Source organism: Aegilops tauschii, chromosome 7, assembly GCF_002575655.3.
Source record: "Aegilops tauschii subsp. strangulata cultivar AL8/78 chromosome 7, Aet v6.0, whole genome shotgun sequence".
In the NCBI taxonomy this organism is placed as follows: Eukaryota; Viridiplantae; Streptophyta; class Magnoliopsida; order Poales; family Poaceae; genus Aegilops; species Aegilops tauschii.
The window spans coordinates 177,332,072-177,403,958 of record NC_053041.3 but is presented as its reverse complement, the minus strand read 5'-3'; the positions used below and the strand labels follow the sequence as shown (position 1 = coordinate 177,403,958).

The 71,887-nt window shown below is 47.7% G+C and overlaps 2 protein-coding genes, 1 non-coding gene and 1 pseudogene across 4 annotated transcripts; 3 read left to right on the top strand and 1 right to left on the bottom strand.

Annotated features, from left to right (window-relative positions):
- The first annotated feature begins 16,039 nt into the window (after nt 1–16,039).
- Nucleotides 16,040–16,520, top strand: LOC141026997 (NAC domain-containing protein 89-like). Its single transcript, XM_073503906.1, has 2 exons — nt 16,040–16,237; nt 16,281–16,520. The coding sequence occupies exons 1-2, from the start codon at nt 16,040–16,042 to the stop codon at nt 16,518–16,520; spliced, it is 438 nt and encodes a 145-aa protein (XP_073360007.1).
- Nucleotides 16,521–31,802: 15,282 nt separating this feature from the next.
- On the top strand, nt 31,803–33,564 carry LOC109744749 (uncharacterized; annotated as a pseudogene).
- A 15,954-nt stretch (nt 33,565–49,518) lies between these two features.
- On the top strand, nt 49,519–51,647 carry LOC109744745 (uncharacterized). Its single transcript, XR_005764032.3, has one exon. It is a non-coding gene; the product is annotated as an uncharacterized protein (transcript).
- A 2,795-nt stretch (nt 51,648–54,442) lies between these two features.
- Nucleotides 54,443–57,988, bottom strand: LOC109744747 (uncharacterized). 2 transcript variants are annotated; one of them, XM_073505795.1, is made up of 7 exons: nt 57,289–57,988; nt 56,461–56,702; nt 56,259–56,381; nt 55,828–55,944; nt 55,544–55,726; nt 55,307–55,448; nt 54,443–54,962 (listed from the first exon to the last, which is right to left on the bottom strand). In XM_073505795.1, exons 1-7 carry the CDS (start codon nt 57,347–57,349, stop codon nt 54,883–54,885), a joined length of 948 nt encoding a protein of 315 aa, XP_073361896.1. In that variant the 5' UTR covers nt 57,350–57,988; the 3' UTR covers nt 54,443–54,882. The 2 variants fall into 2 exon arrangements, with proteins under 2 accessions (XP_073361896.1, XP_020159485.1); XM_020303896.4 differs by having other exon boundaries at nt 57,442–57,975.
- Between the last annotated feature and the right edge of the window lie 13,899 nt (nt 57,989–71,887).

The following is a 71,887-nucleotide window of genomic DNA, read 5'->3' as shown; positions in this document are numbered from 1 at the left end:
TGAACAAGCAACAATCCAGTTACAGCGCTTTCTTTCCCTCATAAACCTTGTGACGACATGGGTGAAGACCCATTACAGATTTCTCATGGAATGAAAAGCTAAATATGATGGTTCGAAAATTGTCGATCAAGAGCCATGAATAGGAGAAAGGCATCACACTCGAGTTCGGAGAAGAAAAAGGATACGAAGACAAAGATAGATCAGTATTCTGCAGACGAATGGCCAGCTGGTTCACGCCTGGGATGGCCAGCTGACAAATAAAACCCACTCCACGGTGCTCATGGCCATTCTATACAAAGACAAAGAAATGACGCAATGCAATGGTATTTCGAGCCGAGCACCAAGGCCTTCACTCCATCGCCGGGGCGGCTGCAGACGACCTCCACCTTTGGGCGCATCGGTGCAAAATAATTCCAAACGGACTCTGCTCAATGCCTGGTCCTCTATGGTGACCCACCTTGCTGAGAGATTATAGTTTTTGTACCTTAACTTGTAATCTTCCCCTTCATTCCACCTCTCCCCTTATGTAATTCTGAACTCTTGTAATGGCTTCTTCAGTTGGTAATAAAGTTCAGGCAGGCGTAAGCCCGCCGTTGATGTGTCAAAAAAAGATCATGCTCTGAAGCTAAAACTTTTTGTGGATCCATTTTACTTGATTTTGTATTATGGACGTATGACTTGGTGATATATATATTTACATTAATGTTGTCAATTTGTGGTTTAGCAATAGGCATAACTAGATCACCGAATGTGCGTGTTGCTGCGCCAATCCATTTTGGCACTATAAATTAGTGATTGATTAAATTATATGCAACAGTAGTATTTTGATTACGTGATATAAATATCACAATAAATTTAACGATAATAGTTTTAATCATGTGATATAATTATCACGCCCATGAATCATGTTATTTGACCTGTGTTTTGTCACCTGAAATCCACCCAATGTTTATATGCTTTTGTGCATGTTTGTTTTGTCGCGAGCATGTTTTCTACTGATGGAAAGAATATATGTTGATTAATATTCTGTATGAACATGTTAGATGGTAAGAAGGTTGGTAAGTTTTGATTTTGTAAAAGGATGGCAAGGGTTCTAAACCATGGGAGGGACAGGAAGCAAGAGAGGCAAGGCAAAAAATGTTGGCACTCAAATACTTTATGGATAACTAAAACAACTGTGCTTTATATCATGATGAGGAGTGAGCTAATAGGAGCTGGGATCCTACCAGGTCTAGCTCGTAGGTTGTAGGGGTGGAAGGGGGCTTGGCGAGGAGGAAGGCGAGGTCGCCGGCGCTGGGGCGCCGTCGTCACGTGTGCGAGAGAAAGGGAGAGCAGGGTGCGGCGGCTAGGGTTAGGTCTCCCGGCTCCCTTCGGGAAGCCGAGCAAATATGATTGCTTCTGCTTAATCTCAAAACGGGTCCTTACATGAGTTGATATAATCTCCAAATAGAATAACTGGGCTAAGCCGCTAATAACGATAAGATAACTGGGCCAGGCCCCTAACTACCTGGGCTATAGTATATGCCGGTCATAACATCTCTCTCCGCCTGCACAAACAGCTCGTTCTCGAGCTGGAAAGCGGGGAAGCACTTGCGGAACTCCTCGAGGTGATCAACGGGCGCCAAACACCTCCGCGGCAGCTGGGGCGGGCATGTCGCCGAGCCCGGCGGCGGCGGTGTCCTCCTCAATGTAATCTGCAGTCTCTAGGTAGAAGAGTCGCGGGCAAACGTGGCTGGGCACGTAGGGCTCATCGCAGTTGAAGCACAACCCTTGGCGGCGACACTCGAGTTGCTCGACCGGGGTGAGCCAGCGGAACGGGCGCGCCGCGGTCACGGCGAGGGGCGCCGCGGAAGCCTGAGCAGGCCGACCCTGCGTGGAACTTCTGGCCAGGGTGGCGGCCCAGTGGCCCGGGACGGTGACGCCTGCTGGAGGGCCACCGCGCGGCGCTCGAACGCACGGGCGTAGTACATGGCCGTCTGGAGGTCCTGCGGCCCGCGCATCTCCACGTCCACACGGATGTGGTCCGGTAGCCGCCGACGAAGATCTCGGCCCGCTGACAAGCTGAAACGCCGGGGGCGTGGCACGCCAGTGCCTGGAAGCGGTCGGCAAAGTCTTGCACTGTGGTGAGGGACGGAAGGCGCCCAAGCTCCGCCAGACGGCTCCCGCGTATAGGCGGACCGAAGCGCAAGAGGCACAGATCGCGGAAACGCTCCCATGGTGGCATGCCGCCCTCGTCCTGCTCGAGGGCGTAATATCACGTATGGGCGGCGCCGCGTAGATGATAGGAGGCGATCCAGGTGCGGTCGGACGCGAGCGTGCGCTGCCCCCTGAAAAATTGGTCGCGTTGGTTGAGCCAATTCAGGGGGTCGACGGTGCTGTCGTAGGTTGCGAACTCCAGCTTAGAGAATCTCGGCGGTGGCTGGGTGTGGACGACGGGCGGGTATGTGTCATTCGCGCCGAACAACGAGGGCGACGGCGCCGAGTGTGCGGGCTGCAGAGTACCGCCATGGAAAAGGGGCCTGTCCATACCATCGTAGGGACCCGCGGCACCCGAGGACCCGCCCAACTGCATGGTCGGGGGCCGCGCCGGCGGTGACAGCACGTGCGGCTGTCCAGAGGCCATCGTGTAGACCGACTCGATGGACCCGGCGAGCCAGGCCGATAGCGGAGATGGCGACGGGGCGAAACGGACCTGGTGGATGGGCACCCCGGGCGCCGTCGATGGAAGGCCCAGCCCCGAGATCGCCGGTGGCGGCTGCGGCTGCTGCTGCTGCGGCAGCGGCATGATGGATGCGACGGAGGTCGCTGGTGGTGGCGGCTGCCACGGGAGCGTCTGCGGCCCCGTGATGGTGGTGACGGGGGCGGACGGTTGCAGCCCATAGTGCCCTGCGAGGAAGGTGCGGATGCCCTGGACCGCCTGAGTCAGGTCTCGGATCGCCACCGTCATCTCCTCCGGGGTGAGAATGGCGGGGGCGGGCGCGGGTGGCGTCCAGGCGGCGGAGGAGACCGGCCCGGTCAGGGACGGTGTGCTGGCCGCGGTGGTCATCGGCGACGAAGAGGCGATCGGCAGCAGGAGGGAGGGGGTGGGTGGTGGCGCGGACATGATCGAGCCTGAGACACCTGATACCAGATTGATAGGAGCAGGGATCCTACCAGGTCTAGCTCGTAGGTTGTAGGGGTGGAAGGGGGCTTGGCGAGAGGAAGGCGAGGTCGCCGGCGCTGGGGCGCCGTCGTCACGTGTGCGAGAGAGAGAGAGAGCAGGGTGCGGTGGCTAGGGTTAGGTCGGGAGAGAGGGAGAGCAGGGTGCGGGGCTAGGGTTAGGTCTCCTGGCTCCCTTCAGGAAGCCGAGCAAATATAATTGCTTCTGCTTAATCTCAAAACGGATCCTTACATGAGTTTATATAATCTTCAAATACGATACCTGGGCTAAGCCCCTAATAGCGATAAGATAACTGGGCCAGACCTCTAACTACCTGGGCTGTAGTATATGCCGATCATAACATCAGCACAAGTAGTATCTAGTACCGCGAATAATTCTGAAAAAGTAATATTGCGTAAACTTATCACCAAGATGTGCTAATACTTAAAGGAGCACTTTAAATTACCAAGTGGGTGGAAGTTTCTCAATATATCAATGTCTCAGTTTTACAAAAGAAGGCAACTGCATATACTAGAAATTTGATCTCTGACCTACGTGTTGTATAGTAGCAACAAGCAATGTACGCCACAAATTAAAAAAAAGTATAATATAGGATAATTCTTGTTAACATACATCAGGTGAACCAATATTATGAAATAGAATATATACTGGCGAAACCTATGCTTCATGAGTGTTCAAAGGTGAATCTGACAAATACATTATCGAGATAGTTATTTTGAAGTATAAAAGGATGAAGTATATGAACATATAGATCAACTCGGATAAGATACCTGCATGGATGGGCCTTGAAAGGGACTTGGGCATTACAGATCGGCCTCCTGGCGAGAGAAAGAGGCAAACACGAAGCAGCGTACGACCACAACAGGATAGGATGGTTTCTTTGTTAGACCCTGCCCACCACAGCGGCACATAGCTTCATCTCCCTTATGGCTGCCACTAGGCGATAAAAGGTGTGAGAAGCAAAAGAACATGAGAAGAACTTTTGGAAAAAAAAACATTTGTTGCTCCTGTTGGTTACTGTATTCTACTAATCGATAAGAATATTGGCCCTACATTAAATGATCTCGTTGGCAATACAAGTTTTAGCAGGATAATAAATATGAAGCAAGCAAGTTGCCATAAACTGTAATCTTGATATAATAAATAATATTTGACAACTATGGAATTTCATACTTAGATTTTCCCAAAAGTGATATAGTACTCGATAGTTCCCGCTGTGAGCCCTTCCCTACAGTCTCATCTCAAGGAAAAAGGATTACCATTAAGGATACATGCAAATATAAAGGAGCAGAAGATATATAACCAATTGGTACTCATGAAAAAAATTATTGGACCAAAAAAACACAATGTTGTCTAGCTTTCTTGAATACATCATTGTTTTTAAGCTTGAAAATTTCTATGTGCAGTGAAATTGTATCTAACACTTATATGTAAAGGATAAATGTAAAACATGTTAGATAAGTCTTGGTTTAAATTGGGACTTTGCATCATTTGGCATCTAAGGGGTTTTTAAAGGGTTTGAATTGATACTTAAGTGGTTCATAAAACCAAATTTTATTGACAAAGGCAAACATTTTCAAACACTTCGGGTTTGAAATATGACTTGTGGCATTTGGCATCCTAAGTGGTTGCAAAAACCTAATTTTATCAACACAAACAAATATTTTCAAAGCACTCATGGTTTTAAATAGGACTCCATCCATTTGGTGCAATGGGCGTTAAATTTGTTATCATATGTGCTTGCCCACAACTAAACCAATTAAACCATGATTTTTTTCAATGTGCATATGGATTCAACAGGTCTTTGCGTCATTTGGCGCAACAGGTCCACTAGTTAAGCAAAAAAATTGGCCGTGCGTCCTCACTTGCGCCTACGGGGTTTCAAGCCCGCACCTATGCAGTGTCTATGGCTCGCTTGGACCAACTCAGCTAAGACAGTGTGTTCAACATGGGTGTAGTGTGCCGCATTAAGTGTTGAACCGACACTAGGGCAGCCCAAAGCCAGAGCCTGACGCGCTTAAGGGGCCGACCCAGCGCGCCGAACGCGCGTCATCTACGTCTCCCATCCCCCAACCCTGTGTGAAAGGCCCAGTACTTGTCATCTACGTCTCCCATCCCCAAACCCTATGTGAAAGGGCCAGTACTTTAAGACCACCTCGCCGTGCGAGGGGTCTGTCAACCGGCTTAAATAGCCGGGCGAGACCCAAAAAGCCGAGCTCCTTAAAAAACGTGATGTCCTACCGACGCCTCGTATGGGCATGTCTCCGCCGTTGCCTCACCCGTTTAGGAATGATTCGCGACGGGCCTAGTAGGGCCCAGCGGCTCGAGCAAGCTTTTTTACACGAATTATAACCTTCAGTTGGCTCGGCGGGCATTTTTTTCATATATAGGTTTCAAACGAAAATTGGATGGTACGGGCGGCCATTTTCTAAAAAAATTCCAAAAAATTTCATACGGACAAATTTGGACATAATTTGAACATGATTCTTATTTTAGGATTTTTTTACAAAGATTGGAATGAAATTCGAACTAACTTTTTTTAAATAACTAATCTACTCGTCGTCACTTGGGCCGTCCAGCATGACAAAGTCGAGCTCTCCGACATCGTCGTCGCCCGGGCCGTCGTCGTCATCGTTGTCGCTGCCGCCCGCGCCGAGGAAGTCAAGGTTGTTGTCTTCCTCGCTGCCACCATCGCCTTCATGGACAGGCGGAAGGCCTTGTTCCACCCCGGCATGTCATCTGGGTCGCCAGGTGCGTGAGGCAGAAACCACCCCTGAGCCGTCGCGGATCGCAGATCGCCCAGAAGAGGTCGGAAATGTCGTCGGGGTCGCTTGCCTCTCTGAGCGCTGCCAGCTTGGGTTCGCAACAACCGCGGGCGCAGCCGAAGGCTGGGGCGACCACATGAGGCGGGGCAGGGGAGGATGGACATATCGCGCCACGCAAGCCCGGCGGTGGGCAAGTTCCCGTCGACGAGCCTCCACGACGACCTCGTCAAAGTTCTTCCCCACCCAGAATTCGTGATGGCCATGTGCGTTGCACCGGCCATCGTGACGCTACTGCTGCTCGTCGCGGGGGACGACGGGGCCCTCGACCGCGTAGCCGCCGCTGTTAATCTGCCAGCCCGACGGCATGCGGGCGGCATGAGGACGTTGTACCGCGCCAGATATTCTGCCTGGTCCAGCGTCAGCGACAAGGGGCGGGACCTCGCCTGAGCCACCCCACGTCAACGGCTGTTGCCGACCTCACCGCTGCTCGACATCTTCACCAGGTTTTGGGTAGCGCGGAGTTGTGATGGATCTGATGAGGGAGGGCTTGTGCGTCGCCAACGCGACGTACTGGGGCTATTTATAGCCGGGCCAGGTCAGGGTGAGGCCGGTGACCGAAGTAAAGGAGGCCTCGGGAGACAGCGAAACCCGGCATCAATGGCGGCCCTGGGAGCCGGCGAGACGTATCACATCGCCCAAACCGCCATCCACACGGCACGGCACGGGTGAAGCGGCGGGTCAAACTTACTGCCCGTCAGCCACGCGACACGACACACGTCCGGTTCGACCACGTGCCACAGCGTAACCCGCACGTCTGTTGCATGCCTGACGCGCATACGGCTGGTTAGGTGTGCTTAATCGTACATACACGGCGGGTGTTATCTCACGGCATCGTTTATGAGTAAGACCATCATGTCAATTTTTATGAAGGGGTAAGTGATAACTTCAGCAGTTGTTTTTTTAGAACGAAGACTCTGGAGGCGTCCGGCTTTAAACTAATAGAGCCTATAACTGAACAAGCAGAGTATCGATAGGATAGACGTTACACAAACATACCAAAAGCCCACGGCAAATCTAGAGACTTAAGTTAGGAAAGGGTTCAAGCCGAGCAGCGAGCATATTACAAGGCAGAAAGCCCATGACAGGGGCGCGCAGGCTCGCAAACAAAATAACACGCCCACCATTAGGTAGGCAACACCGGCTCCCTAGCCGCAATGTAGACTTGGTGCACTCGTTCTTGCGCCTGCTTCATGATCTCAGAGTCCTTCTTCTTCGCCAACGGACTCCACTGCTACAAGAGGATAGAGCATTTGCATATGATATTAGCCGGGTGCGACGGGAACGATCCTTCTATGGTAAATTTGTTGCGGGTGAGCCATAAGGACCATAACATCGCCCCTATACTAGTCCAAAGCACACGCTTGTGCTGACCCTGAACCGAACCCAGGAGTTCCACTAGTTCGGAAGAGGAGCGCGGGTCCCAGAGGACACCGGCAGCCTCGCGCATTGCGCTCCACACAAACCTCGCGAGGGGGCATGTGAAAAATGCATGATTAGTGTTCTCAGGGTCCCCACACAGAGCGCATGGACCCGCAGCCGGGCCATTCTGTTTTGCTATGTTGATGGACGTGGGGAGACGGTCCCGAAACAATTGCCAGAGGAAAACTTTGATTTTCAGCGGCACGCGCGCTTGCCAAAGTCCTTTCACCTCTCTCTGTACCATCCCTTGGCATAGTTTGTGGTATAAGGATTTGACAGTGAACTTCCCGAAAGCGTTAAGATGCCACGACACCCTGTCGGGCTCATCTATTAGAGTCATGGGGGTCACCCAATCCAACAACGCTCCCCACCTTGCTGTTTCCCGATCATTTAGGTTACGACAGAAGGCGATGGTCTGGGGGGAAGCCAACGCCTCTGCCACCCTTTGATTTGGATACACCGTAGAGCATACAGCTCAGGGAAATCTTCCCAAAGGGGGAGAGTGACCACCCAAAAATCTAGCCAGAAACGGGTGGATCGTCCGTTGCCGACGTTGAATTTGGCCCCTTGGTCAAAGGCGGGTCTGATAGCCTGCAGGTCTTGCCAAAAGGTGGAGCCCCTTGCATCCCCTTCAAAGAAATTCCCATTAGGGAAATACTTGTCCCTTAGGATATCAGCCCATAGGCCAGTCGCCCCTTGCGAAAGTTTCCAGATCCATTTGCACATGAGCGCAATGTTCTGAAGTCTGTTGTTGGTGACTCCTAGACCTCCCAAGGATTTGGGCCTACACACCGTAGCCCATTTGACCATATGGAATTTGCATTTAAGGCCCGTCCCTTCCCAAAAGAAACGGGCGCGCGGCGTGTCCAATTTGGCATGAACCCCCTCAGCCAACAGGAACAGGCCCATTGCGAACATATGAAGCGAGGAAAGGCTGGAGTTGGTCAGGCCAAGTCTTGCCGCAGAGGACATGAACTTGCCCCGCCAAGGACTCACTTTCTTCCCCACTTTTCCTGTTAGAGGTGCCCATTCATCTATTGTCACGCGGCGAGGCGCTAGAGGTAGGCCTAAGTACATAAAGGGGAATTTTCCCACTTTACAGTTGAGTAGGTCTGCGATACGGCACCCCTCCTCGCTATCTATCCCGTAGACAGCATTTCGCACTTGTGAAAATTGATTTTGAGACCGGACATCAGTTCAAAACTCAACAGCAGTGCTTTCACCGTTGCTATACTGTGGGTATCTGGCTGGAACAGTAGCATGGTGTCGTCTGCGTACTGCAAGTGCAAGATCCCCCCTGGGATAAGGTGGCCAACCACTCCCTTGATGTGGCCAGCCGTGGTCGCCCTCCGTAGCATAGCCGCGAGAGCATCTACCACAAAATTGAACAAAAGCGGAGACATCGGGTCGCCCTAACGCAATCCCCGCTTGTTCCGGAAGAAGTTCCCTACTTCCCCATTTACCAAGATCGCAGTCTGGCCACCCGAGACCAGCTGCATGACCCGATGGACCCACATGGCCGAGAAACCCCGACTTAGCAGAACCTGACGCAGAAAGTCCCAATTCACTCGATCGTACGCTTTTTTGAAATCTAATTTAAGGAGGATGGCCGGTTCCCTAGTTCGTTTGAGTTCGTGAATGATCTCCTGGAGCACGAGAGATCCCTCCAAAATGTTACGGCCGCGTATGAAAGCAGTTTGGGTGTGGCTAATGGTGCAGTGCGCAATCAAGACAAGACGGTTGGTGGTTGCTTTGGAGCAGATCTTGAAAGGCACGTTAATAAGCGCGATAGGCCGAAATTGACGGATGTTATCCGCTCCTGCCACCTTTGGGATGAGCGAAAGGATCCTGAAGTTAAGCCAGGATATATCTACCGTCCCTCGCATAAAACCGTTGCACACCTCAAACACAGGCCCCTGCAGGATTGGCCAGAAGTGTTTGAGCCACGGGCCACTCGTACGGGCCTGGCGCTGTGTCGATTTTCATGCTCCTAAGGGCCACCTCGATTTCCTCGGGCAAAAAGGCGAGCCCCAGCTCCTCATTTTCCCGGTCGGTGACGAGCTGGGAAGGGTCCCACAGGTCAGCGTGCACCCCTGCTCGCTGCTCCTCACTTGTCCCCATCAGTTGGACGTAGAAGTCGTAGACATGACTCACTATGTCCTTCTGAGCCAGCAGTAGCCCCTGATCAGACTGCAGGCGAAGGATCGAGCATCTACGCCGTCTCCCATTAGCGTAGGCGTGAAAGTATTTTGTGTTAGCGTCCCCTTTGAGCAGCCACTTAAGGCCACCCCGACGCCTCTAGTACTCCTCTTCCGCACGAAGCAATGACTGCACTTGGTTCTCCAACGCGTAGCGACGAGCCCATTTTTGTTCAGAAAAAGGTCGCGTATCCGCCTGTTGGTCGAGGCGTGCGATCTCTGCCAGGATGCCCTCCCTGAGCACCCTATCCTGACGTCCCAAGTTGGCCCCCCAGCCCTTAAGACTGGCCCGAAGGAGGCTCCCTACCGCGATCCAGAAATCCATCGGGCCCCGCTGGTTACCCACCTGGCTAACACAGGCGTTCCACTACACCCTGAAAATGGAGTCAAAGTCTGGGTTTTCGAACCAAGCCGTCTCGAAGAAAAACCTAGGGTTTCGACGCACCCTTTCCTCCCCTGAGGAAAGGATGAGCGGTACGTGATCCGACCCAATCCTGGCCTCAGCGACAAGCGAGCACAAAGGATATATCAACTCCCAATCGGGAGAGATGAACACCCTGTCCAGCACCGATCGCATCGGGGCCAGTTGCTTGTTTGTCCACGTGTAGCGAGCCCAGACCTGGCCACCTCCCTAAGAGCCATGGAGGCGATGGCATTATTAAACATGGACACCCTTGGCCAGTTAATATTGCAGTTGTTTTTGTCCGCTCCCGGGCTTATCAGATTAAAGTCCCCCCCAACTACTAGAGGAATAAGTGAAGAGCTCACCGAGAGCACCTTCGATTGCAATTCGCCCAAAAACTCGGTCGATCGCGAGTGATCAGCCGGCCCGTAAACCTGAATCACCACCAGCTCCTGCTGAGACTGACGGTGGCGAATGTGGCCAGCGAGAAAAAAGGCGCCCGCATCCCATGCTAGCACCTCATAGACTTCTTGATCGAAACCAAGTAGCATGCCCCCTGAGTGCCCAGACGCAGCTAGGTGGTTCCAAGTGAACCTCTCCAGGGGGTCAATGGCAAGCAACTCATGATGACGAAAGTCTATCTTAATGGTCGCCTGCAAAGCCACAATATCTATACCCTCCTTCCGCATATGCTCCTTAAGCCGGGTGCGACGACCCACGTGGCCGAACCCACGGATGTTCCAAAAGAAAGCCCACATCTAAATAATTCTATTACGAAGGCGGATGCCTCTCGAGGACACCGCTTTGGCCACACGCCTCACCTTGGCCCTGCAAGGTGAGGGAGGGGGTGCAACCCCTGTTGCCAACACCCCCTCTTCGGGCCGGACCACAAGTGCTCGCGAGGCCCCTGCCTCCTGCACTAGCTGGTCCGCGCGCCGCAGCCGCAGCTGCGAGCACCGCTTGCGCTTGCTCTGTCGCACGCAACAGAGGCAGCAGCTCGCGCATGCCCCTGAGACACGACACGTCCACCCCACTCTCCTCTAAAACCTCACTAAGATGATCATCAGAAAACGCGTTCAGCACCGTAAAGCGCGGGGGAGGGTTACCTGAGAGTTCGAGGTTCTTCTGGGCATGAATGAGTTGAGCCCGCTGCAGCGCCAACAGGCTCGCCTTTGCACCCCTGGAGCGCGAGCTGGAGCGAACCGGAGCCGCGGCCACCGCCTTGGACCGCTTGGCCTGCACGATCCGACCCAAGGTTGGAGCCATACAGGTTCGCCACCTCCACCTCCATCGCCACCACCGAAGCCGAGGTGAGAGCTTGAGGAGCGGGAGCCGCCGGAGAGCATGCGCCCCGGATGTCGAGCTTCTCCCAGGCCGCAGTGTTGATGGAGTCGTCGCCCATGCTCGCGTCGAGGTCCTTGTCGTGTCCCTTGTCCTGAGGCTTGTCCTTGTCGCCGTTGTCCGGGCCCTTGTCGCTGCTCGGAGAGGGGGGAGGAGGCAGCGCCGGAGCCCCACGGCGGGGTGGGTCGAGCTCCGGCTCGAGCTTGATGAGGAAACCCTCCCCATTGAACCAGATCTGGACCGATCCCCGCATCTTCTCGGGCTTGCGGCAGGCGAAGCGCATCCGCACCGGGCCGGAACGGATCAGAGTCAGCTCATCCACCACCAGTGGCCTGCCCAGCATCGTCAGCCCCGCCATCAGCCTGTCCACCTTGCGGTGCTTGGGAGGGATGCCTCATAGCTTAACCCACACCTCAGGCATGGTTTCCCCTTTGGGCGCATCGGTCACGGCATCACGGATGAGCGCAGTGATGTTGTTGATGGAGAGGAATAGCTTGCCACTGCGAGTAGCCATGCGCAGCATCGCCGAATTTGGGAAGACCACCGAGAAGCTGTCGGTGTCGATTTGAGCCACCTGCCAGTCCCACACGCCCTCAAACAGGTGAGGCAACTCAATCTCCAGAATCTCCTTCGATAGCAAGCCCGGGGACGCTGAGAGAATGGCAGCGTTGACCCCAAACCCGCTCTGCTCATCTTCGGCATCTTCAGGAAACTGCAGGCAGAAGAACCCCCCTCCCGGAATGGCGTGCCCCATAGTCTGAAGCAAGAGGGGCTTGCCACGAGAGGGGCAGTAGGCCGAGACGTGGCCCTCCTGGGAGCAGAGGATGCAGAGAGGCTGAAACTTGCAGTTGCTCTGGAAGTGATCTGCACGGCCGCACTTGAAGCACTCCCTGTCATTGGCCTCCTCCACCGGAATGGGCTCAGCGGCCGTGCCCTTGGAGGACCCCACAGGCAGCGAGGTCGGCGTCTTGGAGCTCGACTTCCCCACCGACTTGAACTTCTTCTTCTTTGCGGCGTAGGGGTCGCCGGTCCGGTCGCCTTGGAACTGCGGCATCTCCTCGAGACGCTTGAGCTCGAGCCCCTTCTTCTTGTATTCTTCCTTCTTCCGCTTCTTGCGCTCCTGCTCCTTCAGCCACCACGATGGCGGCGGCCCCCAGCCACCAGCCTCACCGTCGTGCGCCGCGCCTTGCGCCTTGGCCTGTGCGCGAAGCTCGCGCTCGCGGGAACGCACCGCTGCAGGGTCGAGGGGCGGCAGGGGACGCTTGTCCGCCCGCCGGTCAGCCTTGGAGGCCATGGCTACCACCTCGGCGAAGGAGCGCTCGAGGGACGGCGGGGGGGGGGGGGGGGGATGGGGAGAAGGGAGCGAGCGGAGCGGCCGAAACGACGCGCCTTCGATCTGGTGGCTGGAAACCCTAGCGATGGATCTAGGGTTCCTTTGGGCAGCCAGAGCCACTTAAGTACCCTCTCCTCTGGGCCTGGGCCAGGCGGGCCGAGCTTCCTGCTTACAGACACTGGGCTCCCCTGGCGCAGCCGACCCGGGCTGGCCACCACCACTTGGGCCGGACCCGAGCCAGAAGTGGGTCGCGAGTCCAAGACGGCCCCAAGGCCCATCTGACCCCCTGCTCCGGGACCCCAACCCTAGAGCAGGGCGACCCCGACGCCGCCGGCGCCTCCCGCACCGCCGCCGCCGGCACAGCAGACTTCCCTGAGCCCTGTGAGCCAGCCCGAAGCAGGAGGCCCTCCTCTGCATCCGGGACCGCGAGAACAGCGAGCCCCTGCCGCGGGGTCGCCGCCCGGGCGGCACTGCGCACGGCCCCAGCCTGAGATCCACGTCAACAAGGGCCACGACCTCCAGGCGCAAATGCCCGCCGCCGGCCAGCGAGGAACGAGCCCTCGAGCTCCTCCGCCCTGGCCACGAAATCTCCCACCGAGCACTGGGACGGACCGCCCTCCGCCCCCGCTCCATCATCCTCGTCTTCCACTTTGTCTTCGGAGTCCACCCCCGCCAGGCCTAGAAGCGGCTGTCGGACCAGCCTCCGCCCCCACCGGGGCGCACCGCGGCCCCGCCCTGGGCGCTGGGCACGCCGGCACCGCGCCCGCCTGGACCAGCGTCCACTCCGACGCGCCCCGCCGGTCCTGGTCCGCCGCGCCCGCATCGCGCGCGCCATCGCCATCCTGGTCGCCGCTCCGTACAGGAGCCGTTGGAGTCATTTTTTCCCAGTCCCGGCCCTTTTGTCCACCTGGCCCTCATTTCAGCAGTTGTTGTGTTTAGGGGGTTGTACCGAAGCAGAAGTGTAGTAGTCTCATGTCTTACTTAGATTGCGCAATGGGAATTTTAGGGTTTTGGTAGTGTACCTTGATGAATGATGATCATAGTTTTCTGGCCTTCTTTTTGTATGTATAGCGCTCTAGTCTCAGCTGCTTTGGTCATGAGCTGCACTGGTCTTGGTGATGCATTCCTAGCATGGCTGGGTGACTACAAGTTCCAGGCCACTTGACTCCATTCTAACTAGAAGACACGAATAAGTAAATTTACCGGTTCCGGGAGGTACCGGTTTTTAATTGACAGTCCATCAGTTTTATCTAGATTGGTGAGACCAGCTGCGTATAAACATGCAAAGCATTTCGCATAACTATACTGAGCAATACGGGCTGACACACCTACCGCCTTTTCGGAGGAAAAAGAGTATGAGACTGGATGACCACACACATGTAATATTCTCTCTCTCCCACATAAAGACTTGGGTTTTAATTTCAAGACCACAGTTTAAATCACTGATAACTTCTGAACCATATTTCCGTTTTTGTAAATTTTTATATATTTGAATCCAGGACAATAAGACCTTTCAAACAAGACCAATCTTGGATACATTTTGACTAGTTTGAATTTTATGTATCATATTTCAATTTTAGTTTATTTCGACTATTTCATTCATCTGAAACGACTAATTTCATTCATTTCAATTGAAAAACATGTTCCAATTATTTTCCAAAACGGATTTCAATTGAAAAACTATTTCACTAATTTCAATAAACAAAATTTACTCACTCCAAACAAATTATTTCACTAATTTGAAAATATATATTTCACTCATTTACAGAACATATTAGATTCACCCATAGAGAACTGATTTCACTCATAAAAAATATATAGATTTTAAAACAATATTTCATTCATTTCAAGAAACTAATTTCAGAAAACATATTACACTCAATCAATTGAAATACCATATTTCAATTGTTTCAAAAAAAAGTGATTTCACTCATTACGAAAGATAGATTTCGGTCATCTCACTAGTTTTGAAAACACATAACACTCACAATATACACATTGAAATAAGGAGTTTTAAAAAATAATTTAAAAACAATTTCGTTCATTTAAAAAATATCATTCAAATAAAAATTATTTTACTCATTTTAGAAAGGTCATTTTACTCATTTGAAATACTAATTTCGCTCACTCCATTTGAAAAGACATGCTCGAATTATTTCACTCATTTTAGAAAACTGATTTCACTCATTTTAAAACAAAATTTCACTAATTTTAAAAATAATTTGAAATAATCATCTTCACATTTCAGCCAGTTTCACATTTCACTAGATTTAGAAAACACATTACACCCGTTTACACAAGCTAGATTTCACTCATTTTAGAAATCACATTTCGCTATATTTAACGTATTTCACACCGAAATATGTGTCATGTGTATGGAAAACAAATTTCACTCATCTAAAGAAAATAATTTCACATGGTTGAGAAAACGTACCTCACTCAGTAGAGAAACTAATTTCAATTATTTCAAAAAACATATTTCGCTTGTTTCAGAAACCTAATTTCAGTCATTTGAAATGTTGAAATTAAATGTTTGAAATGCATCCAAATTTGGTCTTATTCTAAAGCTCTTGGCTTCAGGAATTCAAATATATAAAATATTTCAAAAATAACAGTATGGTTTAAGAGATAGAAATGATTGAAAATCCTAAAGAGAAAATAAAAGAAAAGGATTTGTACCACGGCACCACATGCAACTCAGGATAGACTCTCTCTCTCTCAGCTGACATGGGTCCCATTAATCTGACATTGATTTGACTTAAAACAGAAATACAAGAAATTATTTACGTCAATACTTTGATATACACATGTATGTGTATGGCAGCAAGGCATTGGTGAGAGAATCACCCGTAGCTCCCAGCACCGGTAAAAAACACTTTGCGCTAGAAGACATGACGTGAATCATGCATTAGTGAGGACAGGGGCCAAGAATTTCTCTCTGGGCTGAATCAGTTTGCCGCTGTTAACAATGTCTCTGAAGGTAAATAATACAGTATTATCACGCAACACATGTTGCCATGGATGAAAAGAAATGGATCAAAATCAAGAATCACAAGCAGCACGGAATCTGTCCTCTACGTCTTCAGCACCACATCATGATCGGATTGACGGAAATTTTAAGAAAATTAAAGGCAAACGGGAGGGGCAAGTTTCAGAAAACTGACGCGAAACTGAACTGGGGACATATTCGGATTCAGAAAAAGGAAATCTGACGCGTTCTCCATCGTCTGTCCAGCGTCTTTAAATATCAGCACAGAGCACGTTCGCGTCCCGCAGACAAACCTCGCCAAAATCCCAATCGCCCGCCCTTTCCTAGCTGCAGTAGAACCCTAGCAGCAGATCGGGCAGCCGCCGGCCGGGATGGAGGGGCTCGACGTCGACGACGTCTTCCACCACTACCGGCTGAGCCCTACGGAAGTGGAGGTCGTCACCTACTACCTGCCACGCCTCCTCTCCGGCGAGACGCTGCACGGCGCCGACAAGCTCATCCACCGCGTCGAAATCTCCGGCTGCGAGCCCAAGGATCTGGCCGCCCGATACGCGCCCGCGCCGCAGGCCGTGAGCAGCGGCGATCGGTTCTTCTTCACCGTGCAAGAGCAAGAACGGGAGCAAGCTCCAGAGCGTGCGCGGCGCCGGCGCCGGCACCTGGAGCATCCAGAAGACCACGGAGATTTGCCACGCGGGATGCAAGGTCGGCGAGGTCAAGAACCTCTCCTTCAAGAAGAAGGGCAAGTCGACAGGCTGGGTCATGGAGGAATACCGGTGCCTGCTGCCGGAGGCCACCGTCTCCGACGGGGTGAAGGTGTTCCTGCAAGATGCACTTGGCTCAGCATGCCCCTGACGCGGCCCGACAGGAATCGGAGGCGTACAAGCTTCAAGAAGCGCAACCAGAGGCCGTGACCCGGAGCACGCACGCGCAGAAGAGGCCAGCGCCCGCCGCCGCCGCCGATCCTCATCCGCCAAACCACAAGAAGAGGATGCGCGATGCCGTCCCCGTTTGAGGCTTGGGGCAGTTGGGGCAGTTGTAACGTATCAGTACCACTATTCAGATTTTTTACAAGTCAGTACCACGTTTGAGGCTGGTCGTTGCAATACAGGCTAAACTGCGTATAACTCTGTATTGACGCGGTATCTGACAACCCGGCCCCACCAGTCAGTTCACAAGCCGCCGAACCGGCTCGTCCGGTCTACCTGGTCGAACCCAACTCCCTCGAACCCAACTCACTCACTCCCCACGAACCCTAGCCCTCGCCCCGCTCGAGCTCTCGCTCGCCGATTCGCCGTCGACCGCCGCGCATTCCCCTGCCGCCACCGCGCCATGGTTCACGAGGATGAGAGCAGCGACGACTACCCCAGCCTGCAGTACATGAACTCCTCCGATGACGACAGCATGTTGTACCGGGTGAGTGGTGTAGCTAGGGTTAGGGTTAGGGTTCCTGCTTTGGGGATTTGACTTTGATTTGGGGGGTTTTGGTTCATTTTGCTCCCGCAGATCCCTGCCAGCATTGAAGACCAAGACTACATGGGCATTGAGACTGGAACCATTGTTCCCTGCGAGGAGCATGGGCTGCCATGTGAGAGGCGTGTAGCCTTTGAGGGATTTGAGACGGGCAGGAGGTTTTTAGCCTGTCCTCTTAAAGTAAAATTCTACACTTTCTATGTCTTTGTATTAAAATGAGTTAGTAGTAGCCCCACAGTTAGTAGTAGCCCCCCATGTAAGATTCTGTTCTTGTGATTGCCATTCTTTATCCAATTAGTAGTACTTATGCACTGATGCTGATCATTGGAGTAGGCATCTGTTAATTTTTTATGTGGCCAGGAGCTTAGTTTCCAGTGCACAACATTGTTTAAGCTTTGATCCTGTTAGTTTAGTGCTTTATGAGTGCTTTATAGTTGATTATTGTAGGTCATTGATTATTGCAGTGCACATGTTGTGTTGTTCTTTAGGTCATTGATTATTGTAGTATATTATTGAAATACAGTTAGTTAGCTCTGTTGTTCTTTAGTTCTTTATTTAAGATCATATTACTCTATTCTTTAACAAACATAGGTGCTGGATATATTGCAGGAAGGTCAGAACTGTGGTTCTGTTCAATGGGTTGACCCAGAGTGGCCTCCTACAATGCAAAATGCACTGTTGAAGCTATGGGAAATGTATCAAGACAGCAAGAGTGATAGGAGGAAGGATAACCTGGAGAGTTCACTCACTATTCATCATTTGACAGAAGAAAAAAATAAACTGGAGGCCAACTATGACAAATTAGTTGAAAATGTTCATGAACTTTTGAATGCCCAAGAGGATAGGGTGCTGGATTTCAGATATTTGCAGTCTAAGAGTGCAGAGGAGAGGAATGCTGAGGTGACCAACTCAGTTGTCTCAGATATGAAGACAGAGATGGAGAAGAAAGAGGCAGAGATCTTCAAGCTGCAAGGGAAGTATGAAGTCCTTATGAACCTGACAAAAGCCCAAGGCACTGTCATCAGGAACCTGAAGTTTAACCATTTGAAAGAGAAGGAAGTGCTTACTGCAGACATGAGGAACTTGCAGTTCCAGGTTGCTGAACTAACTAAGTCTGTGGAGAAGCTAACCCAAGAAAATCTCAAGTTGAAGCAGGATGCTGAACTCACCCAGTCTCAGGAAAAGCTTACCCAAGAGAGTCTCCAGCTGAAGGATCACATTGGTGATATGAAAAAGGGACATGATAAGCTCATCCAAGAGAATCTCCAGCTGAAGGATCACATGGGTGATCTGAAAAAGGGCCATGACAAGCTAACTAAAGATAGGGCTCAACTCAAGCTTCAGATTGCTAATCTGTTGAAGGCAGAGGAGAAGAACAAGCAGAAGATGAAGGGGATCCAGGCCATCTTGGATGAATGAACAAGATGAAGAGGCTGCTAAGCTAACCTTTTGGGAAGTAGTATCAATGGATCTATTCTGTATGTCTATATGGATCTGTTAGTTTGAATTATGGTTCTGTAAGAATCTATTAAGTATGTTGCTTTAAGTTATGAACTATGTTGTACTCCAGTATGTTGCTGTAAGAATCTATTATGGCTATGTTATGTATGGATCTTTTAGTGGAATTATCTTGCTTGCATAGATGCTTCATAGATGGATGTAGTTAGATAGATGTTGGGTTCCGTCGACGTCGACAACCCATAAAGACCAAAATAACAGAAAGAGTACACATATAACCCCCTCATCTCTTGGGGCATAATTGACATAGTTTAGATTCATGACTAATAACAGAAAGAGTACTCTAACAGATAGCATGTCAAACCAAAATAATAATTGTTTTGAAACAGACTTAACTTGCCCCTCATCTCTTGGGGCAGCACTGACATAGTTTAGAAACATGACTCATACATAGTAGAAAGAGTACTCCACCAGATAGCATGTCAACCCAAAATGATAACTGGTTTCAAACATACATAACTTGCCCCCTCATCTCTTGGGCATAACTGCCATAGTTTAGAAACATGACACATGACACTCAGGTATTTCCACTTGCAGTTAAATAGGACATCCATCCAGTATGAGTTGTAGGGCCAGCAGAAGTGGAAGCCCCAGCAACAACTCTTGGTGCAGAGAAAGGCCTTGAATGCCTTGCAGCACCATGCCTTGCACCAGCTCTTGGTGCAGCCTGTGCTCTTGGTGCAGCTTGTGCTCTTGCTGGTGCAGCCTCTCCTCTTGCTGGTGCAGCCTGTGCCCTTGCTGGTGTAGCCTCTGCCCTTGCTTCATCAACATTCCTTGGTCTTCTAGATGCCTTGCAAAAATGAAGGAAACATGAAGAGAAGGAAACATACAATAAATACAAAACATAGTACTAGTTAACAAGGTGCTTACCACATGCTTATTTTTTCTCGAAGTCAACTCTGGTTTCAATTGTTTGTTGCAGCTGGTGTATCTATGGCCTTGCAGCCCACAGTTGCTGCATGTTATAGTGGCCATTCTTGAACTCTCCTTTGGCTTTGGAACCTCAAATCTGCCCTTTATCCTCTTTTCTCTCTTTCTTCCCTTCTTCACATGAAATTTAGGTGGCTCTATGTCTGGTCCTGTTGTCTTTGTCCAATCATGTTCACCAGGAACAGGATATATCATTGGTTCATAAGCTGCTAGGTAAAATGGTTTTTTGAAGAATTTACAGACATAGTCCTCTGGAAACCTTTTTGCCTTGTTAATTGCTGATATTGCATGGTTGCATGGTGTCCCACTCAGGTCCCACTTTCTGCAACCACATGTAGGAAGTGCCAAGTTGACAGCATGTGTTTGCTGCCCACTGGTTACTAGCCATAGATTAACACCAGCTTGAATGGGTTTACAGAATCTGGCCCTTTCCTTTTCCACCTCTAACTTCTCAGCATAATGGGGTGTGATCTCCCACAGAGCTGCCTTTCCACTCTCTCTATTCCTATGCCACCTCACCATCTGCTTATTCTTAATACCATCAATCATAGTCCTAATAGGTTTTTTCCTAAAATCAAGGATGTACTTGTTGAACACCTCAGATAGGTTGTTAACAACCAAGTCTGTCTTACAGTTTGTGTCAAAAGCATGCCTAGCCCAGAATCTTGCAGGTATTCCACTCAGCCACTTCCAAGCTTCCTCACTCTCATTTTTTAGATCATTCATTGCAATGTCAAACTTGTATTGGTTATAAGCATAACTAGCATTATCCATGCATTTCTTAAGATCTTCTCCCCTAAACCCAACATTCTGGAAGTTTGCATACAAGTGCCTAAGGAAAAATCTTTGGTGGCAGTTGGGAAATACTTGAGAAATTGCATTTAGTAGGCCCTGTTGACATAGCATATCATACTAAGCTATTGACATCATAGTATAAAGACCAAATTTGCATTAAGATAAACAAGAGGATGCATTCATACCTTCTGTCTATCAGACATGATAGTATAAGGACCAAATTGTCCAACTTCTCCTCCTAGACATATCTTCAGTTGGTGCAGAAACCAACACCAATTTGCTGTATCCTCTTGTCCAACAATACCAAATGCCAGTGGGAAAATGTTGTTGTTGCCATCTCTGCCAGTGGCAGCAAGTATTTGAGCTCCAGTGGTGAGCTTAATAAAGCAGCCATCAACACCTATATTGCATTTGTAAGACCAAATTCAGTAACTAACTATTCTATATATGTCATCTACAAAAATTTATACACAATTCTATATATGTCATATAAAAGCAAGGACCTATTTTACTCACTATATAACACTACTAACCTACTAAATAAAGCACTAAAATAAAGCATATACATCATATAAAATAGGTCACTAACCTATGAATGGTCTGCATGCACTGAGAAAGCCCTCCCTTGCTCCATTGATGCAGAAGAACATAGCATGAAACCTTGGTCCTGGATGTGGTATTTTTGTAGTAGGTTTTGGGGTTACACTTGTAACTATAACTCTACTCCCAAGGTTTGTATCCATGATTGTTTGAGCATAGTCCCTCAGCCTGGGATACTGTTTCTTGTTCTCTCCTAAAACAGCCTCTACAGCAAGGTTTTTGGCCCTATAGGCCATGTGCTTGGGCACATCAACACCATACTTCTCATTGCAGTTGTCAATCAGAGTCAAAATAGTTGTGTTTGGATCAGACCTGAACAGGGACTCATATGTCTATGCAAGCCACTTTGCACTAACCCTTGATGTCTCTGTAGTGCTAGGGCAAGTGTGCTGCAGCCTCATTTTTTATTGCAAATGTCTTCTCCCCTTTGATAACTGCTGCAACTATGAAGAACTGACAATGCTCTTGTTTGCAGCAAACAATTATCCTTTTGTCTGAGTTTCTATGATACCTGAAATTTCTTGCCTGTGTAATGTGCAAGCTCAACAGAGCATCTCTGAATTGTTGCTAATTTTTGAAACACATGTGCATACATAACTGTTGATGTGGTTGCTCCAGTTTTTCATTATACCATATCCTTGCTGGCCTTTTCATGGCCCTACTCTTCCTTCCTTTTGGTAGGACAAATGCTAGTGGCTCAAATTCATCATCTTCACTATCCAATAGCAACCCAGTATCTTCTTCATCTGATGATGGTCTGAAATCTGGTTTCAAGTCCTCTAACACATTAGAATGTGTCCTAGTGGTGGGCCCTCTCCTAACTGGCAGCTTTTGCCACTTTTTAACAGCTGCTTTCATGGGTGGTTCCTTCTCATTCTCAGAATCTTCCTCCTCATCCTCCTCAATATCAAACAACTCCTCAACCTCAGTGTCACCCTCATAGTGTAGCTGTTCCTTATCTGAATCTTCATCTGAATCTGCATCCTCTTCTAGTTCTGCATCTGCTAGCCTCTTTCCCTCTATTATCTCTGTGTCTTCAGCAATCATGTACTTCTTCATGCAGAAAGGGTTGTTGTCACTGTCATATGCCCCTTGAGAGTCATCAGTACTCTTATATCCCTCCTCTTCCTCTTCTTCCATCACAGATTTGAGCTTCCTCTTGCTGACATTTCTGCTCTCTTGTGTGCACATACCAGCAGGTTGTACTACTGCACTACTGTTGCTGCTTTGACTCTCATAAACAACACCATGATCATTAACAGCAAGCACAGGAGGATCTCTCAGATCATACACAACAGGTTCTTCATATAAAACCGTGGCTAATTTTTCCTCACTAACATGATATGCAGTACTGACAAATGATGTGGCCCTGACTAACAAGTTCAGAACTAAACTGTCCTCATTCTGCTTCTTAATTTGCTGCAACTTGATGTTTGTGTCTATCAAATCTAGGGCATGCTCTCTCTGCACTCCTATGCATGTATTCCCCATGTGGTACAATTCATCACTGAAGTTAAATCCTTGTGTTCGCATTAGTGCATACAAATTCAAATATGTGACATCTGAGTTGCATATCTTCCTATCCAAATTATGGTGAGCATCGAAGTGAATCCTAACATCCCAAACAGCATCATCCAAACTACAATGGACAGCAAAATTTTAGTAAACCTAACCCTGGCCCGAATCATGGCACAAATGAGAGAGTAGAGAGGGAGAGGACAGAGCACTTACAGTACGCCACCCAATCCATGGCTCCAGTGATGGCTCGTGGTAGGGTTGGCCACCCAGATCTCAGCCAGCCGCAGCCGCTGCTCCATGGACAGCGGCGCCTCCATGCCCTCGTCGTCGTCGCTGTAGTAAGCAGACGAACTGGACTCCTCGCCGTCGACTTCGATTCCTCTGTGCGCATCGCTCCCGAGTCCGGGGAGGTCTCCGTACCCGCCCACAATGCCACCGCTGCTCCGGCCACCGCGACCGCCGCCGCCGCCCGGACTAGCCATCGCGAGGAGAGGGAGAGGGAGAGGGAGAGGAGAGAACTGCTAGGGTTAGACCGAGCCAAGACCGACCGAGCCGTAGACCGGCCGAGCCACCCGAGCGACGCACCGGTTCGGCGGCTTGTGAACTGACTGGTGGGGCCGGGTTGTCAGATACAACGTCAATACAGAGTTATACGCAGTTTAGCCCGTATTGCAACGACCAGCCTCAAACGTGGTACTGACTTGTAAAAAACTTGAATAGTGGTACTGATATGTTACAACTGCCTCAAGTGTGGTACTTCCCTGCAATTAACTCTGACCCGGAGCACGCACGCGCAGAAGAGACCAGCGCCCGCTGCCGCCGCCGATCCTCATCCGCCCAACCACAAGAAGAGGATGCGCGGTGCCGTCCCCGTCCCGGCACCTGCCACATCGTCGTTCACCGCTGCAGCACCGGTTTTCTTGCCGGATGAGTCCGTACCTGAAGCTGACGACGACACGGTCCGGTTCTGTTGCACAATGGATGAGCTTCTCGGGTCACAAGTGGAGGAAAATCTCCCGGTCGGAGCTACTGACAACATCGAACAGAATTTCTACTTGGAACCAGAGGGGCTTTTCGCTGATGCTGCAGAAGAAATCGTCCCGCTCAAAGATGACGAGCTGGAGTTCCTTAGAGCTATACTCGATGAAGGAGCAGAAGCGCAGGAGCAGGAGGCTGTCTCGACGAACGAAAAGTCATCCATTGTCCAAGACGTGGGGACTTCCAAGCCGCCGCCGATCATCTTCCATGATCCATTTGAAGCAGCGTGGAAGGCCGAAGAGGCGCTCGAGAAGGAGAAGAGGTGCAATGCCGCGGCCAATCTTCACGCTGGAGGGCACAGCAACTTCTTCTCGCCTGCAAGTGTCTACTAAGTCCGATGTTGAAATTGTTTTCAAAGTGTATACGAGGATACTCACTGGCTGATTTCGTCCATGTACGATCGCCACGGATGTACCTCTGAGCAATTTGCTCCACTTGTTCATGCAAGCTACTAAAACTGTTGTTGTACTTCTTCTGCTCTGTTTCCTGTGATGGACGATGTTAAAACTGCTCTTATCTTTTTGTAGTAGGCTTAGATAAGCAAGCGTGATGCAGTTATGATCTGGGCAACCAAAGATAAGAAGTAGGAGTAACTATGTTTGTAAATCAAAACTGTTTCACCCGCTCTTGATAATCTGCAGAACAACTACAAGTTCATAAGTTGCAGAGCAGATTCAAGTTCTGGCAAAAAAAATGTTCTGCCTATTTACAGTGTGGAGTAAACAGTTATTACAGTTTCAATGTGGATGATTTGTAGTGTGGAGTAGTCATATCTTTCCTTGAGATCTAAGTGCAATCTGTCTGTCTTGTTGCTAACTGAATTTACAGTATGCAAGTTTTTTTTGTGATTGGAAAGAGAGCTTTATTAATTAAGGAATAGTTGTACAATCGTCTGCTAGATAGCACAAAAGAGCATCAGGAGGCCCCTGCAACCACAATTCGGTGCGGTGCTCCACTCTTGACAGATAAGCAAGGTGATCTGCAGTCCTATTCTGCAGACGACCAATGTGCCGACACACAAGCTCCCTTTCTCTCATCAACTCCTTGGTCTCATTTACAAGATGACCTACTATCGATCTATCCGTCCCCGGACACTCCAAGCACTTAATCAAGGATGAACAGTCCGTCTGAGTCACCATAGGCAATGTTGAATGCTGGACTGCCAGGGAGACTCCTTCTCGGGCTGCCATACACTCTGCTTCAAAAGCACTTGAGCAGTGTGGTATAAACCAGCACGCCGACAAAATGTGCTATGCTATTCCTCGCCACCATAGCCGCTCCCGCCGTATGTGATTCCGCATCAAAAGAGCCATCAAGGGATAGAGCAATCCAGCCCTCCGGAGGTGGCGGCCATGGTGCAGGCTCCTGAGATCTCTTTTCTTGCTATAGCTGAGCTCCTCCTCCCACTGGATTCAAGTCTCTTTTCCCCTTCAGCATATCGTAGCCCTTATCATGTTTTATCTGATCTAGAGAGATCATGTAGCTTTGTAAAAAACCACTAGTGACCGCGACCGGAGGCACAGCTTAATCATGCATGGCATCATTACGTAGCTGCCAGTTCCTCCATATTATCATCAGAACTTTTGCACGATCCTCTTAAGCTAGCGTCACTAACAAATCAAATAGCCACTCGTCACCTGTGTTCACTATTGTCTCCTTTGCTGGTATCTCCATATTTCCCCCATAGCATCCCATACAACACTAGAGGTTGGGCATGCTACAACAGCATGAAAGCTGTCCCCTATCTCCCGGCTACATCTCGAACATTCTTCCGCCACCTCCATATGTTTAGACTTCATTACCTGACGTGTGGGTAGTCCTTTCTTTAGCAGTTTCCGTGCACAAATCTTCACTTTTTGTGGAACTTGAATCTTCCAAAACATTCTCCAAACAGGCCGGTCCCCATCGGGTCTTGTACTTGTCGAGATCCCACCCTGGCTCTGAACAAACTCATTGACCGCAAGGTGGTATGCACTCCTGACAGTAAACCTCCCATCCTTCTCCATATTCCAAGCAAGAAAATCCTCCTCCGCTCTACGAGATATCTTGATCTTCACAATCTCCTGTATACCAGCTGGTATCATGTATTGGCTCAGCCGTTCTTCATTCCACGATCCGTCCGGTAGTATGAAATCAGCCACCCGGCTGTACCTACATGTTCCATGCTCTCCCAGTACTTTGCAGGAGCCCCCACACGGTATCCAGGGATCCCTCCAAACTCTGACTTTTTGGCCATTGCCAATTCTCCATATCATGCCTTTCTTTAGCAGCTCTAGTCCATGCTCGATACCTCTCCAAACAGGGGACGTGTTACCTGTGAAAACAGTGTCAATTAGATTGCCATGTCTGTAATATCTCGCCTTAAGTAGCCTCGCACATAGGCTCTCAGGTCTATCAAGTAATCGCCAAGCTTGATGAGCTAATAGAGCTTGGTTAAACAACCTCATATCACGGAAACCTAGGCCACCTTGATTCTTTGGGCGTAGTAAATTTTCCCATGCAATCCAGTGTGTCCTCCGTTTCCCTTTCTCTGAACCCCATCAGTAGGTCCGTCTGAGTCAGCTCATCACAAGTTGACCACTTGAAGCTTGCTTCTCACCAAAGTCGAAAAAATCTCCTGCTCAAACACGATCCTCAAAGTGTTCACTTAGCACTCCAAGGCGGGTTTTGGTGCTACATCTAGTGCTCTGCGGGCACACATCCGCAAACATCATACTGCACTTTGAGTGGTTTATCAACTGTCCTGTTCCTGCAGTATAACTATCCAAAATGCTCTTTACAATCACCGGCTGCTCCTCGGATGACTGAAAAAATAGGAGTGTGTCGTCCGCGAATAGAAGGTGTGATATCGAGGGCGCTGTTCGGCAGATGACCACTGGCCTTAACCCTTTGTTCATGACAGCATCCTGTATCAAACTCGACAACGAGTCGGCAACAGACTAAAACTAAAACGGTGACAAGGGATCACCTTGCCTTAATCCTCGAGACGGTTCAAATTGGTCCAGTAGCTTTCCGTTGAAGTTGACTCTGAACCGGACTGTAGTCACACATTGCATTACCCACTGGATCCATATCTCTGCGAAGCCAATCTTTCTCATTGCATTCTCCAAAAAGTTCCAATCTACCCGGTCATAGGCCTTCGAAAGATCTAGTTTATAAGCACAATTTGTCACCTCCGGGTTACGTTCTTGCTGGATATAGTGCAGCACTTTAAAGGCCACAATTGCATTATGCGAGATCAAACGCCCGGGCACGAAGGCACCTTGACTCTCCGAGATTATTTCATCAAGTATATTCCTCAACCTATTCACCATACACTTTGACACTATTTTATACTCCCTCCGTTCCAAAATAGATGACTCAACTTTGTACTAACTTTAATACAAAGTTGAGTCATCTATTTTGGAACGGAGGGAGTATATCACATTGCATAGCGAAATTGGCCTAAAATCCTTCAGACTTCCAGGTTCACTATTCTTTGGAATTAGAACTATACTTGTTTCATTTACTCCGTTCGGCATCACCCCATCTCTGAAGAAAATTTGTACTGCTGCAACTATTTCAGTCTTTACAGTGGCCCAATTCCTTTGATAAAATCGTGCCGGAAGACCGTCTGGTCCCGGTGCTTTTAAAGGGCCTATCTGAAACAAAGCATCTCCAATTTCCTTCTCTGAAAATTCCTTAGTCAGCATCTCATTCATTGCATCAGTGACTCGACCAGTTAAAAGGTCCAGGATTGGCCCCGGCACCAAGGTCGGATCCTTGGTATAAATCTCCTTGAAATATGACGAAGCCATACATTCCATATCAGTAGGCGCTGTGCACCATACCCCATCGTCTCTCTTAAGTTTCCTTATGAGATTCTTTCTTGCATGCCAAACAGCCCTTCTCTAAAAATACCGGGTATTCCTATCTCCCTCTCGGAGCCAATCAACTCGAGATCTTTGAAGCCACATCATTTCTTCACGATACAGCAGCTCATCCATCCTTTCCATCTTCTGCTTGATTGTTGTCCTATCCACTTCCATATGATTTAGCTCTGCTAGTTCCTCTCTCAGCTTCTCCAGTTCACGCCTGACGTGGCCGAACTTTTGTTTACTCCACTCGTGCAGGTCAGTAATCACTTGCCCAAGGGACTTTGCCACCACACCCAAATCACCCCCTTCCTTTACGTTCTCCCAAGAATTATGGATGATCTCCGGTAGAGCCGCTTCTCTTTCCCACATTATCTCATACCTTCTAACTCGACTTCTCGGCCGTGGTCTGGCTGTTGTAACTGTAACAACAATGGACAGTGGTCCGATCTTGACGACGTAAGGTGTCGTAGTTCTGCATTCGGAAACCTCGCTATCCATTCATCATCTGCACAAGCCCGATCCAGCCTAACACGGACGTTTCGGTTCCCCTGCTGATGATTGTCAAAAGTGTATGGGAAGCCCGTGAAACCAATATCCTGCAGCTCACACACTGCCAGAGCATCCCTAAAGGCCGCCATTTGTGGCTCCGGCCTATCCCTCATCGAACAGTCATACTGCCATAAAGCCTCATTATAATCTCCAATGACCACCCATGGCAATGTAGAGCTAGCCTTAAGAGTAGCTAGCTGAGTCCACATCAGGTGGCAGTTCTCGACCCGTGGTTCCCCGTACACAAAGGTAACTCGCCAAGGCGGGTCATTCTGTTGTTCTCTAATACATACATCAATGTATCTGTTGCTCTTGCCTAGGATCCCTACATGAATGTTTTCATGCCAGTAGAGAGCTAGACCCCCACTTCTCCCATCACTTCCCACTCCTTCAAAACCTTTCAGGCCCAATCTCCATCTCAGTTTCTCCATTTTCTCCTCCGTTTGCCTAGTTTCACAAAGGAAAACAAGGCTGGGGTTATGTGACTGACACTTACAGTATGCAAGTTGTCTCTAAATTCAGCAGTATTTATGTTCATGACTTTACTGAACTATGTTATGTTTTTTAACAGTGCCTTGATCTAAATAGTTGTATTTTAGCTCCATAGTTCTGTGTAATTTGTGCCTTGATTTTCTTTCATCTCTGAATGTTGTTGTTCCTGTGCTTGCTACTCCTTAATTCACACATGTACATGAGGTACAAGATGTTAAATTGAATCTAACCCTCCAATGTTATATGTTTTGAACTCCTTTCTGAAACCCCTTTTGTTAATTTTATCTCAAACAAGTACCCAGGTTTATGTCACTGATCGTCATTAACTTTTGTCTCCAACCTTTTTTACAGTACAAATCATAATGACTTACAGGCCCTGAAGCAAACCCGGAAGGGAACCCAGTGACCTAGCTCCCGCGACTCCGCAGCCGCCGCCGCCGCCGCGGCTGCGGCTTAGCTCGCCTCCCGTCCTCCACCCCTAACCATGGCCTCCTCTCCCACCACCAACCACACCCCCTCTGATCCCTCCCCAGCCACCAACCCCCCACCCCTCCCCACCGTCCTAGCTCCCCTGCCGATCCAGATCGAGAGCTGCTGACTGCCGGTGCTGAGGATGAAGACGGGGACTCTCGCGCGCACTCCGAGGGTTGCCCTGGGATCCTCCCTCCGCTCAAGCTGCCACCACCTCCAGATCGGCTCCCCCCGAACTTCACGCCGCTGGTGGTGACCGACGCATCGCAGGCATCTACGGAGAAGGGGTGGGTGGAGGTCGGGGGCCAGCATCGCCGGAGGTTGGAGAGGCTATCTGCCCCGCCCCGCAAGAAGGAGACCGACCGCGCCCTCGCTTTCAAGCGGAGAGCTTATGGGCTCTGCTTCCGTTGCTTGGCAGAGGACCACTTCGTCGCCGACTGTCGTGGGCCTGTCACCTGCCTGGGCTGTGGCCGCTCTGGGCATCGTGAGCGTGGCTGTCCGGACCACCTCCCTGCCAGCCATGGTCATCTCCGCAGAGCCCTGTTGCCGCCGGTTGCTCCTCACCTCCCCAAACACCCGCCCCAAGCTCCTTCACTGCGGTTGCAGAAGCGTTCGTGGGCCTCTGTTGTTGCTGCTCCGACTGGGCTCGTTCAAGGGGTCCCTTGTAGCAATTCCGGCGCCCCTTGTTCAGGTCTGTCCGACCCCGACGAGTCGACCTTGGCTACTGATTTGGGGCTGCTGAAACCCCTCTTTGCAGCTCAGACAGAGGCGCTACGCGCCGAGTTGCAGGCTTTGGTTACCGCTCGTGCGGAGGAGGTCGTTCAACCCCTCCGCGACATGGCCGTTGCTTTGCAGGGTTGGGCGGCCCAGGTCTCGGGCCTCTTGGAGCGGCTGGAGGCTATCAGTGGCAAATTTGTTGATTTGCCGGCCTTCAATCAGTCTCTTGAGGTGCGAGAGTGAGGGAATATGGGGAACGGTGGGGGATCTTCTTCCTTGGCGCCTTTGGATTTGCCTCCTCCCTGGTGCGAGCATGATGAGACGGCGCCCTTTGTTGTTGCCGATGGTAAGGATGTTAGTGACGCGGGAGTGGCCGGGTGCTCGTCTGAGGTTCTGGCAACTATGGCGCTACCTGCAGATGTTCTTCCTGTGGTGGATGTAGTTCTACACGAGATTGTAATTCAAGGTGAGGAGGAGCAAGCTAAGGTTACTGAGATAGTCACATCGAGCAATGATATGGAGCATATTGAGCTGGCCTTGCCTGATGGTTTGGTTGGCGAGGTGCCTCCCTTTGTCTCCTCTTCGGTGACGTTTGCTTCAGGGGGCACTACCAATATGTTGTCTTCTGGGTCCGAGGAGCCACTTGGTGATATTGGTGCGCCATCTACCACCCTGTTGGATGAGTTCCTAAGCAGTTTCAGTTGCGCGGCGCCGGGGTCCTTGCTCGAAGAACCGATTCATGTGCAGATTGACGGTGCATCTACTTGTTCCGAGAGGCGTAGTGGACGTTTGGATAAGAAGAACAGAAACTGCAACATTCCTACTGCCAAGCGCGCTGAATATAGGTTGGCGGAGGCTTATGGGGAACTGCCGAAGGGGATGACATCTAAGAAAGGCTCCGAGGAGGATGTGCAAGAGAAGATGAACTCTTATCTTCGGATGTACAAGAAACCGCTTACGCCGACGTCGATCCAGGCAATTCGTGCATTGGTGGAGGCCAATGGTTGATCTCATTTTTCAAAAGGTTAGGTGCGAGTTCACTTCTTGTCGCAGGCATGTTCTTGAGGTTGCAGTGGTTGTCTTGGTCGGCTATGTTGTGTTGACGATGGTCTTGGGCCTTGGCACCCTTGTATCTGGCTCGGACGACGTCCCTTGAGTGCTAGTCCGGTGTGTGGGGTCTTCGCCGGTTTCTCTTAATTAACCGATGCCATGTATGGTTTTTGGGTCCAGTTTCCCTTATTAACCGGACCAACTCTTTTCTTCTATATGCAATGCGGGAGCTCCCCGCCCTCTGACGAGGTTTCGACAAAAAAAATAACGACTTACAGATTATAGTACTAGTTGTCTTTTTAGTGCAAACTCTGTACTCGTTGACCATTTAACTCTGAACTTTTCTGACAGTTTCGGACTTTCTTTTGTAGTTTCATTGACTATCCATGAATCCCATCATTTGGTTGTATTTTTTACTGGTATATACGTGAAGGCGATACGAGTTGCTTGACTTTGATACAAAAGCTACGCACGAAGATCTTCGATAACCGCAATGGCAATGCCGATTTATAACCTGAAGTTTTACTTGGCCTGCGTGAAGTGGCAAGTGGAGCAAGTTTTCCATGCAGGGATTCAGAAGTTGACTTGGAAGGACTACAAGGAGAAGGGATCGTTCGGGTGACAGCAGGTCGATGGTGTCTCGGTCTCGTCTTGAGTCTTAGCCCGCACGTCAAGATCGATTATCCTGCCTCGTATTGGCAACAGTGACAAGCAGATCGATGGGGCATTTCCCATATGGGGCTTCAGCGTCTGTTTTTTTTTTCTTGGCGCCGCTACACGTCGGCCGCCGGGATCTTTTCAAAAGATCCGCCGCCTCATGAGTCGCACAATCTAGTGGCTCACGTCCCCCACTACTTTGCAACAAAGGTCTTGTTGCAGAAACATTTGCAACAAAGATAATGTTGTAGAATATATTTTTTGCAACTTGGGTTGTGTTGCGGATTATTATTTTTTGCAACAGAGTTCATGTCGTAGATTTTTTTCGCAACAGAGATTTTGTTGTAGTTTTTTTTTGGAACAGAGCTGATGTTGCATAGCTTGTCTAAGTTGCAGTTGTCGTCCGCCGCTATGATTTGCAACACCGCTGCTGTTGCAAGAAAAGGTAAAGGGCGCATGGCAGGCAAGGAAAAATAACGGACTATGTGCTAGCGTGCGTGACAACGCATGGATCAAAGCGTGCGTGCGTGTCCCGCAGACAAACCTCGCCCAAATCCCAGTCGCCCGCCCGCCCTTTCGTAGCTAGAAGCCCTAGCAGCAGATCGGGCAGCCGCCGGCCGGGATGGAGGGGCTCGACGTCGACGACGTCTTCCACCACTACCGGCTGAGCCCTACGGAAGTGGAGGCCGTCACCTACTACCTGCCACGCCTCCTCTCCGGCCAGACGCTGCACGGCGCCGACAAGCTCATCCACCGCGTCGAAATCTCCGGCTGCGAGCCCAAGGATCTGGACGCCCCATACGCGCCCGCGCCGCAGGCCGTGAGCAGCGGCGACCGGTTCTTCTTCACCACGTGCAAGAGCAAGAACGGGAGCAAGCTCCAGAGCGTGCGCGGCGCCGGCGGCGGCACCTGGACCATCCAGAAGACCACGGAGATTAGCCACGCGGGAGTCAAGGTCGGCGAGGTCAAGAACCTGTCCTTCAAGAAGAAGGGCAAGTCCACCGGCTGGGTCATGGAGGAGTACCGGTGCCTGCTGCCGGAGGCCAATGTCAGCGACGGGGTGAAGGTGTTCTGCAGAATGCACTTGGCTCAGCATGCCCCTGACGCGGCCCGCCAGGAATCGGAGGCCTACAAGCTTCAGCAACAGCAACCAGAGGCCGTGACCCCGAGCACGCACGCGCAGAAGAGGCCAGCGCCCGCTGCCGCCGCCGATCCTCATCCGCCGCGCCCCAAGAAGAGGATGCGCGGTGCCGTCCCCGTCCCGGCACCTGCCACACCGTCGTTCTTGATGTATGATGATGCAGCCAGAGTATCATCCGAGTCCACTACAGCATCCAACCACACCGACGTTGCTTCTTCTTCACATAATAAGCAGCTACAAGCTCAAGCTCCGGAGATTTCCTCCCAGTCAGATGTGCTGGAGTCCACCCAATCAGTTTTGCTGGAGTCTGTCAAGCATTACAGCCAATAACAGATTGTTCCTGAGGCTGGCTCAAGCATTGCAAGGAGCTCATCTGAAGAGGATGTCTTTGAGCCATTGGAGCCTATTTCCAGTTTGCCGGATGGGGAGGCAGATGGTTTTGATATCGAGGCAGATGGTTTTGATATCGAAGAACTAATGAGAATGATGGAAGACGACCCAATTGAAGTTCAGCCGGCCACTGGAGCCAACACTGGCGTGGAGATGGGCCAACAGGAACCTCTGTACCTGGATGCCTTAGACCAAGGCGTGCTGGAGGGCATGCTGCTGTCCGATGACCCTTACCCAGTGTGTAGATCAGAGGATCGGGTCATGCACAACCCTGCCTTCCATGATGCTGACGAGGGGAAGAGGTACAATGCCGCGTCGGATCTTGACGCTCCATCGCTTCAGAGACAGGACCACTTGTGGAAACCGCGGCCGTGCTCCTTCGATCCATTTGAAGAAGCGTGGAAGGCCGAAGAGGCGCACGAGAACGAGAAGAGGTACAATGCCGCGGCCAATCTTCATGCTGGAGGGCACATCAACTTCTTCTCGCCTGCAAGTGTCTATTAAATCCGATGTTGAAATTGTTTTCAAAGTGTATACGAGGATACTCACTGGCTGATGTATTAGTTCGTCCATGTATGATCGCCACGGATGTACCTCTGAGCAATTTGCTCCACTTGTTCATGCAAGCTAGTAAAACTGTTGTTCATCTTCTTGCTCCTGTGATTAATTTTCTGAACCTTGCATTCGCTCCTGCACCAGTACTTCTTCTGCTCTGTTTCCTGTGATGGACCATGTTAAAACTGCTCTATCTTTTTGTATTAGTTTCAGATAAGCAAGCATGGTGCAGCTATGATCTGGGCAACCGCAGATAAGTAGTAGGACTAACTATGTTTGTAAATCAAAACTGTTTCGCTGCTCTTGATAATCTGCAGAACAACTACAAGTTCATAAGTTGCAGAGCAGATTCAAGTTGTGGCAAAAAAAAATTTGTTCTGTCTATTTACAGTGTGGAGCAGTGTCAATGTTCATGATTTACAGTGTGGAGTAGTCATATTTTTCCTTGAAATCTAAGTGCAATTTGTCTGTCTTGTTGCTAACTGAATTTACAGTATCTAAGTGGTCTCTGAATTCTGCAGTATTTATGCTCATGACTTACTGAACTATGTTATCTTTCTTAACAGTGCTTGATCTAAAATAGTTGTATTTTAGCTCCATAGTCTGTGTAATTTGTGCCTTGATTTTCTGGCATCTCTGAATTTTGTTGTTCCTGTGCCTGCTACTCCTTAATTCACACATGTACAGGAAGAACATGAGACTAAATTGAACCTAACCCTCCAATGTTATATGTTTTGAACTCCTTTCTGAATTCCCTTTTGTTATTTTTATCTCAAACAAGTACCCAGGTTTATAAAATGTCTAGTGAGCATTGCCAATGTTGAAGAGGGAGTGATCTGAACAGGTTTATGTGACTCATCTTTATTAACTTTTCTCTCTAACCTTTTTTACAGTACAAATGATAATAGTTTACATTGCCAATGTAGTAGTTGTCTTTTTAGTGCAAACTCTGTACTTGTCGATCATTTAAGTCTGAACTTTTCTGACAGTTCCGGACTTTCTTTTGTAGTTTCATTGACTATGCATGAATCCCATGATTTAGTTTTATTTTTTACTGGTATACGTGAAGGCGATACGAAATGCTTGACTTTGATCCAAAAGCTATACGCGAAGATCTTCAATAACCGCAATGGCAATGCCAACTTATAATCTGAAAGGCCTACGTGTAAGTGTGTCACGCCTACTGAAGCAGTGTAGCTTTCTTCAGTTAACTGTTGAAGATTCAGACAAAACGCGCGAGTCGTCCGATCCCTACTGTAACGTTACTGCATAGTAACTGTTCCCTTTCACTCCGTTGCCGGGGACAGAACACCTACTTAACAGCCGGGTTGTGACTGGCTATTCATTCATGCTTATTCTCCAAGTTTGCCTATCTGGCTATGAACACACATACAGTATATACACTATAGTTCCTCTTTTATAGCAATACATCCAGATTCAGGCCTGATTTCCTCATTTGATCTCTTGATTTGATCGATTGCTAGAGCCTCAACCCACTCGGGCCTGACAAAGTAGCAATTGGAGCAAGCTTTTTCATGCAGGGATTCAGAAGTTAACTTAGAAGGACTGCAAGGAGAAGGGGTCGTTCCGGTGGTAGCAGGTCGATCGATGGTGTCTCGCGTCTCGTCTTGAGTCTTAACCCGCACATCAAGATCGATTGTCCTGCCTTGTATTGGTGACGCCTTCTTCCTCTAGCCACTCAAATCTCTCCCGTCGGAGGTTCGCCGGCAAATACACGCCCGGCCGTCACCCGGGCTCGGCGCTGGCGCAGCGGCTCGCCGATGCCACTCATATAGTGTGACGACTGCACGAGGAAGGTGGTGCGCCCAGTTTCTATCACGCCGCAACACCCCGGATGGGTGTTCTTCAAGTGCACAAATGATGGGGTGTGTGCTTATTTTGATCCGGTTGTTCACCAGATTTGACGCAATTTCGGTAGCTCATCTATGTGCTTGTTTGCTTTTCTATGTGTGTAGGATGGATGCAAGTTTTGGTATTGGAAGGAAGAATACATCGATCTATTGATAGACGAATATTGATAGATATTCGTGCACTCGTTGCTAGAATTGAGGCTAGAGATGAGACTAGAGATGAGATTAGATGTGAAGCAACATCTACTTCTTTAGAGTCGAAGAAGAAAGAAGTGGCGAAGCTCACGAATCCACAGATCAACAATGAAGACATAGAGACGATATTAATCCAACTAGTGGGGGCAGTTAGGGAAAGTGGATATCTTCTAAAATGTCTAATTGTGTTTCTTGTTTTCTTTGGGCTTGCTCTCGTGATGAAGAATTGGTGAATTATGTACTCTAATGTTGTTGAATGAAATAAAAAAGCAAGGAAATATGTTTCGGTGCCCGAATATGTGATGCAGATGGAAAAATATTACTCCAGTAAGTTTAGGGGATCGGCTAGAAACGGCAAAAACTTAGTGGAGTAAATTTACTCCGCTAAGGTTTAATCGCCGTTTTGGGGGATCGGTTAGAGTTGCCCTTAGACTCCTCAAGTGCAGAATTCAGGTCAGGTAAGTGGACATGATTGCTAAAAGTTTAGACCATCACGTGTACGGTCAGTTCCATTGTGGTCAGTTGTTCGGTGCGGTTCAGTTATGGCGTGGCTCCTTGTTCTTAGTTCGACTATTGTGTGCGACTTGCGGTAAACGTCTTGCCTATCCTGGCAGACGTGTTGCGTGTTATATAGATGGGTTGCGAGCCCAGATACGCGTACAAGTCGGTTGGGAGAGATACATCTTGGAAAGGAAGAAAGCTAGAGATAAAAGGAGATAAAGATTACAAAATACTTGTCTAACTAACTACTCCTCCAACAGTGATGATCTTCCTTCTTGTACACGCCAAGATCACGCACGCAATCATCATGTTTGACACCCGCCCTTAATCACAACTTCATTAAGTTGAGATTATGCTTGGAGTCTTCAAAACTTCTTGTAGGTAGAGCTTTGGTGAAGCCATCAGCAACTTGGTCTTGAGAGTGAAGAAACCGAATATCCAAAAGTTTATTTGCAACTCTTTCTCGAACAAAGTGAAAATCTATCTCAATACGTTTAGTTCTAGCATGAAAGACTGGATTTGCTGACAAATAGGTAGCACCTAGATTATCACACCATTGTAACATCCCAAATTTTCAATTTGGAATGTTATACATAGAGCATTATTTGCATATCATGTTTTGTTGCATTTTGACAAATCCTCGATAAATCCTAAGCAACTCAAGGACCCTCGGAGAGAGTTGGGGATTTTTCAAACGAGGATTGGGATTTTTAATTATTTTTCTCTCCGGAAAAGTATTTCATTTTAAATAAACGAGAGGAGAAAATATGACTTCTCCAAAATATTGAAATACTGGAGGTAAAATGTTAAAATCATTATTTGAAATTTATTCGGATTTATTTTGCAATTTTTATTGCATTTAAAAAATATGCATGTTTTCAAAATATTTATTTTTGATTTTAAAAATGTTCACCCTATTCTAGATTTTCTAACTAGACGGGGAAAATTTATTTCATATTTTTCTGATTTTTATTTATTTTTCTACGCAATATTTTCCGCGGAACTTAAAAAAAAATTGCGCCCGCGCCGACTGGGCCGAGCCCAGCCGACGGCCCGCCCGCGGGTTCTCCTCTTCCCGCACGGAGCTCGCCGCCGCCATGACCGACTCCGGCCGCCGCACGCCTCCCCTCGCCCGACCCCTTCCCCAAGCCGCCCTAGCCCCCCCTCCTTATATACCCCCCTCTCCGTTTCTCTCACCACCGCCGCCGGAGGAGCACGCCATCGCCGCCGCCGCCGGGAGTCGCCGGAGCCCCGCCCCCTCGCCGCCGGAGCCGCCGCCCCCGAGCCCCGCACCCCGCCCCGAGCCCCGCCACCGGAACCCCTCGCCGGAGCGAGCCCCGTCGAGGTACTGCCGCCGGCCGTCTTAAACGTTGACCGGTTTTCTGAAAAAAACCTTTTGTTTAAAAAAAAACCCTAGATCGGTTTTTTTTTCGGTTTTCTTATTTCACGAGCATTCACCGAACCGTTCGTTTTAACGAACGCGTTCGTCGGTTTTTTTTGTTAACGAACGTCCGTTATTTAACCGTTCGTCCGTTTTTCTTTTTCGTCGGATTTTCTCGTTATTTTCTCAGATTCGATTTCTGATCGAATTTTCGAATCTGTTTAACTTTTCGCTCGTTTATCGGAATCAGGCGATTCAAGCGCCTAGAGTTTCGTCTCGAAATTCTCTTTCCGTTTAACCTACTCAAACAAGTTTTTGCTACAGTAAAATTTGACCTAGATCCAGATTTGCAAACGAAGTTTCTTTCTTTCGCCGTTTGACTTTCGTTGCTTCTTTCGAGTTGATTCTTTTTGCAAACCGGAGTTCTTAAGTTGAACTTTCTGGTTGGATCTTTCATTCGAGTTTTACCTATGCATTAGATGAGTACTGATTGTATGCTTGTTTGTTTGCGATAGAGTACCCGGAGTGTGCCGCTTGTTACTTCGACTCGCTAGGCTTTGCGGATCATCAGCAAGGCAAGTAACACTTGGATCATACCCCGTTCATACCCAGTTTTATTGCATTAGATCTATTTCCCTCAAACATTGCATGATTAGGATCTAATTAAACTGTGGGTATTGGGAAGTAGTTGATGTAGTACCTATTACCTGTTTTCTATCAAACCCTTGGGAGTTACTTCTACGTTGCTATTCTTATTGCCATGCTATGCTCGTAGACGTGGATTGGGTTTGAGAGATATCCATGACAGATGTGAGATGTTAATTAATGGTTCAACTTAAGGTGGCAACTAAAACTCACATCTGGGTGGATTGAGGCACCTGGAGAACCCAGTGTTGTCTGTATGTATAAGGTCCGCCACCCAGGCTCAAAGGGATCATAAGATTATTCATGCTAGAAACTTCCGTGTGCAGCCGCAAGCTATTATGGGCTCTAGCATAGCTGAGTAGGTTACAGGATCTCTTGAAGAGGTGGACTAGCAGATGTAGGGGAAAGTAGGTGTACCGGTCCATCCAGAGTAGAGAGTGACTGTTTCTGAAAGACTGTGTCTCGGTCATCCGTTTCTCAAACATCATGTAGTGCGAGAATCAAGCGGAGGCGATCGAGTCTTGTGGGGAAAAGTGCACAAACCTCTGCAGAGTGTACAAACTGATCATGATTAGCCGTGTCCCCGGTTATGGACAACTTGAGTATCTAGTACTTGGATTATCATTTGAATCTCATCACCGTGATACTTATAATTAATTTTGTTGGGTTAATGATGACACTTAATGGGATTGAGTTGGAGGTACCTTCTCAATGTTTCAACCACCATGATAGTTAAATAAAATTTATTCCTTTGCAGTAGGATAAAATTGGCTTTTCGCAAAACTGTAACCATAGAGCTTTCCACCAGCCATATATGCATATAGTATAGCCTTATCATTGTTCATTGCTCTCTATGTGTTACTTTGCCAGCATATTCTATGTGCTGACCCGTTTCGGGCTGCAACGTTTCATGTTGCAGACTTTTCAGACGACGAGTAAGCTGCCTTAGGTCGTGGTCTTATACTCAGTGATGCCGCTGGAGTTGATGGACTCACTTATCTTCCAAGTCTTCCGCTGTTATCGTTATTAGATGGCCTTAAGCCATGATTATTACACTTAATCTCTACGGAGATATCGATGTAATAAGTGTGTGATTGCTACTCTGTTATAAATCCTCCATTTGTACTGTGCGTGTCAGCATTACTGATCTAGGGATGACACTGGTGCACAGCAGCACAGGCCATTTGAGGTCTGGTCGCTACAACCATAAACATGGAGCTCTAGTGTTTTTCATACCTAGTTCCTTAAAATTGACTGCACCCATATGATCTCTGCTATTGCATTTGCCAATGCTTTGTATTCTGCCTCTGTACTGGATCTTGAAACTGTGGCTTGCTTCCTTGCACTCCAAGATATCAAATTAGGTCCAAAGGATACTGCAAAGCCACCAGTTGAGCATCTGTCATCTAGACACCCAGCCCAGTCTGAGTCAGAGAAGGCACTAATAAGTGTAAAGGATGACTTGCTGAAATTCAGGCCAATGCTCAATGTATTTTTCACATATCTTACTATACATTTTGCAGCAGTCATGTGAACAGTGGTAGGTGCATGAAGGAACTGACATACTTTGTTAACAACAAAGGAAATGTCTGGTCTGGTCAGTGTTAAGTACTGAAGTGCACCTACCAGGCTTCTGTATTTTGTACTATTTTCTGAATTCAGAAGCTCTCCTTCAGCAAGAGACAATTTTTCTGTGCTAGATAAAGGAGTAGGTGCAGACTTACAACTTTGCAAGCCAGCCTTTTTCACTAAGTCTGTTGCATACTTTTCTTGAGAGAGGTGAAGGCCATCCTTGTGTTGCTTGACCTCAATACCAAGAAAGTAGTGTAGATCTCCTAGATCCTTGAGAGCAAATTCTGCACTTAAATCCTTCAACAGTGTTGTTATTGCTTCATCAGATGAGCTTGTCACAATTATATCATCAACATAAATGAGAACAAATATGGATATTCTTGACTTGTTATAGATAAATAACGAAGTGTCAGACTTTGAAGGAACAAAACCAAGCGTTTGCATCTTTTTACTAAGGCGAGAATACCATGCTCTTGGGGCCTGTTTCAGTCCATACGGGGCCTTGTCAAGTTTGCACACATGAAGTGGTGCCTGTGCATTTACAAACCCAGGAGGTTGTTTCATGTAAACCTCTTCTTCCAGAACACCATGGAGGAACGCGTTCTGAACGTCTAGCTGTCGTAGACTCCATCCCCTAGACACAACAATGGACAAAACAAGGCGTATGGTAGCATCTTTAACAACCGGACTAAACGTGTCCTCATAGTCAATACCATACCTTTGTTTAAAACCCTTTGCAACGAGTCTAGCTTTGTAACGGTCAATGGTTCCATCAGCTTTTCTTTTTATCCTAAAGACCCACTTACAGTCAATAAGATTCTTACCTTGTCTTGGAGGAACCAAGTGCCATGTTTTGTTTGTCCTCAGTGCCACAATTTCATCATGCAGTGCCTTTCTCCAATTTACATCACCAAGAGCCTCTTCAAGAGTGTTCGGTTCTCCTGGTTCACCTGTTGAACATACCATCCCATATTTTGTAATATGTTTATAATCAATAGGTTTAATTACCCCTTGCTGTAGCCGTGTGCCACGTGGAGTAGTAGCAGGAGGCACTACAGAGAGCCCCGGCGCAGAGGATCCCACGCCTGGATCGAGCTGATCCTCCCCCGATCCCGAGGAGAATCCAGGCACAGCTCCAGAACTAGCGTTGTCAGCAGTAGCAGTCGGGTCTGGATCTTCTACGGTCGCCAGCTGTGATGCACGCGGCGAGTCGGCCACAGAGGATCTCGGCCGAGCAGCGTCATCATCGCCTTGTGATTGCCTGGGCCCCTCATCGACAGGGTCTGTCCCCGCTCCCGTCAGACGAGTCGTTGTCCGCTGCTTGTAGACAAGCGGTTGGGCCTCGAGCCACGCGGCCCGGGCCAGCGCCGGCCTGCCATCTGTTGGGCGGCGACTGGCGCGCGCGAAGGGAGGCGCCGCGTCCCTCCAGGATCTGCCGCGTGGCTGGCGCGGGTGGCTCGACGCGCCCACCTGCAGCTGTCGCGGCTGCACGCGCGCCTGCGCCTATCGGGGCTGTCGCAGCAGATTCCCTGCAGGGCACCGATCCCGAAGCGGATTCGCTGCGCAGCAGCAGCTCCAGACCAGATCCCGAGGGAGATTTGCTCCCCAGGCCAGGACACTGAAATATGGATCTGCTGCACTGTTTTCTTCACCATTTGCTATGATTTTTTCACTGCTGTTTTCTGCATCATCACAAGACTCATGAAGGCTATTAGTAGGGTTAGTCAACATATGATCATCACAATTAGTAATTCCCCCTTGATCATAGCCAGAGAGATGAGATGGTAAAAGCAAGATTTCCTTGCGTAGGAGAGCACCGGGTTAGGATGTAGATCCGCGAAGGGAAACTTGGTCTCATCAAACACGACATCACGTGAGATGTAGACCCGGCCGGTGGAGATGTCAAGGCATTTGACACCTTTGTGTTCGGCACTATAGCCAAGAAAAGCACATTGCTATGATCTAAACATGAGTTTGCGATTATTGTACAGACAGAGATTTGGCCAACAAGCACAACCAAAAACACAGAGCGGTGTGTAGTCTGGTTTGACATGGAGAAGACGTTCCATAGGTGTTTCGTTATTGATGACACGGCTAGGTAACATGTTGATGATGTGGACAGCTGTGAGAAACGCCTCGTCCCAAAACTTGAGAGGCATAGAAGCCCCTGCTAGAAGGGCCAAACCAACCTCAAGAATGTGTCTATGCTTGCGTTCGGCCGACCCGTTTTGTTGGTGAGCTTGTGGGCATGATACATGGTGAGATATGCCTATGTTTTGGAAGAAGGAATTGAGTTTCTCATATCCCCCCCAATCGGATTGGACAGCTATAATCTTGCTGTCAAACTTCCTTTCAATGAGTGCTTGGAAGTTTTTAAAAACTTGAAACACATCGGACCTTTTCTTAAGAAGATAGATCCATGAAAATTTGCTATAGTCATCGATAAAACTCACATAATATGTGTGTCTGCCAACAGAGGAGGGAGCAGGGCCCCACACATCAGAAAAGATCAATTGCAAAGGCTTAATGGAGACACTAGTAGATATGGTATAAGGTAATTGATGACTTTTAGCACATTGACATGAACCACAAATAGTTTCAATATTTCGCTCACGAACAAATGGGAGCTTATTTTTCCTAAGTAACTTTTCAACCAAAGAAAAAGAGGCATGTCCAAAACGATCGTGCCATCGTGTGGACGAAAGCTTGATAGCACCACAAGCTTGTTTACTGAATCTTCTAAACTCCGGAATCAACGGGTAGAGCCCTCGAACACATCTACCTCGATAGAGAACTTTCTTCGTTGCCTGATCCTTGATCAAAAAGAAATAAGGATGAAACTCGAGGAACACGTGATTGTCAATGGCAATTCTATGAACAGACATAGGATTTTTGTGGGCACTAGGAACATGCAAAATTCTTTTGAGATGTATTTTTCGACTAGGGGTATTAAAAATTGAATGACCAATGTGGCGTATACCCATACCTTCACCACTGGCCGTGTGGATTTGATCCTTGCCACGATATTTCTCCTTCATGGTGACCTTCTCGAGCTCATTGGTGATGTGGTTGGTGGCGCCGCTGTCGACGTACCAATTTGTGTTGATCCCATAGGAGCCTTCGGCCGCCGCAGCAACCTTTTCTTCATCTTGCGAGGAGTCACCGTCATCTTCCTCGTAGCGGTACCAACAGTCCTTCGCTGTATGACCAGGCTTGCCACAAATTTGGCAGCGAGGCAAGTCCGGGCGAGATCTGTTGGAGCCGCCGCCACGGCGCCCTTTTGAGCTGCCGGAGCGTCCGCCGCCACAAGCGTTGTTGGAGTAGCCGCCACCGCCAGATCCGAACCTCCCCTTGCCACGAGAGGAGGCACGAGATAGAGAGCCGCCACCGCGGCCTCTGGAGACGGAGTTTGCCGACGACTTGAAGCCGCCGCCGAAGCCGTGGTACTGCGCCATGCGCTGATCGAAGTTGCTAAGCATGGCAAAGAGCTCGTCAAGAGTTACCAGAGTGACGCGGGCGTCCAAGGCAGAGACAAGGGGCTGGTAGTCTTGGTCCAGCCCGTGGATGATGTAGGACATGAGCTCGTCGTCCTGGATGGGTTTTCCCGCCGCGGCGAGCTCATCGGCGAGGCCCCTCATGGCGGCGAAGTAGGTGGCCACCGATTGATTGCCCTTCCGCGCGTTAATCAGCGTCGTGCGGATGTTGTTGACGCGGCTGAGTGACTGCGACGAGAACATGCTCACCAGCACCACCCAGAGTTCCCTCGCCGTGGTGATCGTGGTCATCGTGACGAGCACCTCCTTGGAGAGGTTTTGGAGCAGGTATCCAAGGACCTGCTGATCCTCCTTCACCCAAAGCAGATGGAGAGGATTCGGCCCCTCGGTTTCCTTCCCGGCAGCATCCTTGGTGACGTGGGTTTTGGCCGGCTCGGCGCCGTGCCGTCGACGTAGTGGAAAACGCCGACGCCCCGCAGTTGCGGCGTGATCTGTGTCCGCCATAGGATGTAGTTGGTGCGGGAGAGTTTCTCCGTGACTCCACCACTAAGCGTCGACTGGAAGGAGGAGGAGGTGGAGGAAGACATGGCTGCGCACGGAGATGGAATATATAGCTAGGGTTTAGTGGAAGAAGATGGCTCTGTATACCATGTGCGACTTGCGGTAAACGTCTTGCCTATCCTGGCAGACGTGTTGCATGTTATATAGATGGGTTGCGAGCCCAGGTACGTGTACAAGTTGGTTGGGAGATATACATCTTGGAAAGGAAGAAAGCTAGAGATAAGAGGAGATGAAGATTACAAAGTACTTGTCTAACTAACTACTCCTCCAACGGTGATGATCTTCCTTCTTGTACACGCCAAGATCACGCACGCAATCATCATGTTTGACATATTGGAATTATCTTTAGCATGCATCTTGTTATATTTGAAAGTTGTATATTGATGGTACTATGTACTTTTGCATTTAGAAACTAGAAGTATTTGTTACCTGAATTATTATTATTTTGCATTACTTTTTTTCGCAAATATGCGAAAGCTTGCGTGTCATTGCATTGATAGAAGGAGTTGAAAGGGGTTCAAGGGTAGCCACGGATGTACCTCTGAGCAATTTCTCCACTTGTTCATGCAAGCTAAAACTGATGTTCTACTTCTTCCTCATGTGAGCCTGCAATGGTACTTCTGCTCTGTTTCGAGATATATACTACTCCTGTGAGTATAATCTTGTTTTTCCTCTCTTGGGCTGGAATATGCCGTCTGATCCCAAGCATACTAGGTGCAGTTCTGATCCCATGGAGAATTTGCAAGCTATGTGTCAGTTGGTACAATCTAGTTTTATGGACATGTATCTAGTTGACAATGAACAATAGCGTACTAAAACAAAGGTTGATGCGGAATCAGCATGAAGTAATCTATTACATACTACATCATGTGGATGGATTTACATTCGAGGGAAAAGGGGATTTAGAATGTTATTGATACAAAATCAGGCTACCCTAGGCGTTTAGTCGAGTGATACACACCACCATTTTCTGTAGATGTGTTCTCCACGCCACGAGGCACCACAGTTTGTTTTCATCAGTTGCTCAGGCCACCAGTGAGCCACCCCTATTTTTGTCAGCCAAGTGAGCTTTCCATTCCTTGTGCAACTGGCCATAATTGTAGTTACATCTTGTTGCAGTGCCATACTAGTTACTCGGCATATTACGTCGCAGCAGTGAACATATGTTATCATATGAAAAATTGCTTTGTCGGAGCTGACAAGACTGTTGAGATATTCAATCCTTGCATTTCTGTGATTTATGTATCAGTTGTTCATCTGGTAACTATCCTCTGATACATTAATATCAAGAAATGACCCCAGTATCTGAACCATCAAGCTACCGGCTGAAAAGAAAAACAAGAGTCAATATTCTCGCTGTGGGAACTACTCCCTCCTGTAGGAAATCTAAGGCGTTAAATTTACTGTCCAAGTTTGAAGTGCAATATTACAAATCACAATCATAAAAAAGTACTTTTGGACACAAACACAACCTTATTTTGTTTTAACACAACCCACATATTCTCAGATTAGTAGTTGGTCAAATTTGAACTTGGATGGCCAAATTACGCCCTACAGTTCAAAAGAGTGAAGGAACGTTGATATTTTGCATCATAATTAGTCATTAATTTTCATCATTGAAATACCCGCAAAAAAAACTTTCATCATTAACCTACTGAAGGGACTGTTTTGTGGATTTAAACGAACTGCCTGCAGTACATAAAAGTTATATCAGCTTACATACAAAAAAGGTTAAATCTCTATTTCATGAATAAATTAATATTTTCCTCAAGCAAAAACCTACATAACCAGTTCTAAGTTTAGCTGAAACTTTAATTGAGTTACTGAGTTGCTTGTTGTTCTGTTCATAGCTTTTAAACCGCTTAACCTATTTCAGCAAATAAACACTTCTTAGATATCTACAGAGAATTCCATACAAATTTATTTAAGGTGACTGGGACTAAAACTGTCTCTAACTTGGTCGAGCACAGGTAAATAACCTTCAATCATGTTTACTTAATAGCGCCTCATACACCTAAGTTGGTGCTTGTGCAGTCTGCTAATTTTTTGTCCCATTGTCAAATACTAAGTATACTAGCTGGGAACTTTAATAGCTGGGTACTTTGCAATGTTTACTCCAGGAAAATGGAATGTGCAAGCTTCTTTCTTGATTAGTTACTTGCTTTGCCTTAAAGACAGTCCCCATCTACGTCCCGTGTTTTCTTTTTGTATGAATTTCATATTCCCTGGAATATGAGAATACACCGTCCTGATAGACAAGTGGACCAACACATTTCCATGGGATTTTAGAAAAGTAGATGTGAATTTGCATACATTTTCTAAATTTCTGTCTTTTGTTATCCATGCTCCCCCGTAGATAAATAGTAGGCTCAACAAAAATGAATGTTCACTTGTGTTCAAATTTCAAGGAAGTGTGCTTCACGCTTCTCTTTCTGCAATATGTGTCAGAGTATATGATTTGATTTTCCTACTTCCTAGTTACAGTACTGTGTACTTCATTCCTAGCTTTGCTTTTGAAAACAATATACGAGCCTTAATTATCATAACAGTCTAGAAATGCTAACTTGAAACTGAACAAGCAACAATCCAGTTACAGCGATGTCTTTCCCTCATAAACTTGGTGACCACATGGGTGAAGACCCATTACAGATTTCTCATGGAATGAAAAGCTTAATATGATGGTTCGAAAATTGTCGGTCAAGAGCCATGAATAGGAGAAAGACATCACACTTGAGTTCGGAGAAGAAAAAGGATATGAAGACAAAGATAGATCAGTATTCTGCAGACGAATGGCCAGCTGGTTCACGCCTAGGATGGCCAGCTGACAAACAAAACCCGCTCCACGGTACGTGCTCATGGCCATCTGAAAATGACGCAATGCAATGGTATTTCGAGCCGAGCACCAAGGCCTTCACTCCATCACCGGGGTGGCTCCAGACGACCTCCACCTTTGGGCGCATCGCTGCAAAATTATTCCAGAACGGACTCTGCTCAGGTCCTCTATGTTGACCCACCTTGCTGAGAGATTATAGTTTTTGTACCTTAACTTGTAATCTTCCCCTTCATCCCACCTCTCCCTTTATGTAATTTTGAACTCTTGTAATGGCTTCTTCAGTTGGTAATAAAGTTCAGGAAGGCGTAAGCCCACCGTTGACGTGTCAAAAAAAAAGATCATGCTCTGAAGCTAAAACCTTTTGTGGAACCATTTTACTTGATTTTGTATTATGGAAGTATGACTTGGTGATATATATATTTACACTAATGTTGTCAAGTCGTGGTTTAGCAATAGGCATAATTTTATATCAAGTTACTTGATTTTTTTTATGGAAATATGACTTGGTCATATATGTTTACATTAATGTTGTCAAGTTGTGGTTTAGCAATAGACATAATTTCCTATCAAGTTATTTCTTTTGAATAAATCGTTGTTTTTAAGCTTGAAAACTTATATGTACAATGTCTATGAATCTGGATGTAATTTTTATCATTTCTGGTATTCATTGTACCGCCATGATTGAAGATGAATAGATGAGAAGTTTTCTCACAAAAAAATTGAATCTAACACTTATATGTAAAGGATAAATATAAAATATGTTAGATAACTCTTGGTCTAAATTGGGACTTTGCATCATTTGGCATCTAAGGGGTTTTTAAAGGGTTTGAATTGGTACTTAAGTGGTTCATAAAACCAAATTTTATTGACAAAGGCAACATTTTCAAACACTTCGGGTCTGAAATATGACTTGTGGCATTTGGCATCCTAAGTGGTTGCTAAACCTAATTTTATTAACACAAACAAATATTTTCAAAGCACTCATGGTTTTTTTTTGCGGGTAAAGCACTCATGGTTTTAAATAGGACTCTGTGCCATTTGGTGCAACCGGCATTAAGTTTGTTAGCATATGTGCTTGCTCACAACTAAACCAATTAAATCATGGATTTTCTATTCAATGTGCACATGAATTCAACGGGTCTTTGCGTCATTTGGCACAACGGGTCCACTATTAAGCAAAAAATTGGGCGTGCGTCCTCGCTTGCGCGAGCGGGATTTCAAACCCGCACCGATGCAGTGTCTATGACTCGCTTGGACCAGCTCAGCTAAGACAATGTGTTCGACATGGGTGCGGTGTGCCACGTTAAGTGTTGAACCGACACTAGGGGGGCCCAAAGCCAGCGCTTGACGCGCTTAATGGGCCAGCCCAATGTGCCGAGCGCGCATCATCCACGTCTTCCATCCCCCAACCCCACGCGAAACTCCTAGTACTTTAGTACCACCTCACCGCGCGAGGGTCTGCCGACCGGCTTAAATAGCCGGGCAAGCCCCAAAACACCGAGCTCCTCTAAAAAAACGTGATGTCCTACCAACGCCCCCTGTGGGCATGTCTCCGCCGTTGCCCAGTCAGAAAGGTCGTCCCTTGTCGCCCGTTTTAGGCATGATTCGGGACGGGACTAGTAAGGCCTGGCGGCTCGGGCGGGCTGTTTTTACACAAATTATAACCTTCTGCTGGCTCGGCGGGCATTTTTTTTCATATAGAGATTTCAAACGAAAATTGGACGGTACTGGCGGCCATTTTCTAACTTTTTCCAAAAAAATTCAAACGGACAAATTTGAACATGATTCATATTTTAGGATTTTTTACAAGGATTGGAACAAAATTTGAACTAAAACTTTTTAAAAACGACCAATCTACTCGTCGTCACTTGCGCCGTCCGGCATGACGAAGTCGAGCTCGCTGCCATCGTCGTCGCCCGGGCAGTCATGATCATCGTCATCGCTGCCGCACACGCCGAGGAAGTCGAGGTTGTTGTCTTCCTTGCATGTCATCTGGGTCGCCAGGCGCGTGAGGCGACCCACCCCTGAGCCTTTGCGGACACGCAGATCGCCCAGAGAGGTCGGGCATGTCGTAGGGGTCGCTAGCCTCTTTGAGCGCCGCCAGCTTGGGTGGGATCTCCGATGCGAGTTCGTGACAACCGCGGGTGCAGCGGAGGCTAGGGCGACCACCGCGGGCGCGGCATGAGGAGGGGCAGGGGAGGATGGACATGTCGCGCCACGCCAGCCCGGCGGCGTGCAAGTTCGCGTCGACGAGCCTCCATGATGACCTCGTCGAAGTTCTTCCACACCCAGAATTCGCACCGGTCATGCGCGTTGCACCGGCTGTCATGACGCTACCGCTGCTCGTCGCGGGGGATGGCGGGGCCCTCAACGGCGTAGCTGCCGCCGTTAATGTGCCCGCCCGACGGCAAGCGGGTGGCACGAGGATGTCGTACCGCGCCAGATCTTCTGCCTGATCCAGCGTCAGCGGCGAGGGGCAGGACCCCGCCAGAGCCACCCCACGTCAAGGGCTATTGCCGGCCCCGCCGCTGCTCAACATCTTCACCAGGTCGTGGCTAGCACAGAGTTGCGATGCATCTGACGAGGGAGGGCTTGTGCGTCGCCAACGCGACGTACATGGGCTATTTATAGTCGGGCCAGGCCGGGGTGAGGATGGTGAGCGGAGTAAAGGTGGCCTCGGGAGACAACGAGACCCGGAATCAATGGCGGCCCCGGGAGCCGGCGAGACGTCTCGCAGTGCCCAAACCGCCGTCCACACGGCACGTCACGGGTGACGCGGCAGGTCAAACTGTCTGCCTGTCAGCCACGCGAGACGACACGCGTCCGGTTCGACCACGTGCCAGTGCGTGACCCGCATGTATGCGGCGTGCCTATTTTTTGCATGGTAAAACGTGTCTCAATTATATTATAAAAATCAAAGCCGACATTACGAAACTGAAAAGTTAGCAAAACATCTCTGAGCTTGACACCAACACCCGTCACCTGCCTCCGGCATCACCACATCAGCCACCAAAGGAAAACAATAACAGATCACCTCCTCACCCGAGCTCGACGCGGCTCCATCACTGATATGCAGCTTTGTGGATCTCCAAGGTGGCTCACCAAACGTGAAACCATTGTCGTTTAACGAATCTGACCGTTGCAACACTCCGAACACGCCATCAAACAACAGATCTGGCACCCCACCACGGCTAAGGTCCGGGGGTATGGTTCAACTAAATGGACCTAGAAAAGAAATAGGAAGGACTTGTACTACTCAAAATCAAGAATTACGATCAGCACGGCATCTGTCGTCGACATTTTCAGCACCGCATCGTGATCGGATTGACGGAAATTTCCAGAAAATGAAAGCAAACGGGAGCTGCAAGTTTCAGATAACTGACGGGAAACTGAACTGGGGACATAGTCGGATTCAGAAAAAGGGAAATCTCACGCGTCCTCCATCGCGCAGTGCAGCGGCTTTAAATATCAGCAAAGACCACCTGCGCGTACCACAACACCTTCCCGATCCCGCAGACAAACCTCTCCCAAATCCCAGTCGCGCGCCCTCGATCGACACCACCCTTTCCTAGCCAGAACCCTAGCAGCAGATCGGGCAGCCGCCGGCCGGGATGGAGGGGCTCGACGTCGACGACGTCTTCCACCACTACCGTCTGAGCCCTACGGAAGTGGAGGCCGTCACCTACTACCTGCCACGCCTCCTCTCCGGCGAGACGCTGCACGGCGCCGACAAGCTCATCCACCGCGTCGAAATCTCCGGCTGCGAACCCAAGGATCTGGCCACCTGGTACGCGCCCGCGCCGCAGGCCGTGAGCAGCGGCGACCGGTTCTTCTTCACCACGTGCAAGAGCAAGAACGGGAGCAAGCTCCAGAGCGTGCGCGGCGCCGGCGGCGGCACCTGGACCATCCAGAAGACCACGGAGATTAGCCACGCGGGAGTCAAGGTCGGCGAGGTCAAGAACCTGTCCTTCAAGAAGAAGGGCAAGTCCACCGGCTGGGTCATGGAGGAGTACCGGTGCCTGCTGCCGGAGGCCAATGTCAGCGACGGGGTGAAGGTGTTCTGCAGAATGCACTTGGCTCAGCATGCCCCTGACGCGGCCCGCCAGGAATCGGAGGCCTACAAGCTTCAGCAACAGCAACCAGAGGCCGTGACCCCGAGCACGCACGCGCAGAAGAGGCCAGCGCCCGCTGCCGCTGCCGAGCCTCATCCGCCGCGCCCCAAGAAGAGGATGCGCGGTGCCGTCCCCGTCCCGGCACCTGCCACACCGTCTTTCTTGATGTATGATGAGGCAGCCAGAGCAATGCATGGCCCGCTGGCTCACACCATCTTCCCTGTTCAGTATGCACAAGCATCATGCGAGTCCACTACAACATCCAGCCGCTCCGACGTTGCTCAAGCTCCTGAGATTTCCTCCCAGTCAGATGTGCTGGAGTCCACCCAATCAGTTGTGCTGGAGTCTGTCAAGCATTACAGCCAACAACAGATTGTTCCTGAGGCTGGCTCAAGCATTGCAAGGGGCACATTTGAAGAGGACGTCTTTGAGCCATTGGAGCCTATTTCCAATTTGCCGGATGGGGACCAAGATGGTTTTGATCTTGAAGAATTAATGAGAATGATGGAAGACGACCCAATTGAAGTTGAGCCGGCCACTGGAGCCAACACTGGCGTGGAGATGGGCCAACATGAACCTCTGTACCTGGATGCCTTGGACCAAGGCGTGCTGGAGGGCATGCTGCAGTCTGATGACCATTACCCAATGTGGAGATCAGAGGATCGGGCCATGCACAACCCTGCCTTCCATGATGCTGACAAGGAGAAGAGGTACAATGCCGTGTCGGATCTTGATGCTCCATCGCTTCAGGGACAGGACCACTTGTTCAAACCGCGGCCGTGCTCCTTCGATCCATTTGAAGCAGCATGGAATGACGAAGAGGCGCTCGAGAAGGAGAAGAGGTGCAATGCCGCGGCCAATCTTCACGCTGGAGGGCACAGCAACTTCTTCTCGCCTGCAAGTGTCTACTAAGTCCGATGTTGAAATTGCTTTCAAAGTGTATGCGAGGATACTCACTGGCTGATATATTAGTTCGTCCATGTATGATCGCCACGGATGTACCTCTGAGCAATTTGCTCCACTTGTTCATGCAAGCTAGTAAAACTGTTGTTCTTCTTCTTGCTCCTGTGATGGATTCTGAACCTTGCATTCGCTCCTGCACTAGTACTTCTGCTCTGTTTCCTGTGATGGACCGCGTTAAAACTGCTATTATCTTTTTGTATTAGTCTCAGATAAGCAAGCATGATGCAGTTATGATCTGGGCAACCGCAGATAAGTAGTAGCACTAACTATGTTTGTAAATCAAAACTGTTTCACTCATCGTGATAACCTGCAGAACAAGTTGCAGCGAAAATTCAGGTTGTGGCAAAAAAAAAATGTTCTGTCTATTTTGCGTCGCTGAATTCATGTCTTTTATCATCAACTAAAGCCTGATCCTTATGGGAGATGCCAAAGTATTTAATTTTTTTAATGAATCATCGAAATGTTTGGGGTCAGACAATCATTATTTTGTAACTTGCCAGTTGAAACATATAGACCTCCAATGCAACGACTGGCCATGTCCATGTCTGAACCGTCACTGCTTTCAGGAATGCAGCAGTGAATGGATTTTGAGTTTAAGCTCCTCGTCCCATTAGTCTAGAGCTCTAGGCCTGTTAGCTTATTTAGACTCCTCAGATGCAGAATTTAGGTCAGGTAAGCGCACATAATTGCTACTCCCTCCGTCCCAAAACATAAGATAGTGTAAAAAATGATCTTACATTTTGGGACGGAGGGAGTACAAGTTTAGAGCATCTTGTGTACGGCCAGTTCCATTGTGGTCAGTTGTGGCTGTTGTTCGGTTCGGTTTGGTTTTGGCTTGGTGTATCCTTGTTCTTAGTTCGACTATTGGAATTATCTCTAGCATGCATGTTGTTATTTGAATGTTGCATATTGATGGTACACTGTACTTATGCATTTAGAAACTAGAAATACTTGTTATCTGAATTATTATTATTTCGCATTACAACATTGCAATATGTGGATTAACCTTTTTGTAGTGACTAGTTAATTGCCCATGTGTTGCAACAGGGTATAAATATTTCAATGGCTCAACACCGAACACGACAAACATATATCTTTAGGATTCTCTTGCACCTTGCTAACAAAAGATCCTTCAAGCAACATTGTCGCTTTTTACTGATAAATGGAACTCCATAATCGTCCTCCACCTACTATTTCTGTCTCCCCAATTCTCCAACCTTCCACGTCCACACTTCAAATTTTGAGGGATTCTTTGCCATTTTCCCTCTCCTCTAAGAATCGTCGAACAATAAGGAATTAGTGTATCCACCAAAGTCCTTTATGCGCCTCTACATGTTGCGCTCTCTCACTGTTCCCCTTCTTTAACACTTCTTACCATTTACTCTTCTGTGTAAACATTTCTTACAGTATCAATGTTCATGATTTACAGTGTGGAGTAGTCATATTTTTCATTGAAATCTAAGTGCAATCTGTCTGTCTTGTTGCTAACTGAATTTACAGTATCTAAGTGGTCTCCAAATTTTGCAGCATTTATGTTCATGACTTACTGAACTATGTTATCTTTCTTAACAGTGCCTTGATCTAAATAGTTGTATTTTAGCTCCATAGTTGTATTTGTGCCTTGATTTTCTGTCATCTCTGAATGTTGCTGTTCCTGTGCTTGCTACTCCTTAATTCACACATGTACAGGATGTACAAGAGGTTAAACTGAATCTAACCCCCCAATGTTATATGTTTTGATCTCCTTCCTGAATTCAAACAAGTGCCCAGATTTATAAAGATCTAGTGAGCATTGCCAATGTTGGAGAGGGAGTGATCTGAATAGGTTTATGTGACTCATCTTCATTAATTTTTCTCTCTAACCATTTTTACAGTACAAATGATAATGACTGACAGTTTCGGACTCTGCACTTCTTGATCATTTAAATCTGAACTTTTCTGACAGTTTCGGATTTTCTTTTGTAGTTTCATTGACTATGCATGAATCCCATAATTTAGTTGTATTTTTACTGGGCCGGTGGCGGAGGTTGCGGGGCGTCAGTCGGTCTACTGGAGAGGCGACCGGCGAAGCGCGTTCTCTCCCTGCATGGTAGAATGGCGGCGGCAGCACACGTCCCCAATGGTTGCTGCTGAAGGCCGGCAGCGGCAAGGAGGAAAGAAGGAACTGGTCAAACAATCCACACTGAATGGTGTATACAGACCTGAAAGCAGCAACTGGCGCATGTCCATGTCTGAAGTCTGAACCGTGGCTGCATTCAGGAATGCTACACGCTCAATGGAGTTTGAGTTTCAGCTCCTTATCCCATTAGTCTAGAGCTCTAGGCCCATTAGCTTACTTAGACTCCTCAAATGCAGAATTCAGGTCAGGCAAGCCGACATGATTGCTAAAAGTTTAGACCGTATGTGTATGGTCAGTTGTTCGGTTTTGGCCTGGTTCCTTGTTCCTTGTTATATTTGGAAGTTGTATATTGATGGTATTATGTACTTATGCATTTAGAAACTAGAAGTATTTGTTATCCGAATTATTATTATTTTGCATTACTTTTTTCGTGAATACGCGAAAGCTTGCTTGTCATTGCATTGATAGGAGTTGAAATGATAGAAGGAGTTGAAAGGGGTACAAGGGTAGCCACAGATGTACCTCTGAGCATTTCGCTCCACTTGTTCATGCAAGGTAAAACTGCTCCACTTGTTCATGCAAGGTAAAACTGTTGCTCTACTTCTTGCTCCTGTGAGCCTGCAATGGTACTGCTCTGTTTCGATATATATACTACTCCTTGAGTATAATCTTGTTTTTCGTTTCTTGGGCTGGAGTATGCCGTCTGATCCAAAGCATACCAGGTGCAGTTCTGATCCCATGGAGAATTTGTAAGCTATGTGGCAGTTGGTACAATCTAGTTTTATGGACATATATCTAGTTGACAATGAACAATAACATACTAAAACAAAGGTTGATGCAGAATCCGCATGAAGTAATCTATTACATACTACATCATGTGGATTGATTTACATTGAGAGAAAGAAGGATTTAGACTATTACTGATACTACATCAGGCTACCCTAAGCGTTTAGTCGAGTGATACACATCACCATTTTCTGTAGATGTGTTCTCCACGCCACGAGGCACCACAGTTTGTTTTCATCAGTTGCTCAGGCCACCAGTGAGCCACCCCTAATTTTGTCAGCCTAGTGAGCTTTCCCTTCCTTGTGCAACTGGCCATAATTGTAGTTAGATCTTGTTGCAGTGTCATGCTAGCTACTTGGCGTATTACGTCGCAGTAGTGATCAACTGATCATATGTTATCATGTGAAATCCTCGTATTTTTGCAATTTATGTATCAGCTGTTCATCTGGTAACTGTCCTCTGATACATCAATATCAAGAAATGACCCCAGTACCTGAACCATCAAGCTACCGGCTGAAAAGAAAAACATGAGTTAATATTCTCGCTGTGGGAACTACTCCCTCCTGTAGGAAATCTAAGGTGTTAACTTTATTGTCCAAGTTTGAAGTACAATATTACAAATCACAATCACAAGAAAGTACTTTTGGAAAAACATAACCCTATTGTCCTTTAACATAACCCACATATTCTGAGATTATTTGTTGGTCAAATTTGAACTTGGATGGCCAAACTACGCCCTACATTTCCAAACAGTGAAGGACATTGATGGTTTGTACTGCAACTAGTCATTAACTTTCATCATTGAAAATTCGTAATGCAGAATGTAGCTGAGAATGTGGTGGCTGGTGAATAAGTACCTATGATGAAGATAGCTCCAATAAGTCCAGTAATGCCCCATCTCTCGCCATGAATTGCCCATGCGAAAGTAGCACCCCATACTGGTTCCAGACCATAAATAATTGCAGTTTCTGTAGCTGATACATCACGCATAGCAACAATCTGATGACAGGAAAATGTCAGAAAAAAAAGGTATTTCTAGAGATAAACTTGACATCAAACTGAAAAGAATTGGCATGGCAAGATTAGTTACTAACCTCTGCCCATAAGCAAAAGGTTGTTGCGATTATGCCTGTGTATAGTATTGCTAGCCACGGAAACGATAACATCATACTGGATAACTCTGTTGGTGTCCGTGATTTTAAATTCCAGGGTACCACATTCTGGAGGAAGCATTTAATAATGAATGAGACTGCCGACACAACAGCTACGACAACCACCTGATTTCAAACCAATTTTTAGAACACTTCATTGAGAACAAAGTGGAAAATTTTCACGAGATAAATGCAAGAGAAGCATTGAGATTTAGTTGATAACTAACCTGACATCCAACAAGGGCTAGGAAATTTTCTTTCTTCATTTTCCTGGAAATATGCTCGGTTCTGAGCATGTGAATTCCAAAACAAAAGGCACTAACGAGGGTCAGAAGATCACCAACCTAAAGATAGTACGCAGAGACAAGATCAATCAGCATGATATGTGCAAGTTGTGCAGTTATTATCAACTTGGTAATCAAGAATACAGAGGTCAAATTCTAAAGCACACTAATACAGAGGTCAAATTCTAAAGCACACTAATCTTGACACAGAACAGTACTATAAGCCATAAGACAAATAAAAACGTTCAGAAAGTTTTGGTCGTTTGTACTCCCTCTCTATCTTTAATATAATACATGCAGTTCTCCTGCATGGTTCGAAAAAAAAAAACGTTCAGAAAAACTTGTGGACCTTTACATGTAGATAGTCGACTTACACATGGTGGAGAACCACTTAACTCCAGAATACCAACCCCGAGAGCTGATAAAAATGCTCCAAGCCATGTATATGCAGGTATTTCTGCTCCAAGAATACCATCCAAGAAAGGGACAATGATCACCTGAATATGTTTGAGTAAAGAACATACAACATATCTTATAGGGAATACTTTATGGATTAAGCTTGAGAAAGGATCTTACTGTGAGGGCGGATATGAAAGATGCACGGCCAGCATCAGCTGTAACTAACCCAATAGACTGAGTGAGGTAGGCCAAGGTTACCCAAACCCCCAGCTCTACTCCCCTAATAACAACTTGCATGTCTCTGAGTGACTTCAACAAGAATGGCACAAAAGGAATGGCCGCAATAGTGAAGCGTATGATATTGAAAAGGTCGGGATCCAACATAGTCTGCGCTTCCTTGACAATAGAAATGTTGCTTGCTGGTAGAAAAGAAAAATCAATTTAGCTGACTATTCAGGAGAAAATCTCAGACAAGGAGTGATCAGCAGTACTCGTCACATTTAAAATCGGGTAGCAAGGGCACGAATTTACTTGTATTTTTCATCTGAAATTGTATGCACATTTTCTAACTGACACTACTGTAGTGCATTAACACTCATTTTATGTGAAAGAATCGGAAAATGGAGCATGGACTTCTATTCTTAGTAAGCAGCACTAAAGAAATATAACAGTAACACTCCAAATTTGATGGCACAGCCTTAGAGAAGAAAAAGAGGAGAGTTGGCATGCTATACCAGGAAAAAAGGATAGATACAACATCCATGAAAGGTATGCACAAACACAAAAATACATAGCATATACTCAACTTGTTCGCAAAAATATTATGTGAGAATTACAATCACACAATTTATATTTATACCTGAAATATCCGTTCCATAGATTAAGCTATTAATCTATGAATGAAGCCATAGTACGGTATGGTATTCTAAAAAGTATATTTCCATGTACACTAGCTGACTAGCATGCAGGTACGCAATTCTGTTGTGCTATTGAAATAACTCACACCATTCCAGTCCGAGAAGACATCACCCCAGTCCCCAGATATGAAAGATCCCTCCCTCGCCATTTCTCTCTGAATACCATCGAACAGGTGGCGTGCAGCACGCAGTAGATACCCTTATCAGAAATGCAGCGTGGGGGAGCCGAATACGTCCGTACCAAATATGAGGACGAGCAGGTTGAGCAGGATGACGCTCCTGGCCCTCCTGGGCACTAACGACGTCGCCTTCCGCCACGCGGTGCGCGCCTGCCGCCCGGCCGTCCACCGGGGCGGCGACAGCGGCTCCTCGGGAACGGGGCTGGAGAGCCCGAGCGTGCCGGGCGGCACCGCCTTCTTCGTCCACCCCTCGCCCTCACCCGACGCCCTCTTCGGGTGGGACGGTCGCCTCGCCGGAGGGAGCGCGGGGTCGTCGGACGGAGTCGCGGAAGGGGACAGGAGGAGGTGGCGTCTTCTCGGTAAGGGCGTAGTGGGGGAGCCGGGAAGAGGGAGGTGGCGAGGGCGAGCGGAATGGGCTTCTCGAACGCGGGGGCGCCATGGGCGGGGCGGATTCGGGAGCTCCGACAGGAGCATCTCGCCGGAGGAAGGAGGGGACGGTGGGACGATCGAGCTGGGGTCTGTGCAGTGTGCTGAGTAGCAGGAGTGGATGGCGAAGCAGACCACACGCGGGCACCTCGCTCGGCTCCACAAACACATGCGTGGGAGGGTGCGCGCGCCTTCCACTAAAATCACAAAATGAACCGTAAAAATGTATTTTACGAATTTTTTTTACGTTGTACTGTATTTCACGGTTTTCATACACGTGGTAAAAATACATATGAATTTTTGGATTTTGTAAGGGCATAGGGCTCATTCATGGCAAGCACAAAAAAGATTAAATAATACAAGAACTCAGCAACAATGCAATGTTAAGATTTAGTCAAGACATTTTAGGTGCACACGGCCAAAAAGACAAAAAGAAGAATAAGAAGAAAAAAACGACACGATCAACCACTCACAGCAAAACAAAAATGCTAAGACATTTGCAAACTGAGTGTGGCTCAGATGGTAAGTTGTTTTGTTGGTGGAACCAATCCACCATGGTTCAAGTCCTAGACTAGACTTGACACTTGTGCTCGCATTTTCTAGATTTATTTCAGACTACCCGATGATGTTCGTTCATCAAAATGAAATGTTCTCATCGACTACAAAGCGCATGCGGTGACTTTGTTAATTTCAAGATGTTGTGTCGGTTCGATGTCTCAAAAATGCTCATAGAGGTGGCAATGAGTGTATGCGTGTAGGTGAGCATTTGTAATTGTATTGTATTGAAAAAAAAATACAATGTCAAGACATTTTAGGTGCACACAGCTAAAGAGATAAGAAAGAAGACAAGAGAAAGAAATTACGTGATCAACCACGCACGGCAAACACACAATGACGTCACACACGCTGCCCTTCATAACAGACGAACTATGACAATTTTTTCCGAAGACATCACACGACTTTCACAGCCCCCGACCATAGTTGGCCCACATGACGCAACCCCTATCAACGACGAGAGGAGATCCCCACCACCGTTTGGTGGAGCCCTCCTCCACCGTGGCGTAGGTTCACGATGGCAACGGCGAAAGGAGGAGATCCAGTGGGAAAGGCTGGCTGCGAACCAACATGTCCCCAACCCACCAGAGTTCAAGTCCTAGACTTGATATTGATGCTCGTATTTTTCTGAATTTATTTCAGGTCTTTTGTTAATATGCGTTCTGTGAGAGAAGACGTGCCCGTCGACTACGAAGACATCTATGGCAACTGCGTCAATCTCAAGATGATGTGTCTTCTCGGTCTCTAGGAGGTGCTCATAGGGATAAGATATGAGTGTGTGCGTTTATAGGAGTGATGTATTAGCATTTGAGTCTGTATTGTGTTAAAAAAACTTATCTAAAAGTATTTAACATGAATTGGCCCTAAAAGCAGGCCATCCAAATTTTATGTTTAGATCCCCTAGCTTCTAGAAAATTCCATCCCCTCATGTGCCGTTGGCCACTCATCGGCACCTATATGTTTAACAAGTTACTCCCTCCGTCTCAAATATAAGAGCGTTTTTATACTACTAATCAGGAATTTGGTTAAACAGCAAGACCTAGATTGATTCCAATAAAGGAAAATAAGTTAAACTCACCTGCTTACAATCCAGGCCCACGTGTCAGACTCACTACCGGCGTTTGAACGTTAGTGGTGATCGTACGTGGGCGCCATGAAGCAGCTCGATGATGTTGCCACCAGTGCCGTGTCCAACAGTTCTAAGAAAAGTATGCATAGACTCCTCGCACGTCTGTACTTCATATTTCATCACCTCATGGCGCCGACCAGAGAGGAGAGTGGCGAAGTATGGCAACATGAATGGGTAGATTATTTCTATCAATTCTATGGTATTTCTATTGGGAAAACTCCTGGTATGCAGCTGCCGCACCAGATGAAGTCAAACCGACCATCAGAACTCCCGGTGCTACCCATAGTATAGTATGAACCAGACTGAGCAATCTTGGTTTGGTTCGATGTCCTGCCAAGAGCCAAGCGTTTATTTTACTGCTGTATTTATTAAACAATTAAACAGAGTACTGGTTGGGGTTGGATCTAGTGATTAACGTTGTTGGATGCTTAATTAGTTTAGTACTCCCTTCATCCCACGATATAAGACATTTTTGCCCGCTATGCTAGCTTATCAAAACGTCTAATATTATGGGACAGAGAGCGTATCAATTAGTTGGCGTAGGGGAGACAGAGAGAGCGTTTCGGTTTTTTGTTTGCTTGGCTTGGTTTGATCAGGTGTGTGTTGTTTACGGAAAGGGCTGGGGCTTAAGGGTGTGTTTGGTAGCTGTTCTCATCTTAGCATTGTTGTTCCCTTTGAGACATGCTAAGTCTACCCACGTTGAATACATGCAACTACAGTTGTTTGGTAGGGGTGTATGTGTTGAAACATGCTAGGCGAAGACTTTGTTCGATAGCCTGCATAAGGCTAGACATGTTGTGTTGCAATTGTGTTTGGTAGCCTGTATCAAAGGTAGACTACATCATGAAGTCTTCGGCACCAATACAATATTCGAAAGACATTTTGACACTTCGCTAATAATTTGAGCATTAAGCATCATCGTTTCAACATAAATGATAAATTATTTCAACTACATGCGAATAAGAAGAAAAAAACAACAATTAACACATAATTGGAGCAATAAAACAACATCTTTGAAACATTACATATAACATCAGCAACAAAAACCATAGGGATAAGAAGCATCATAAAATGAACCAATGCATCAGTAGATTCATATAACATAAGCAACAAAAACCATAATTTGTAACACTGCATCACTAAATTCTGAAGGAAATATGCCCTAGAGGCAATAATAAAGTTATTATTTATTTCCTCATATCATGATAAATGTTTATTATTCATGCTAGAATTGTATTAACCGGAAACATAATACATGTGTGAATACATAGACAAACATAGTGTCACTAGTATGCCTCTACTTGACTAGCTCGTTGAGTTTCCTAGCCATGGACATAAGTTGTCATTTGATTAACGGGGTCACATCATTAGGAGAATGATGTGATTGACTTGACCCATTTCGTTAGCTTAGCACTTGATCGTTTAGTTTACTGCTATTGCTTTCTCCATGACTTATACATGTTCCTATGACTATGAGATTATGCAACTCCCGGATACCGGAGGAACACTTTGTGTGCTACCAAACGTCACAACGTAACTTGGTGATTATAAAGGTGCTCTACAGGTGTCTCCGATGGTATTCGTGGAGTTGGCATAGATCAAGAATAGGATTTGTCACTCCGATTGTCGGAGAGGTATCTCTGGGCCCTCTCGGTAATGCACATCACTATAAGCCTTGCAAGCAATGTGACTAATGAGTTAGTTACGGGATGATGCGCTACAGAACGAGTAAAGAGACTTGCTGGTAACGAGATTGAGCTAGGTATTAAGATACCGACGATCGAATCTCGAGCAAGTAACATACCGATGACAAAGGGAACAACGTATGTTGTTATGCGGTTTGACCGATAAAGATCTTCGTAGAATATGTAGGAACCAATATGAGCATCCAGGTTCCGCTATTGGTTATTGACCGGAGACGTGTCTCGGTCATGTCTACATAGTTCTCGAACCCGTAGGGTCCGTACGCTTAAAGTTCTGTGACGATCGGTATTATGAGTTTTTGTGTTTTGACGTACCGAAGGTAGTTCGGAGTCCCGGATATGATCACGGACATGACGAGGAGTCTCTAAATGGTCGAGACGTAAAGATCGATATATTGGATGACTATGTTCGGACACCGGAAGTGTTTCGGGAGGTTTCGGACATATACCGGAGTACTGGGGGGTTACCGGAACCCCCCGGGGAGTATATTGGGCCTAATGTGCCCTAGTGGGAGAAGAGGAGGGGCGGCCAGGGTAGCCGCGCGCCCCTCCCCCTCTAGTCCGAATTGGACAAGGAGGGGGCGGCGCCCCCCTTTTTCCTTCTCTTCCTCTCTCCCTTCCTTCCCTTCTCCTACTCCTACTAGGAGAGTAGGACTCCCCCCTTGGCGCGCCCTCCTCCTGGCCGGCCGCCTCCCCCCTAGCTCCTTTGTATACGGGGGCAGGGGGCACCCCAAGGCACAACAATTGATCATTGATCTCTTAGCCGTGTGCGGTGCCCCCCTCCACCATAATCCACCTCGGTAATATCGTAGCGGTGCTTAGGCGAAGCCCTGCGTCGGTAGCATCATCATCACCGTCACCACGCCGTCGTGCTGACGAAGCTCTTCCCGGAAGCTCTACTGGATCGTGAGTTCGCGGGACGTCATGAAGCTAAACGTGTGCTGAACGCGGAGGTGCCGTACGTTCGGTGCTGAGGATCGGTCAATCGTGAAGACGTACGACTACATCAACCGCGTTGTTATAATGCTTCCGCTTACGGTCTACGAGGGTACATAGACGACACTCTCCCCTCTCATTGCTATGCATCACCATGATCTTGCGTGTGCGTAGGAAATTTTTTGAAATTACTACGTTCCCCAATGGTGGCATCCGAGCCAGGTTTATGCGTAGATGTTATATGCACGAGTAGAACACAAGTGAGTTGTGGGCAATACAAGTCATACTTCTTACCAGCATGTCATACTTTGGTTCGGCGGTATTGTTGGATGAAGCGGCCCGGACCGACATTACGTGTACGCTTACGCGAGACTGGTTCTGCCGACGTGCTTTGCACACAGGTGGCTGGCAGGTGTCAGTTTCTCCAACTTTAGTTGAACCGAGTGTGGCTACGCCCGGTCCTTGTGAAGGTTAAAACATCACTAACTTGACGAAATATCGTTGTGGTTTTGATGCGTAGGTAAGAACGGTTCTTGCTTAGCCCGTAACAGCCACGTAAAACTTGCAACAACAAAGTAGAGGACGTCTAACTTGTTTTTGTAGGGCATGTTGTGATGTGATATGGTCAAGGCATGATGCTATATTTATTGTATGAGATGATCATGTTTTGTAACGGAGTTATCGGCAACTGGAAGGAGCCATATGGTTGTCGCTTTATTGTATGCAATGCAATCGCCCTGTAATTGCTTTACGTTATCACTAAGCGGTAGCGATAGTCGTAGAAGCAATAGTTGGCGAGACGACAACGATGCTACGATGGAGATCAAGGTGTCGCGCCGGTGACGATGGTGATCATGACGGTGCTTTGGAGATGGAGATCAAAGGCACAAGATGATGATGGCCATATCATATCACTTATATTGATTGCATGTGATGTTTATCCTTTATGCATCTTATTCTGCTTTGTTTGACGGTAGCATTATAAGATGATCTCTCACTAAATTTCAAGGTAAAAGTGTTCTCCCTGAGTATGCACTGTTGCCAAAGTTCGTCGTGCCGAGACACCACGTGATGATCAGGTGTGATAAGCTCAACGTTCTTAGATGATTAGAGGGATGTCTATCTAAGTGGGAGTTCTTAAGTAATATGATTAATTGAACTTAAATTTATCATGAGCTTAGTACCTGCTAGTATTTTGCTTGTCTATGTTGTTGTAGATAGATGGCCCGTGCTGTTGTTCCATTGAATTTTAATGCGTTCCTTGAGAAAGCAAAGTTTAAAGATGATGGTAGCAATTACACGGACTGGGTCCGTAACTTGAGGATTATCCTCATTGCTGCACAGAAGAATTACGTCCTAGAAGCACCGCTGGGTGCCAGGCCTGCTGCAGATGCAACTGACGACGTTAAGAACGTCTGGCAAAGCAAAGCTGATGACTACTCGATAGTTCAGTGTGCTATGCTTTACGGCTTAGAACCGGGACTTCAACGACGTTTTGAACGTCATGGAGCATATGAGATGTTCCCGGAGTTGAAGTTAATATTTCAAGCAAATGCCCGGATTGAGAGATATGAAGTCTCCAATAAGTTCTACAGCTACAAGATGGAGGAGAATAGTTCTGTCAGTGAACATATACTCAAAATGTCTGGGTATAATAATCACTTGATTCAACTGGGAGTTAATCTTCCGGATGATAGTGTCATTGACAGAATTCTTCAATCACTGCCATCAAGCTACAAGAGCTTCGTGATGAACTATAATATGCAAGGGATGGATAAGACAATTCATGAGCTCTTCGCAATGCTAAAGGCTACGGAGGTATAAATCAAGAAGGGGCATCAAGTGTTGATGGTCAACAAGACCACCGGTTTCAAGAAAAAGGGTAAAGGGAGGAAGAAGGGGAACTTCAAGAAGAACGGCAAGCAAGTTGCTGCTCAGGAGAAGAAGCCCAAGTCTGGACCTAAGCCTGAGACTGAGTGCTTCTACTGCAAACAGACTGGTCACTGGAAGCGGAACTGCCCCAAGTATTTGGCGGATAAGAAGGATGGCAAGGTGAACAAAGGTATATGTGATATACATGTTATTGATGTGTACCTTACTAGAGCTCGCAGTAGCACCTGGGTATCTGATACTGATTCTGTTGCTAATATTTGCAACTCGAAACAGGGACTACGGATTAAGCGAAGACTGGCTAAGGACGAGGTGACGATGCACGTGGGAAATGGTTACAAAGTCGATATGATCGCCGTCAGCACGCTACCTCTACATCTACCTTCGGGATTAGTTTTAGACCTGAATAATTGTTATTTGGTGCCAGCGTTAAGCATGAACATTATATCTGGATCTTGTTTGATGCGAGACGGTTATTCATTTAAATCTGAGAATAATGGTTGTTCTATTTATATGAGTAATATCTTTTATGGTCATGCACCCTTGAAGAGTGGTCTATTTGTATTGAATCTCGATAGTAGTGATACACATATTCATAATGTTGAAGCCAAAATATGCAGAGTTGATAATGATAGTGCAACTTATTTGTGGCACTGCCGTTTGGGTCATATTGGTGTAAAGCGCATAAAGAAAATCCATACTGATGGACTTCTGGAATCACTTGATATGAATCACTTGGTACTTGCGAACCATGCCTCATGGGCAAGATGACTAAAACACCGTTCTCCGGAACAATGGAGCGAGCAACAGATTTATTGGAAATCATACATACTGATGTATGTGGTCCGATGAATATTGAGGCTCGCGGCAAGTATCGTTATTTTCTCACCTTCACAGATGATTTGAGCAGATATGGGTACATCTACTTAATGAAACATAAGTCTGAAACATTTGAAAAGTTCAAAGAATTTCAGAGTGAAGTGGAAAATCATCGTAACAAGAAAATAAAGTTTCTATGATCTGATCGTGGAGGAGAATATTTGAGTTACGAGTTTGGTCTACAATGCGGAATAGTTTCGCAACTCACGCCACCCGGAACACCACAGCGTAATGGTGTGTCCGAACGTCGTAATCGTACTTTACTAGATATGGTGTGATCTATGATGTCTCTTACTGATTTACCGCTATCGTTTTGGGGTTATGCTTTAGAGACGGCTGCATTCACGTTAAATAGGGCACCATCAAAATCCGTTGAGACGACGCCTCATGAACTGTGGTTTGGCAAGAAACCAAAATTGTCGTTTCTTAAAGTTTGGGGCTGCGATGCTTATGTGAAAAAGCTTCAACCTGATAAGCTCAAACCCAAATCGGAGAAATGTGTCTTCATAGGATATCCAAAGGAAACTGCTGGGTACACATTCTATCACAGATCCGAAGGCAAAACATTTGTTGCTAAGAATGGATCCTTTCTAGAGAAGGAGTTTCTCTCGAAACAAGTGAGTGGGAGGAAAGTAGAACTTGATGAGGTAACTGTACCTGCTCCCTTATTGGAAAGTGGTTCATCACAGAAACCGGTTTATGTGACACCTATACCAATTAGTGAGGAAGCTAATGATATTGATCATGAAACTTCAGATCAAGTTACTACCGAACCTCGTAGGTCAACCAGAGTAAGATCCGCACCAGAGTGGTACGGTAATCCTATTCTGCAGGTCATGTTACTTGACCAAGGCGAACCTACAAACTATGAAGAAGCGATGGTGAGCCCAGATTCCGCAAAATGGCTTGAGGCCATGAAATCTGAGATGGGATCCATGTATGAGAACAAAGTGTGGACTTTGGTTGACTTGCCCGATGATCGGCAAGCCATAGAAAATAAATGGATCTTCAGGAAGAAGACTGACGCTGACGGTAATGTTACTGTCTACAAAGCTCGACTTGTTGCGAAAGTTTTTCGACAAGTTCAAGGGGTTGACCACGATGAGACTTTCTCACCCGTAGCGATGCTTAAGTCTGTCCGAATCATGTTAGCAATTGCCGCATTTTATGATTATGAAATTTGGCAAATGGATGTCAAAACTGCATTCCTTAATGGATATCTTAAAAAAGAGTTGTATATGATGCAACCAGAAGGTTTTGTCGATCCAAAGGGTGCTAACAAAAGTGTGCAAGCTCCAGCGATCCATTTATGGACTGGTGCAAGCCTCTCGGAGTTGGAATAAACGTTTTGATAGTGTGATCAAAGCATATAGTTTTATACAGACTTTTGGAGAAGTCTGTATTTACAAGAAAGTGAGTGGGAGCTCTGTAGCATTTCTAATATTATATGTGGATGACATATTATTGATTGGAAATGATATAGAATTTCTGGATAGCATAAAAGGATACTTGAATAAGAGTTTTTCAATGAAAGACCTTGGTGAAGCTGCTTACATATTGGGCATCAAGATCTATAGAGATAGATCAAGACGCTTAATCGGGCTTTCACAAAGCACATACCTTGACAAAGTTTTGAAAAGGTTCAAAATGGAAAAAGCAAAGAAAGGGTTCTTGCCTGTGTTACAAGGTGTGAAGTTGAGTCAGACTCAATGCCCGACCACTGCAGAAGATAGAGAGAAAATGAAAAGTTTTCCCTATGCTTCAGCCATAGGCTCTATCATGTATGCAATGCTGTGTACCAGACCTGATGTGTGCCTTGCTATTAGCTTAGCAGGGAGGTACCAAAGTAATCCAGGAGTGGATCACTGGACAGCGGTCAAGAACATCCCGAAATACCTAAAAAGGACTAAGGATATGTTTCTCGTTTATGGAGGTGACAAAGAGCTCGTCGTAAAAGGTTACGTCGATGCAAGCTTTGACACTGATCCGGACGATTCTAAATCGCAAACCGGATACGTGTTTTTATTGAACGGTGGAGCTGTCAGTTGGTGCAGTTCTAAACAAAGCGTCGTGGTGGGATCTACATGTGAAGCGGAGTACATAGCTGCTTCGGAAGCAGCAAATGAAGGAGTCTGGATGAAGGAGTTCATATCCTGTAACGCCCACGATGCGGCTATATCTCCCACGTGTCGAGGCACGACTTAGAGGCATAACCGCATAGTGGTTTTGTCGCAAGAAGGGTCATCTTCACACAATCCCATGTAATGAACAAGAATGGGATAAAGAGTTGGCTTACAATCGCCACTTCACACAATGCATAAATATTATCATACATCATCCGAAAATACAATCATAAAGACCGACTACGGTCAAAATCCAGATGAAAATAAGACAACCCCAAATGCTAGATCCCCGATCGTCCCAACTGGGCTCCACTACTGATCATCAGGAAAAGACACATAGTAACGACCACGTTCCTCGTCGAACTCCCACTTGAGATCGACGCCATCATCTGCACTGGCATCGTCGGCACCTGCAACTGTTTTGGTAGAATCTGTGAGTCACGGGGACTCAGCAATCTCACACCCGCGAGATCAAGACTATTTAAGCTTATAGGAAAGGATGGTGCAAAGAGGTGGAGCTGCAGCGGCAAAAGCATATATGGTGGCTAACTTGCGCAAATGAGAGCGAGAAGAGAAGCAACGGAACGGACGTCATCTAGCAAAGACCAAGAAGTGATCCTGAACACCTACTTACGTCATACATAACTCAGACCGTGTTCACTTCCCGGACTCCGCCGAGAAGAGACCATCACGGCTACACACGCAGTTGATGTATTTTAATTGGGTCAAGTGACAAGTTATCTACAACCGGACATTAACAAATTCCCATCTGCCTCATAACCGCGGGCATGGCTTTCGAAAGATAATACCATGCAGGGGTGTCCCAACTTAGCCCATCATAAGCTCTCACGGTCAATGAAGGATAAACCTTCTCCCGGAAAGACCCGATCAGTCTCGGAATCCCGGTTTACAAGACATCTCGACAATGGTAAAACAAGACCAGCAAAGCCGCCCGAATGTGCCGACAAATCCCGATAGGAGCTGCACATATCTCGTTCTCAGGGCACACCGGATGGGCAAGACGTCGGGTTGGCATAGACCCTGGTTGCCCAGGGGGCGCCGGACATCGCCCAGTTTGGGCCAGCATTCGAAGGAACACTGGTCCGGGGGTTAAAATAAGATGACCCTCGGGCTCGCGAAAACCTGGGGGAAAAAGGCTTAGGCGGCGAATGGTAAAACCAAAGTTGGGCCTTGCTGGAGGAGTTTTATTCAAGGCGAACTGTCAAGGGGGTCCCATAAATCACCCGACCGTGTAAGGAACGCAAACTCAAGGAACATAATCCCGGTATAACAGAAACTAGGGCGGCAAGAGTGGAACAAAACACCAGGCATAAGGCCGAGCCTTCCACCCTTTACCAAATATATATAGATGCATTAATTAAATAAGAGATATTGTGATATCCCAACATATCCATGTTCCGACATGGAACAAACTTCAACTTCACCTGCAACTAGCAACGCTATAAGAAGGGCTGAGCAAAAGCGGTAACATAGCCAAACAACGGTTTGCTAGGAAAGGATGGTTAGGGCTGACATGGCTAAAATGGGAGACATGAGATAGCAAGTGATAGGTAGCGGAGCATGGCAATAGAGCGAACAACTAGCATAGAAAAGATAGAAGTGATTTCGAGGGGTGGTCATCTTGCCTGCAAGGTTCTCAGAGTTGTCGAAAGCTTGATCCTCGTAAGCGTACTTGTCGTGGAATTGTCACGGCAAATGTCCTTGAGCTAGGACTTAGTCGTGGAGCCATCGCAACTAGGAAGCTTGAAGGGCTTATGCGGGACAAGGAACACGAGGATTTATACTGGTTCGGCCCCTTACGGTGAAGGTAAAAGCCTACGTCCAGTTTGGGGTGATATTGATTAGGGTTACGATCGCCAGGAGTTAAACAACTATCCCCGGCTCTCGATCAGATCGTTGTCGCCCTTAAACCGCTGCCGGGTCGTCCCTTTATATAGGGAGGCTAACACCCAGCAGCCCTTAGAGTCCCGGCCGGTTCATAAGAGTGTCCGGCTCGGACTCTAAACTATGCATGCCTTACGCTACAAGTTTACTATAACAATGATTGTAACTACGGGCCTTAAGCCATATCCGGGTCTCAGCCCATCTCTGGCCCATCGTCTTGAAACTTGGCTCCGGGCTTCTGATAACAACCGTACGAGTAACCCGGCCCCTCCTGGCGGGTGACTCTAAGGTCTGTATTCTCAACATTAGGCCCCAGATTGATTTGAGCCGGCTCATGTCAATCTTCAACTTATCTGACAGAAAAAATCTCCGGCTTACCATTCATATGAAGGCCATAACCCGGAGTGACGTCATCCTCTGGACTCCGGATAATCCGCCATGACGTCATCCTCCATTAAGTCCGTTTTTTACTCCGCCAGATCCGCAACGGATCTTTGCTTTACTGTCATTCCGAAAATCGAGGCGTCGTGGGGGGGGAGATAATCATGCCACGGTCTCCTTGAATCTCGCACCCACTTATGACCTCGCCTTATAAATAGGCCGGCCCAACGGGTCCTTCTCACGCCCTCTTCTTCCTCCTCGCGCCGTCGCTCCTCTGCCAGAGCTCTGCCACTGCCGCCACCGTCGCGCCCCTGGTCTTCATCAACCCGGCCGCTGCATCACCCTGACTCGGACCAGATAACGGCGGCGACTTCCGCTCTTCTCCAACTCCGGTGAGTCTCCTTTGCCCTGTCAGATAGATCTACCGTAAAGTTCGTCGGTGTTCTTCGCGTTCATCGCCATTGCCACAAACCTCAGTAGTTCTCATAGCCACTGTACTTAATCGATCTTTAACCTTGCATAGAGTTAGTGCGGTAGCTGTTTAAGCCTCATTTCAAGTACCAGTAGATCTCCTTCCACTGTATAGATGCCTCATTCGAGCTCAAGAACTTCCCTGCGTCCGCATTTTAGGTCTAGAAAATTTTCTTTGCTCCGACCATTTTGATCCAAAAAAGTTACAGCAGTATGCGAAAACCTGTTTCACCACACTTAGTAAAACTGCAACCATTGAAACTTGGCGGCTTACATCTCCGGGTTAAAGAAAACATGCGCCATAGAACTTTCCGGTTTAAAGAGAACTATGCTCTGTAGAATCCTCCGGCTTAACTGTAGTGAAACCGTAGATAACCAATTTACTCTGAACCCCCCTGCGGCTTAAATATCCCACTGTATCTGAGTATATATCATTAGTCCCCTTCATAAGCCGCCATCTTAGTTTGAACAATAGATCTCCGGCTTATAATTAACCCGGACACTTTTCTCTTTATCATAGACCACCAACTTTCACCATGCCTCCCAAGGCTCCCATCACTTGCAACTGGATGAGGTCCAACGTCACCGACGAGACCCTGGCCAATTTCGTTAAGTCCAGATATTTACCTAAGAAGGAAAACATGTCCTACCGTGCCCCTGACCCGTCGGAAGAGAGACCACAGCCAAGGGACGGGGAGGTAGTGATCTTTGCAGACCATATGAGCCGGGGCTTCGCACCGCCCGGCTCAAAGTTTTTCAGGGACGTGCTCAACTTCTTTGACCTACGGCCTCAGGATATAGGACCCAACTCCGTATCCAACATCTGCAACTTCCAAGTCTTTTGCGAAGTGTACCTTGGAGAAGAGCCCAGTTTGCTGCTTTTCAGAGAGCTGTTCTACTTAAACCGCCAAAATGAGTGTGCCAACGGGCCAAGTCTAGAGTTAGGCGGCATCTCCATCCAGCGGCGCAGGGACTGTCTGTTCCCTTACGCAGAGCCGCCGAGCCACCCTAAGGACTGGAATATGACTTGGTTCTACTGCCAAGATACGTCCCCGGCTGACGAGAACCCGCTGCCCGGCTTTCGCCCAACGTGCCTGGAGCCGACTCATCCGCTATCCGACAAACTGACTGCCGCGGAACTCCAGCCTCTGCTTCCAACGACCAATAAGATCAAAGCCCTGCTAGGCAACGGTCTGAACGGAATTGATCTGGTCCGGGTCTGGATCTCATGGCGGGTGATCCCATTGAGCCGCCGCCCCGGCTTAATGTGTGAGTACACCGGGCGAAAGGATGACCCGCAGAGGCACAGTCGCAATGATCTTCCAGAAGACGTTGCAGAGGAAGAGACCAAGGCTCTTCTAAACGAGAGCTTGGCAGACTGCGGAAGAACCGGGCTAGCCCCCTTCTGCAAGACCAATCCAGCCCCAGCGGTAAGCCGCTGACTTTAACTTTTATCTTCGTCTGCATATAACCTTCAACTGAACCATTTAAGAATCAATCATCGTATCTTTCAGGCTGATGATAAATTCTGGCGGGTCAAATATGACCATGAGGCGGCCAAGAAGGCCAGGAAGGCGAAGAAAGCCGCCAAGAAAGCCGCCCCTCGCAAAAAGGGAAGCAGACCCACTGCTTCGGAGCTACTGCAATTAAGTGACAGCTCCGAGTCAGAGGTAATCCTTAAACCTTTAAATTCTTGTCATATTTGTTGTTTGTTGCTGTCCGCCTTATCAAAATTTGCTCATTGACAGGATGACACCGGCGCCAGTAACCCGGTGGTTGAAGAGGTAATGTCACTTTCCTCCGACTCGGAGCCTTTGCCACAGCTAAAAGTCCGAAGAGTAACTCGGAAAGTAAGCTTTTCCCATCCATTAGCTCATCAAGACCCTCAATTTCTTTTGAAGCAGCAGGTTCACGAAAGCCGGCGTCACACCCGGGCCCGTAAGGACACCGACCTCTCCGCCGGGTTACCCGACGCAACAAGGAAGCGTCGCACTGAGGTTTTTTCTCACCTGTACCCTTTTCATCCATTGGCGGGCGTTATCCGTCAGCCACTCAACTCTTCTGACTCCAATTATCAGGAGACCTCCCCCTCTTCGGGTGACTCCATGCA

Bases quoted from the DNA above. Each gene is read 5' to 3' on its own strand.
- LOC141026997 (XM_073503906.1), top strand. From the start codon at position 16,040: ATGGAGGGGCTCGACGTCGACGACGTCTTCCACCACTACCGGCTGAGC. The intron at 16,238-16,280 runs GTGAGCAGCGGC...TGCAAGAGCAAG, and splicing joins ACGCGCCCGCGCCGCAGGCC to AACGGGAGCAAGCTCCAGAG.
- LOC109744747 (XM_020303896.4), bottom strand. From the start codon at position 57,853: ATGCTCCTGTCGGAGCTCCCGAATCCGCCCCGCCCATGGCGCCCCCGC. The intron at 56,703-57,441 runs GTACGGACGTAT...CTTTTCTACCAG, and splicing joins CCTGCTCGTCCTCATATTTG to CAAGCAACATTTCTATTGTC. The intron at 55,727-55,827 runs GTTAGTTATCAA...GTTTGAAATCAG, and splicing joins TAGCCCTTGTTGGATGTCAG to GTGGTTGTCGTAGCTGTTGT.